Source organism: Salmo salar, chromosome ssa09 (genome assembly GCF_905237065.1).
Source record: "Salmo salar chromosome ssa09, Ssal_v3.1, whole genome shotgun sequence".
Lineage (NCBI taxonomy): Eukaryota > Metazoa > Chordata > Actinopteri > Salmoniformes > Salmonidae > Salmo > Salmo salar.
The window spans coordinates 68,931,166-69,003,254 of record NC_059450.1 but is presented as its reverse complement, the minus strand read 5'-3'; the positions used below and the strand labels follow the sequence as shown (position 1 = coordinate 69,003,254).

The 72,089-nt window shown below is 45.0% G+C and overlaps 1 protein-coding gene across 1 annotated transcript; it reads left to right on the top strand.

Annotated features, from left to right (window-relative positions):
* Positions 1-45,908: 45,908 nt before the first annotated feature.
* Positions 45,909-63,436, top strand: LOC106611782 (cystine/glutamate transporter). The gene is made up of 12 exons (XM_014212358.2): positions 45,909-46,584; positions 47,206-47,332; positions 48,341-48,456; positions 48,705-48,830; positions 58,142-58,241; positions 58,412-58,456; positions 58,550-58,673; positions 59,336-59,439; positions 59,820-59,916; positions 60,199-60,348; positions 61,034-61,211; positions 62,287-63,436. The coding sequence occupies exons 1-12, from the start codon at positions 46,302-46,304 to the stop codon at positions 62,340-62,342; spliced, it is 1,506 nt and encodes a 501-aa protein (XP_014067833.1). The 5' UTR covers positions 45,909-46,301; the 3' UTR covers positions 62,343-63,436.
* The last annotated feature ends 8,653 nt before the right edge of the window (positions 63,437-72,089 follow it).

Genomic DNA, 72,089 nt, shown 5'->3' with positions numbered 1-72,089 from the left:
AATCTAAAAACAAGGCTCCCCAAATTCTATCAGCATATCGGGTGTGCTACCAGGGCTAGCAAAACCCTAGACCACTGTTATTCTAACTTCCGCGACGCATATAAGGCCCTCCCCCGCCCCCCTTTTGGAAAAGCTGACAACGACTCCATTTTGTTGCTCCCAGCCTATAGACAGAAGCTAAAACAGGAAGCTCCCGCCCTCAGGTCTGTTCAACGCTGGTCCGACCAATCGGATTCCACGCTTCAAGATTGCTTCGATCACGTGGACTGGGATATGTTCCGCATTGCTGCGAACAACAACATTGACGAATACGCTGACTCAGTGTGCGGTTCATTAATAAGTGCATCGGTTATGTCGTACCAACAGCGTCTATTAAAACATTCCCCAACCAGAAACCGTGGATTGATGGCAGCATTCATGCAAAACTGAATGCGCGAACCACTGCATTTAATCAGGGCAAAGTGACCAGAAACATGACCGAATACAAACAGTGTAGCTATTCCTCCCGCAAGGCAATCAAACAAGCTAAGCGTCAGTACAGAGACAAAGTGGAGTCGCAATTCAACAGCTCAGACACGAGAGGTATGTGGCAGGGTCTACAGTCAATCACGGACTACAAAAGAAAAACCAGCCCCGTCGCGGATCACAATGCCTTGCTCCCAGACAGACTAAACAACTTTTTTGCTCGCTTTGAGGACAATACAGTGCCACTGACACGGCCCGCTACCAAAACCTGCGGGCTCTCCTTCACTCTAGCCAACGTGAGTAAAACATTTAAACGTGTTAACCCTCGCAAGGCTGCCGGCCCAGACGGCATCCCCGGCCGCGTCCTCAGAGCATGCGCAGACCAGCTGGCTTGTCTTTTTACAGACATATTCAATCAATCCTTATCCCAGTCTGCTGTCCCCACATGCTTCAAGAGGGCCACCATTGTTCCTGTTCCCAAGAAAGCTAAGGTAACTGAGCTAAATGACTACTGCTCTGTAGCACTCACTTCCGTCATCAGGAAGTGCTTTGAGAGACTAGTCAAGGACCATATCACCTCCACCTTACCTGACACCCTAGACCCACTCCAATTTGCTTAACGACCCAATAGGTCCACAGACGACGCAATCACCATCACACTGCACACTGCCCTAACCCATCTGGACAAGAGGACCTATGTAAGAATGCTGTTCATCGATTACAGCTCAGCATTTAACACCATAGTACCCTCCAAACTCGTCATTAAGCTTGAGACCCTGGGTCTTGACCCCGCCCTGTGCAACTGGGTCCTGGACTTCCTGAAGGGCCGCCCCCAGGTGGTGAGGGTAGGTAAAAACATCTCCACCCCGCTGATCCTCAACACTGGGTCCCCACAATGGTGCGTTCTCAGCCCTCTCCTGTGCTCCCTGTTCACCCACGACTGCGTGGCCATGCACGCATCCAACTCAATCATTAAGTTTGCAGACGACACTACAGTGGTAGGCTTGATTACCAACAACGACGAGACGGCCTACAGGGAGGAGGTGAGGGCCCTCGGAGTGTGGTGTCAGGAAAATAACCTCGCACTCAATGTCAACAAAACAAAAGAGATGATCCTGGACTTCAGGAAACAGCAGAGGGAGCAGCCCCTATCCACATCGACGGGACAGTAGTGGAGAGGGTGGAAAGTTTTAAGTTTCTCGGTGTACACATCACAGACAAACTGAAATGGTCCACCCACACAGACAGCGTGGTGAAGAAGGCGCAGTAGCGCCTCTGCAACCACAGGAGGCTGAAGAAATTCGGCTTGTCACCAAAACCACTCACAAACTTTTACAGATGCACAATCGAGAGCATCCTGTCGGGCTGTATCACCACCTGGTACGGCAGCTGCTCCGCCCATAACAGGAAGGCTCTCCAGAGGGTAGTGAGGTCTGCACAACGCATCACCGGGTGCAGTGTACACCGGGTACACTACCTGCCCTCCAGAACACCTACACCACCCGATGTCACAGGAAGGCCAAAAAGATCATCAAGGACAGCAACCACCCGAGCCACTGCCTGTTCACCCCGCTAACATCCAGAAGGCGAGGTCAGTACATGTGAATCAAAGCTGGAACCGAGAGACTGAAAAACAGCTTCTATCTCAAGGCCATCAGACTGTTAAACAGCCATCACTAACATTGAGTGGCTGCTGCCAACATACTGACTCAACTCAAGCCACTTTAATAATGGGAAAATGTATGTAATCTATTTATCACTTGCCACTTTATATTATTTATATTAGATAATGTTTACATAACCTACATTATTCATCTCATATGTATATACTGTACGCCATACCATCTACTGCATCTAGCCATCTTGACGTAATTAAATGTATCACTAGCCACTTTCAACAATGCCACTTTATATAATGTTTTCATAACCTACATTACTCATCTTATATGTATATACTGTACTCTATACCATCTACTGCATCTTGCCATCCTGATGTAATGTATCGCTAGCCACCTTAAACAAAGCTGCTTTATATGTTTTCATACCCTACAATACTCATCTCATATGTATATACTGTACTCCATACCATCTATTACATCTTGCCTATGCCGTTCGGCCATCACTCATTTATATATTTTTATGTACATATTCGTATTCAGTCCTTTACACTTGTGTGTACAATGTAGTTGTTGTGGAATTGGTAGATTACTTGTTAGATATTACTGCATGGTCGGAACTAGAAGCACAAGCATTTCGCTACACTTGCATTAACACCTGCTAACCATGTGTATGTGACAAATACATTTGATTTGATTTGACACACACACACACATGGGCACTCGCACGCACTCACACACACACACACACACACGGGCACTCGCACGCACGCACGCACGCACACACACACACACACACACACACGGGCACTCGCACGCACGCACACACACACGCATGCATGCGCACGCACACACACACACACACACACACACACACACACACACACACACACACACACACACACACACGGGCACTCGCACGCACGCACACACACACACACGCACGCACACACACACAGAGCAGAAGAATCAAAACTCCCCTGGGGTGGCCGCATTTGGTCTCCATAAATTGGGTTTGCTGACTGTGTAGGTGTGACACACTCGGCGGAGGCTATTGTTTTTCTATTACCTGCATGGCTAGTGGCGGCTCTGTGACCGGAAGCACAGATCGTGCCAGGACTAGAGTGTCTTCCCGCTGTGTCGCCGTTGTGTTTCTGTCTCGTCTGGAGATATCAAGGTTTTTTATTTCTGCAATATCCGTAACAGATACAGAAAGTCTTTTGTCAGCCTGATGGAAGACAAGAGAATCCACTGCTCTGTGTATCAGAAAAACAGCACGAACAGATGTCAGCATGCAAACAAACACACTATACCCATGTGTTCCAGTCTCCCTCAACTCATCCCTCAGGACACAGTGGTGGCTGCAGGGCTACTCAGAACTGCGACCCAAATGGCACCCTATTACCTATACAGTGCACTACATTTGACCGGAGCACAAAAGTAGCGCACTATATAGGGATTAGGGCGCCATTTGGGACGCAGAAAGAGGCTCAGTGGGGTGGTGATGTATTATACTGCTCAGTGTCCAGTCCACCCCAGGGAGAGTTTTGGACACTCACCCTGCACTCATCTTCTCATCCCCCTGTTCTTTCCCTCACTCTTATCTTTCATAACAGGATGAGTTTTAAATGTTAACAGCCCAGGCTCGCTCTAGAGATCAATACTAACCACATCACATCTCCCTCCCTGCGCCTGGCAACTGCTGCCTGTCGGCATGGCGATGAAGACAGTGTTCTGAGAGAGAGAGAGAATTATATTCTGCACCTCCCCTCCCTTACCCCCCGCCCCTCCTCAAAATGATTGGTAGGTGATCAGGTTCGCAATTACAAGTGCAGAGGGGTCATTAGATGAGAAGTGAGGGAGGGATGGAAGGGGGAAGGGGGGAGGATAGACAGAAGGAGGGGACACAGTGTACGCAGAAAACCAATAACACACTGCGAAAAGAACATTGCCTGTCTCTTGCTATGCTATTCTGACTCGCTGTGGTGAACATGTCTGTGGCTGTGTGTATGTGTGTGTGTGTGTGTGTGTGTGTGTGTGTGTCTAAATGTGTATGTGTGTAAGTGTGTGCGTGTGCTCCTTCACCTTCCCCTCAGTTGCTTCAGGACAAAATCAATAGAGATCTTGGTAGCGCTTAATGTGTCCTTAAGATGTCCATAGGACCAAAGTGTCATATTGGATAATACAGAACACAAGTAAGATCCCATCTATAAATAATGGTGCTCAACTTTATCAGGTTTATCAAGCCATTATCTGTAGAATCATTACAACCGGTCCTGACCCTTCTCTATTGCTCTCTGTGAGCCCCCAGAATGAGCAATAACTGATAACTTGTACCGCGCATGTCTCTACACACTGAATGGGTGTGTCACAAATGACACACTATTCCCTATATAGTGCCCACTTTTGACCAGAGCCTTATTGGAGGTGGGGAGGAGAACCCCAGTGTCTGGCTGGCTGGATGGGGAGAGAAAAGTTTACTCCAGACTCCAGTCCAATCATCTTCATGTGTTCAGCCCTGGGGCATCACTGCTCTCTCTCTCTCTCTCTCTCTCTCTCTCTCTCTCTCTGTCTCTCTCCCTCTCTCTCTCTCTGTCTCACTCTTTCTCTCTGTCTCTCTCTGCCTCTCTGTCTCTCCCTCTCTCTCCCCTCTCTCTGTCTCTCTGTGTCTCTCTCTCTCTCTGTCTCTCTCTCTGCCTCTCTCTCTCTCTCTCTCTCTGTCTCTCTCTCTGTGTCTCTCTCTGTCTCTCTCTCTGTCTCCCTCTTTTATCTCTCTCTCTCTCTCTCGCTGTCTCTCTCTCGCTGTCTCTCTGTGTGTGTCTCTCTCTCTCTCTCTGTCTCTCTCTCTCTCTCTCTGTCTCTCTCTGTCTCTGTCTCTCTCTGCCTCCCTCTCTCTGTTTTTCTCTGTCTCTCTCTCTGTCTCCCTCTTTATCTCTCTCTTTCGCTGTCTCTCTCTCACTGTCTCTCTCTTTCTCAAGAAAATAAACAGAAAAACAAACAAACGGGGCCGGCGCCGGCTCAGGCACACATTCACACCACAGCAACTTTTTAATTATCTTTTTATGCTGATTTTTGCCATCAAGCCCTGGGGACTCGCTAGTGAAAACAATTACAAGTGGGAGAGTGTTTTTCTCTCTTATCTGAGAAGAGCCAGAGCCCCCCGGGTGATCAACCCAACCTGTCCTCTCTCTCTCTCTCTCTCTCTCTCTCTCTCTTGCTGTCTCGCTCTTCTTCCTTGTTTGATTCCTGTCCTCGCCCTCACCCTCTCTCACCCTCTCTCTCTGTCTTGTCCCCCTCTTCATATCTGCTCCTCTCTGTATTTCTATTATATCCCTCCCTTCCATGCCTCTCCTCTCCGTCTCAGTGTGTGTGGCTGGTCCTTAGGGACCTCTCTGAGACAGGGTAATAGGGTCTGATGAGGCTACAGCCTGATAGACAGTGTATTGACAGAGGGCAGAGGGTTCATTACAACACCCAGGACTGACAGGATCCTCCATGTCATGATTAAGATCAAGATAAAGGGCTCTCAGACATGCCACAGTATCTGTGTTCGGCATCTCTCTATCTCCCTCCCTCTCCCTGTCTTGTTCTCTCTCCCCGTCTCTCCTTCTATATCGCTCCCCCTTCTCTCTCTTCCACTGTCTCTCTCTATCTCCTGTCTCGCTTTCTCCTGTCTCTCTCTCTTTCCCTCTCTCTCTCTGCCCCATGTCCGCCTCATAGCCTCATCAAGATATATTTTTGGAATGTCATAACAATTACCCTCAATTGGTAATTTCAACAGCCCTTGACATTCTGTCAGCCATACAGGCAGTGATTTAATTTGACATTTCTCAACATAATTGATACTCCTATGATGTATCAGGACAGTCACATATAATTAACACCCATCTGATTGGCCACAGGTGCTAATTTGTGTGTGTTTTGGAGTGTTTTGATCACGTACGCGCGAGCGCATGTGTGTGTGTGAGCGCGCACATGTCGTCTTAATGACAGCTTCATAAGCGACGGGGGTCTTAAACCAGCGCAATGCCTGCAGTTTCCTTCACAAACTGAGCTGCTGATGTCGAGCCGAGGCTGAAGATTCGTAGACAAATGCCCCGAAGTCTTAATGAACATGCTGAAAGACCAGTGAAAAAAAAAAAACTCTTCAGCCAGCCTAGTGTAACGAATCAGATACATACAGACGTCTGCATGCATCTTCCGTGTTAATGTTGAGTACAGACATATGTAATACGGTATGCACGGTAAACTGTCCGATCTGTGACAGTAGTAGATAGAGGTTTCTCCCTGGGAAGCGAACGGGTCTGTCAGGTACAGAGGTTCAAGAGAGTGAAGGCAGAGTGCCACTACCTGTGTGTGACACTGTCTATATCTCAGTGCTGCTACTGTCTGTGTTCAGTACCAATACCTCAGTGTGCACACACATTGGACTGTCGCGTTCCTTGACAAAGGACACGGCGATAACGTTGGCTATGCTGGTCATTTGGTATTCCTTCTGTAAATTGTGTTGTTTAGCAGAAAAATACTTATTCATGATTTAAAAAAAAAAACGAATTTCGGGCCTACAGCCTTTATAAGTGTGCCTGGAAGCTCAGATACACTAAATAACCAAAAGTATGTGGACACCTGATCTTCGAACATCTCATTCCAAAATCAAGGGCATTAATATGAAGCTGGTCCCCCCTTTGCTGCTATAACACTCTTCTGGGAAGGCTTTCCACTAGATGTTGGAACATTGCTGTGAGGACCTGCTTCCAGTCAGCCACAAGAGCATTAGTGATGTCGGGCAGTTGCAGCCGGCGTTCCAATTCATCACAAAGATGTTCAATGGGGTTGAGTTCTTCCACACCGATCTCAACAAACTATTTCTGTATGGACCTCGCTTTGTGCATGGGGGCATTGTCAGGAAAGGGCCATCCCCAAACGGTTGCCACAAAGTTGGAAGCTGTGGTCTTAAGATTTCCCTCCACTGGACCTAAGGGGCCCAGCTCGAACCATGAAAAACAGCCCCAGACCATTATTCCTCCTCCTCCAAACTTTACAGTTGGCACTATGCATTGGGGCAGGTAGCATTCTCCTGGCATCCGCCAAACCCAGAATCGTCCATCTGACTGTCAGATGGTGAAGCGTGATTCATCACTTCGGAGAATGTGTTTCCACTGCTCTAGTCCAATGGTGGTTGGCTTTACACCACTTGTGCCAACGCTTGGCAATGCACATGGTGATCTTAGGTTGGTGTGCGGCTACTTGGCCATGGAAACCCATTTCATTAAGCTCAGTTCTTGTGCTGACGTTGCTTCCAGAGGCAGTCTGGAACTCGGTATTGCAACCAAGGACAGATGGTTTTTATGCACTATGTGCTTCCGACATTGGCGGTCCCGTTCTGTGAGCTTGTGTGGCTTACCACTTCGCGGCTGAGCCGTTGTTGCTCCTAGACGTTTCCACTTCACAATAACAGCACTTACAGTTGACCAGGGCAGCTCTAGCAGGGCAGAGATTTGACGAACTGACTTGGTGGAAAGGTGGCATCTTATGACGTTGGGTGCCACATTGAAAGTCACTGAGCTCTTCAGTAAGGCCATTCTAATGCCAATGTTTGTCTATGGAGATTGCATGGCTGTGTGCTCGATTTCATACACCTGTCAGCAACAGGTGAGGCTGAAATAACAGAATACACTAATTTGAAGTGGTGTCCACATACCTTTGTATGTATAGTGTATGAACCTATTCCCCCATGACATTAATAATATAATCTTTAGGTTACGGCCGCAACACCAGTTCTCTGACAGTATGAGTGAGGTATTTCACTTAAGGGATTCGCCCCCAATGTATTTGTTATTACGCTAGCCAGGATTGGATGGACGTCGAGGACGTGTGCGTCTGGGTGTCCCTCCTACCCTATAAAAGTTCTGACGCAGCGTCTCTGAGTCATTCAAAAATAAGCAACGCCTCCTCCTTGCTCATGCAAGAAGGGTGGTCTGGTGAAATACCTCACTCACACTATCAGAGAACCGGGGTTACGGTCGTAACCAAAATGTCTCTTTCAAGTATTATTTTCGCTATTTCACTTATGGGATATACTGACTCCCGTATTGCCAGACAAGCTTATGCTGATGACCGACTGCCCTGTGCGATATTTCACACAAACGGGCTTTGCTCCTCAGAAGATTTTACACATTAAACAGCAATGGATGGCAACACCGCCATCCTGACAGTAGTGAACCGGTTTTCCAAAGCCGCCCACATTCCTCTCCAAGCTACAGTCCGCCAAGGAGACGGCCCAGCTCATGGTGCAGCACGTCTTCCGGATCCATAGACTCCCAGTGGACATGGTCTCTGACCGGGGTCCTCAGTTCTTGTCTAGGTTCTGGAAGGCGTTCTGCACCCTCATTGGGTCGTCGGCCAGCCTGTCCTCCGGGTTCCACCCCCAGTCCAACGGCCAGTCAGAGCGAGCCAACCAAGACCCGGAGACGACTCTTCGCTGCCTGGTCTCCGCCAACCTCACCACCTTGAGCCAGCAACTAGTGTGGGTCGAATACGCCCGCTACACCCTTCCTTGCTCTGCCACGGGTCTCCCGCCATTTGAGTGTTCCCTGGGTTATATCAGCCCCCACTCTTCCCTGAGCTAGAGGCAGAAGTCGGCATACCTTTGGCCCAGATGTTTGTCCGCCTCTGTCGCTGTACCTGTAATAGATCCTGGTCTGCTCTTCTCAAGGCCACCCCCAGGTATCGACGACAAACGGACCGCCACCGGACCCCAGCTCCCCGGTATCGTCTCAGGCGGAAGGTATGGCTGTCCACGGAAGGTATGGCTGTCCACGGAAGGTATGGCTGTCCATCAAACCCACTTCTCAATCCTGGCTGGCGTAGTGTAATAAAGGCCCCTGACGAATACGCCTGAGGACGTATCCCTTAAGTGGAACACCGAAACGAATACTTGAAAGAAACACTGTATACATGTGCAATTACAGAGGCTCACCAAACATGACTGATGTAATCCTCATGGATCTATGCTAAGGCAAGCAAAATCAAAAGAGTGTTTTATTAACATAAGATAAGATGTCTGAGGCAGAGTTAAAGTGAAAAACACACCTAGCATTTCTCTCATTGACATTATGATGTATAAAAAGTTTGATGGATCACTGACTTTAGCGCTCACACACACACAACTTGGCATCTGTAACATCACTCTTATTAAACTGTGCATCGGAATTCCAGCTCTCAGAGATTACTTGTTCAATCGATAGAGACGAGGCTTCTGGACAGGAATCGAGTAGAGAGAGAGAGGGAGAGAGAAAGAGAAAGAGGGTCGTGGAATATATTGAATGTAATTTCATCACCTTCACTTCCAATCCTCTCTCTCTCGCTATCTTTCTTTCTTTCTCTCTCTCTCTCTCTCTCTCTCTCTTTCTTTCTTTCTCTCTCTCTCTCTCTCTCTACAGTATCTCTCTCTGTTTCTCTGAATTATCACTCAATCATAGAGCTTGAGAGTGTCAGCACAAACGAAACATGAGCCGGTATGGTATCAACACATCAAACTGAACACATCAATCAAACACACACTGTTTTGTTTGGGGGGGAAATAGTAAAAAGAGAAACACAGGGAAAGAAGAAAAACTCCCTGGCAGATAAACACTGGCTTCAAAGATAATTGTTTCACTACAGACAAAGTGATGGCAAAGTTTTCTCCATCTCCTCTGTTTTCAAATTTCCTCCAGAGCAGTCCTGAATATCTCGCTAACGATCCCTCAAAGGTGACTCCCTACAAATGTGTAGAATGATAGCATTATCTCATGCTTACCTCCAAATCTCTCACCTGCATCTGTTTTTCCCCCCTCTCTCTTTCACTCAACAATTGTGTCTATATCTCTCTTCCTCTCATCCTCGCTAGCTGTTAGCTACTTGTATCTACCCCAGGACATGTGCCAGGGGGAACATACAGAACAGTACATTCTAGGAGTATGATCAAGTCAGGAAGACTGTAGTGCCAGTAGAGACAGAGGAGACAGAGACAGTGTGTCAGTGTGTTTGTCTGTTCTGGGCTGGCAGGAGACTTTGATCCACACTAGAGACAGACAGTGAGAAAGAGAGAGAGAGAGCGAGAGAGAGGAGAGAGAAGCTGCCACAGCCCAGTGGAGATGAACAGGCCTTCAACCCACCTGTCATGAGCCCCCCCCCTTCCGGAGTAACACGCACGCACGAAAGCACACACACACACTATTGCAGCTCTGTGAACTGAAGCTGATTTAAACACCTCAGAGGGCTGAGAGGGCTGAGAGATGCTGAAACTCGCCTTGCTGCGTGGTTGCAGGTGTGTGTGTGTGTCTGTGCGTGTGAGCGCACTACGCAACGTTGTGTGTGTGCGGGGGGGGGGGGATGATTACATTTTACGCTGACCCTGCTGGGTACAAACATGTGTGCACTAAATTAGACTGTCAGGGAGATTTGCCTTCCCCTCTGTTCTCTTCCTCTCCTCCCTCTCTTCATCCGCTTCTCCCTCCCTTGCTTCCTCTCCCTCACAGAAACATTGCAGGGAGATTTAATTCTGTCCGTTCCTTTCTCTGTCTTCAAAGACATGCTAACACACACAGAGACTGGCCTGCTACTCAGCTCACTTGCTCGCACAAGTGTTACCAGTCAACTCCTTAGCCTGATTACCTGTCATGACTAGCTGTGTGTACATGGGTGTGATGTGTTACCATGTGTGTTTGAATGAGTCTCAGAGAGAGCTCCATCTCCACATGAGCCCTATTATCTCGGTTTAAATGAGCAGTGTCAATTCTCCTCTTGGCCACTTGGGGTCACTGCAGCACCATGAAGAACCTCCTTCACAAACCCACCAGACTTCTGAAGCCCACTGTGGATGGATGAATAATGCTGCTGTGGGCGCAATAGAAGACTCAGAAAGGACCAGCATCCCATCAGGAGTGCAGTCATATCGAACCACACAAACCGAGCTATCAAAAACAAAAAGGCTTTCCCTTGAATTCTCTTTAGCGGCATTTAACCCTGAGCAGTTGATGCTCTCTGCGGATGATGTGAGAGTTGACTTGTGATAAAGCAATCAGCCACTGAGAGAGAAAAGGGACTGAATAGGATGGAATAGACTGAATAAAATATAACAGGTGGGAGAGATGTGAAAGAGAGAAAAAGAGAGAGATCTGGAATGCTGACGCTGTGTGGTTGACGGCTAAGTGACGTTGCCTTCCTGAGACTTGAAGTACTGTTGCCCTGGACCCATGTCTTGTGTCATGCTTTAAATATGTTGTGGTGAGTTCTTCTGTTTGGGTGTTGGATGATACTTCCATTAGTCAACTCCATGGAGTCACACACACACACACACACACACACACACACACACACACACACACACACACACACACACACACACACACACACACACACACACACACACACACACACACACACACACACACACACACTCTCTCTCTACCCTCTGCCCTCTCGCTGGCAGCTTTTCCCCATCACCTCTGTTCATCTTCTGCCACTCAATAACCAACAGGCAGGGGTATGCTACTCACTCACACACACAGCCAGGGTTACACACATATATCAGCGTATTGAACTCCAAATGTGTTATTCTGTTTTAAAGTACACTCAGCGATACGACGTATTATGCTCAAAGTAAACGGCATAGCGGGTCAGTTTCCGCAAACACCTAAGAGCGTTGACGCGTGAGGCTAAACTCCTCCGCTGTTCTGGTCCCGTAGCTACCACGTTGTTGCAGCATGAAGGCGAAACTGGGCACATGTGTGTGACTGTCTAAGAGCGAAGCCTTGTATCTCGCTCCACGCGATATCTGTGGTGCTGTTCGTGGCAATGTCATTTAGCCGTCTACCTTTAATGACATGAAATGAAAGAAGCTCTGCTAGTAGCAAAAAAGTTCAGCTGGAGGCAAATCAAACAAAACGGCAAAATTTATTGTCATTTCTATAGATTGGCTTCTGTGATAAGTATCTCTAAAGGTGGTCTCCAATAATAATGGTGTCAATAACAAGATTTGTTTTTCATATAATTTGTTTCCAAATAATATAAATATTGAATTCTACATTTTCTTTGAGATACGAGTGGACCAATCAATTGTGTTGAGCTGTATTGAAATGGTAGAGGTGGCCAATCAGAAGCTCAGACCCAGAGTGAGACGGTGGAGGTGGCCAATGGGCTGTGTAGGAGCAGGGAGAGAGGTTAAAGGGTGGTGTGTGGAGTGGGACAGACAGTCTTTGATGGGTCAGAGAGAGTTTACCGTCCTACTCAGTGTGCTTCCTCAGGGCTCCTCTACCTTATCGATCGTGTCTACAGTGAAGAGAGAAAGTGTGTGTGTGTGTGTGTGTGTGTGTGTGTGTGTGTGTGTGTGTGTGTGTGTGTGTGTGTGTGTGTGTGTGTGTGTGTGTGTGTGTGTTTGGGTGTGTGTGTGTGTGTGTGTGTGTGTCAGAAGGAGGAAAGAGAAAGAGTAAGTGCAAGGGAAGAAAAGCGAGTGAGAGGTAGGATGAGAGAAAGTGAGAGGAAGCATGAGAGAGAGTGAGGAAGGATGAGAGAGAGTGAGAGGAAGAAGGAGAGAGAGTGATAGGAAGCATGAGAAAGCGTGAGAGGTAGGATGAGACAGAGTGAGAAGTAGGATGAGAGAGAGTGAGAGGGAGGATGAGAGAGAGTGAGAGGAAGGATGAGAGAGAGTGAGAGGAAGGATGAGAGCGAGTGAGAGGAAGCATGAGAGACAGTGAGAGGTAGGATGAGAGGGAGTGAGAGAGAGGATGAGTGACAGTGAGAGGGAGGATGAGAGAGAGTGAGAGAGAGGATGAGTGACAGTGAGAGGGAGGATGAGAGAGAGTGAGAGGTAGGATGAGACAGAGTGAGAAGTAGGATGAGAGAGAGTGAGAGGGAGGATGAGAGAGAGTGAGAGGAAGGATGAGAGAGAGTGAGAGGAAGGATGAGAGCGAGTGAGAGGAAGCATGAGAAACAGTGAGAGGTAGGATGAGAGGGAGTGAGAGAGAGGATGAGTGACAGTGAGAGGGAGGATGAGAGAGAGTGAGAGGTAGGATGAGAGAGAGTGAGAGGTAGGATGAGAGAGAGTGAGAGGTAGGATGAGAGGGAGTGAGAGAGAGGATGAGTGACAGTGAGAGGGACGATGAGAGAGAGTGAGAGGTAGATTGAGAGAGAGTGAGATGTAGGATGAGAGAGAGTGAGAGGTAGGATGAGAGACAGTGAGAGGAAGGATGAGAGCGAGTGAGAGGAAGCATGAGAGACAGTGAGAGGTAGGATGAGAGGGAGTGAGAGAGAGGATGAGTGACAGTGAGAGGGAGGATGAGAGAGAGTGAGAGGTAGATAAGAGAGAGTGAGAGGTAGGATGAGAGAGAGTGAGAGGTAGGATGAGAGGGAGTGAGAGAGAGGATGAGTGACAGTGAGAGGGAGGATGAGAGAGAGTGAGAGGTAGGATGAGAGAGAGTGAGAGGTAGGATGAGAGGGAGTGAGAGAGAGGATGAGTGACAGTGAGAGGGAGGATGAGAGAGAGTGAGAGGTAGGATGAGAGGGAGTGAGAGAGAGGATGAGTGACAGTGAGAGGGAGGATGAGAGAGAGTGAGAGGTAGGATGAGAGGGAGTGAGAGAGAGGATGAGTGACAGTGAGAGAGAGGATGAGTGACAGTGAGAGGGAGGATGAGAGAGAGTGAGAGGTAGGATGAGAGGGAGTGAGAGAGAGGATGAGTGACAGTGAGAGAGAGGATGAGTGACAGTGAGAGGAAGCATGAGAGACAGTGAGAGGTAGGATGAGAGGGAGTGAGAGAGAGGATGAGTGACAGTGAGAGGGAGGATGAGAGAGAGTGAGAGGTAGGATGAGAGAGAGTGAGGCATTGACCTTTAGGATGCTTTCCTGTTTACTTTAAATGCACTAAGTGGAGCTGTTCTCATTCCTATTTCTCCTTGATGGTATCCAACAGGATGGGCTACTTACCCCTGCTCTACGCTTGATGTGCTATAGCTCCTCAGGACCATATGGAGAGTCTACAGAGGGTGTGTGTGTGTGTTGGGATGCTCTTTACCACTTTACCAGATGCTTAGTGTTTAAGCTGTAAACAAGGAGTATTCTGCAGAAGAGACACGAATGACAGTCTTTGCTCTAAAGTGAGTGTGTGTGTGAGTACGAGCGTGTGCGTGCATTGTCAGTTCGTCAGCATGGAAGGAAAATGTAAGTTGACATGGTAATATTGATTTCATTTTAGAAGGGGAGAGGAGGGTGAGAGAGAGAGTCGGTGTGATTTTGGCATAAACAAAGGGAACGGAGCCTAGAGGGGACCCGGGACAGGATAAGATGTAGATTTAAGCACAGCGTTTTTTTCTTTAGTTCGCACCTGCGCTAAAATTCAATAACCTCTTTACTGAGCTGGAGAACTCCACAGGCTCACTTACACACACGCACGCGCGCGCACACACACACACACACACGCACACACACACAAACACACACATATACTGAATGAATACGGTAAACGAGGGCAGCACACCCCTGCTCCCCACCGGTTAACAATGATCCAACATGTCAAAGCTGAGCATCAGAGACTGACTGACACTCTGCAGGGGCCTGGTCTGGATCAAGTCTATTTTAGCCTCTGTGTGTGTGTGTTCGTGCTTGGGCGTGTCTGTGTGTGTGTCTATGTCTCTCTGTGTGTGTGTGCCTATGTGTGTCTCTGTGTGTGTGTCTCTGTGTGTGTTTCTGTATGTGTCTCTCTGTGTGGGTGTGTGTGTGTCTCTCTGTGTGTCTCTGTGTGTGTGTCTCTGTCTGTGTGTCTCTCTTGTGTGTGTCTCTGTGTGTGTCTGTGTGTGTCTATGTGTGTCTCTGTGTGTGTGTCTCTGTGTGTGTTTCTGTATGTGTCTCTGTGTGTGTGTATCTCTCTCTGTGTGTCTCTGTGTGTGTGTCTCTGTGTGTGTCTCTGTCTGTGTGTCTCTCTTGTTTGTGTCTCTGTGTGTGTCTGTGTGTGTCTCTGTGTGTGTCTCTGTGTGTGTCTCTCTGTGTGTCTCTCTCTGTGTGTGTCTCTCTGTGTGTGTCTGTGTTTGTGTGTGTCTCTGTGTGTGTGTCTGTGTGTGTGTGTCTCTGTGTGTGTGTGTCTCTGTGTGTGTGTGTCTCTGTGTTTGTCATGTGTTGGTAAGTGGTGGAGAGAGAACCCTTTGAACTGCTCCGTCCTTAAAGCTGGCTGGTTGAACTGCTCCGTCCTTAAAGCTGGCTGATTGAACTGCTCCGTCCTTAAAGCTGGCTGATTGAACTGCTCCGTCCTTAAAGCTGGCTGGTTGAACTGCTCCGTCCTTAAAGCTGGCTGATTGAACTGCTCCGTCCTTAAAGCTGGCTGGTTGAACTGCTCCGTCCTTAAAGCTGGCTGGTTGAACTGCTCCGTCCTTAAAGCTGGCTGGTTGAACTGCTCCGTCCTTAAAGCTGGCTGATTGAACTGCTCCGTCCTTAAAGCTGGCTGATTGAACTGCTCCGTCCTTAAAGCTGGCTGGTTGAACTGCTCCGTCCTTAAAGCTGGCTGGTTGAACTGCTCCGTCCTTAAAGCTGGCTGATTGAACTGCTCCGTCCTTAAAGCTGGCTGATTGAACTGCTCCGTCCTTAAAGCTGGCTGATTGAACTGCTCCGTCCTTAAAGCTGGCTGGTTGAACTGCTCCGTCCTTAAAGCTGGCTGGTTGAACTGCTCCGTCCTTAAAGCTGGCTGGTTGAACTGCTCCGTCCTTAAAGCTGGCTGATTGAACTGCTCCGTCCTTAAAGCTGGCTGATTGAACTGCTCCGTCCTTAAAGCTGGCTGGTTGAACTGCTCCGTCCGTAAAGCTGGCTGGTTGAACTGCTCCGTCCTTAAAGCTGGCTGGTTGAACTGCTCCGTCCTTAAAGCTGGCTGGTTGAACTGCTCCGTCCTTAAAGCTGGCTGGTTGAACTGCTCCGTCCTTAAAGCTGGCTGGTTGAACTGCTCCGTCCTTAAAGCTGGCTGGTTGAACTGCTCCGTCCTTAAAGCTGGCTGGTTGAACTGCTCCGTCCTTAAAGCTGGCTGGTTGAACTGCTCCAAAGCCCATTGCTGACTAAGCCACTGATAGTTCAGATCAGCAGCACAGTGGAACCCAGCTTACCTTCATACTGGTGATGTTAATGTGTATACACAGACAGACGGACAGACGGACAGACAGACAGACAGACAGACAGACAGCCAGACAGACAGCTGCCAATGTGGTCAGTGGTTCTGTTTTGGTGTTGGGTATTACAGTTAAACACCTGAGCACTTACTGTCTCTGTGTTAAACAGCAGGCGAGCAGCAGCAGGGGACTCCTATACACTCTAACATCATCACATGAAAAAGAGGAGATAGAAAGCGCGATGGACAGACAGAAAAAGAGCAGATAGAAACCGCGATGGACAGACAGGAAAAGAGCAGATAGAAAGCGCGATGGACAGAAAAAAACAGCAAAGGAGAGTGATACACGGAGAGGGATGAGAGAAAGAGAGAGAGAGACAGCAAGAAAGAGAGAAACAGACAGGTGGGGAGAGATAGAGGCAGGCTAAGGTCATTGGGGACGTTGGGAGTTTTATTATCACTCACATCCACTCTGATCCCCTTCCCTCGCCACCTGCGGCCATTTTGGAGCAATCTTGAGCCTTCAGTACACCGGCTCTCCTTGGACAACCTGCAATTAAAAAGCCAGCGAGGAGAGAGTGAGGAAACAGATGAAACAGGGACATCTCAAATCCATCTTCCCCCTGCTGCTGCTGTTGCCATGGTCTACGGCTTCTGCTGCCCTCTTTAGGGAAGAGTCTGTGAATGAGATAGAGAGTGAGCAAGAGAGAGCGAGAGAAAGAGGGTTTAGTTAGTGAGAGAAGGTTTCGTTTGCTAGTATCAGTGACATTCACCAGCTTAATGTAAAACAGCCAATATCGCATTTGTCTGGGTTTAGTACATACCTATGGGTTAACACCATGAATTCTTATTAAAACTCCCCGTATTATTCATTATGCATCATATGATGCTGCTTTTTGCATTATACTATATGATAAAAAATGCATCATGTGGGGATGATTTCTGTATTATAAAAGTTGTTTTGTTTAACAAGGGAAGTCAGTTAAGAACAAATTCGTATTTACAATGACAGCTTAGGAACAGTGGATTAACTGCCTTGTTCAGGGGCAGAACAACAGATTTTTACCTTGTCAGTTCGGGGATTCGATCTGGCAACCTTTCAGTTACTGGCCCAATGCTCTAACCACTCGGCTACCCTGCCAACCCATTATAAAATGGACATATCTTGAAAACTTGAGTGCTGATGAGCAAAATATTTTGGGACTATGTCAACAACGGACGAATGAAACAAATATCAAAAGATAGTTTTTGGGTGGAGTTTTTCTTTAAAGATGCTACGCTCGTAAAGTGTGTTGGGATGGATTCCTTGTTAAATGTTACAGCATGTACTGTAGCATAACGAGGCAAGGAATGTAGCTTGACAAACAATGTGTAATGAATGACATGTAGCGTATTATAATGTTGTAGCATACAGCATTGTAGAATACCCTAGTGTTAGACTTTTGCTTGGTTGTGGTTTCCACCACGCACTCCCTATGCTAACTGACTGACAGGAGAGATGATACTACCAGTGTGAAAGTTAGACCAGGGAGAGAGGAGAGTTGGTAATTATTTAGGTATACAAATGTGCTTGTCTGTTCAGGAGAGATTTGGAAATCTGACGGATAATTAAATGGATTTGCCATAATGTGAAAGAGAGAGAGAGGGAGAGAGAGAGAGAGAAAGGTTGTGAATAACCTGTGAATAACCATTTGGCTTATTCACTGTTAGACTGCTGCACGTTCTCTGCCAGTCAATCTGGATGGGATGTTTTATTCATATCCTCTCTCTCTCTCTCTCTCTCTCTCTCCCTCACTGCAATATTTCACACTCTCTCCCATTCTCTCTTTTGCATACACAAAATCTCTTTCTCTTTCTCTGTCACTCTTTCTTTCTCTCTCGCTGCCTCTTTCTCTCTCTCTCTCTGCCTTTCAATTCAATTCAATTTAATTCAAAGGCCTTTATTGGCATGGAAAACATATGTTTACATTGCCAAAGCAAGTGAAATATATAATAAACAAAAGTGAAATGAACAATACAAAATGAACAGTAAACATTACATTCGCAAAAGATCCAAAGGAAACTTGGAACACTCTACTTTTATAAATGAATATCAGCTTAAAGGGGAAGTTTATGCAAAACACTTCTGGGCCCTTTATAACATGCCTGGTCATTTGTCAGTACCCCAGACAGTTTTTAGGTCCAATGCTTGAGTGTTAAGATGTACTGTAGGTAATAAGCTGATTCTACCCCCGCCTTCCCCATAGAAACCCCATGCAATGTCAAAATCCAACTTAAATACCTCCCAAACACACCACTCTGGCCTCCCATGACCGCAATACCACAATACCGTAGTGACCTTGCAAAACTATTCATCACCCTTGGCATTTTTCCTATTTTGGTGCATTACAACCACAAAATAGTCCAAATTTGTGAAGTGAAAAAAATTACTTGTTTCTATTTTTTTTAAAGAAATACCAAACGGAAAAGTGGTGCGTGCATATGTATTCACCCCTTTGCCATGAAGCCCCTAAATAAGATCGGGTGCAACCAATTACCTTCAGAAGTCACATAATTAGTTAAATAAAGTCCACCTGTGTGCCATATAAGTGTCACATGATCTGTCACATGATCTCATGAGTATATATACACCTGTTCTGAAAGGCCCCAGAGTCTGCAACACTACTAAGCAAGGGGCACCACCAAGCAAGCGGCACCATGAAGACCAAGGAGCTCTCCAAACAGGTCAAGGACAACGTTTTGGAGAAGTACAGATAAGGGTTGAGTTATAAAAAAATATCTGAAACGTTGAACATCCCATGGAGCAACATTAAATCCATTATTAAAAAAATGGAAAGAATATGGCACCACAACAAACCTTCCAAGATAGGGCCGTCCACCAAAACTCATGAACAACAGGCAAGGAGGGCATTAATCAGAGAAGCAGCAAAGAGACCAAAGATAACCCTGAAGGAGCTGCAAAGCTCCGCAGCGGAGATTGGAGTATCTGTCCATAGGACCACCACTTCTATCTACCCTCACCCAGGTGGTGAGGGTAGGTAGCAAGACATCTGCCATGCTGATCCTCAACACTGGAGCTCCCCAGGGGTGCGTGCTCAGTCCCCTCCTGTACCCCCTGTTCACCCACGACTTCATGGCCAGGCACGACTCCAACACCATCATTAAGTTTGCAGACGACACAACAGTGGTAGGCCTGATCATCGACAATAACGAGACAGCCTATAGGGAGGAGGTCAGAGACCTGGCCGGGTGGTGCCAGAATAACAACCTATCCCTCAACGTAACCAAGACTAAGGAGATGATTGTGGACTACAGGAAAAAGAACACCAAGCACGCCCCCATTCTCATCGACGGGGCTGTAGTGGAGCAGGTTGAGAGCTTCAAGTTCCTTGGTGTCCACATCAACAACAAACTAGAATGGTCCAAACACACCAAGACAGTCGTGAAGAGGGCATGACAAAGCCTATTCCCCCTCAGGAAACTAAAAAGATTTGGCATGGGTCCAGAGATCCTCAAAAGGTTCTACAGCTGCAAACATCGAGAGCATCCTGACCGGTTGCATCACTGCCTGGTACGGCAATTGCTCGGCCTCTGACCGCAAGGCACTTAAGAGGGTAGTGCGTACGGCCCAGTGCATCACTGGGGCAAAGCTGCCTGCCATCCAGGACCTCTACACCAGGCGGTGTCAGAGGAAGGCCCTAAAAATTGTCAAAGACCCCAGCCACCCCAGTCATAGACTGTTCTCTCTACTACCGCATGGCAAGCGGTACCAGACTGCCAAGTCTAGGACAAAAATGCTTCTCAACAGTTTTTACCCGCAAGCCATAAGACTCCTGAACAGGTAACCAAATGGTTACCCGGACTATTTGCATTGTGTGCCCCCCCAACCCCTCTTTTACGCTGCTGCTACTCTCTGTTTATCGTATATGCATAGTCACTTTAACTATACATTCATGTACATACTACCTCAACTGGGCCGACCAACCAGTGCTCCCGCACATTGGCTAACCGGGCTATCTGCATTGTGTCCCACCACCAGCCAACCCCTCTTTTTATGCTACTGCTACTCTCTGTTCATCATATATGCATAGTCACTTTAACCATACCTACATGTACATACTACCTCAATAAGCCTGACTAACCTACTTACCTACACACACACACACACACACACACACACACACACACACACACACACACACACACACACACACACACACACACACACACACACACTACACACACACACACACACACACACACACTACCTTTTTTTCCGCACTATTGGCTAGAGCCTGTAAGTAAGCATTTCACTGTAAGGTGAACCTGTTGTATTCGTGACAAATAAACTTTGATTTGTTTTGATTTGATTTAAGCTGTACACTCCACAGAGCTGGGCTTTACGGAAGAGTGGCCAGAAAAAAAGCATTGCTTAAAGAAAAAAATAAGCAAACACGATTGGTGTTCACCGAAAGTCATGTGGCAGACTCCCCAAACATATGGAAGAAGGTACTCTGGTCAGATGAGACTAAAATTGAGATTTTTGGACATCAAGAAAACACTATGTCTGGCGCAAACCCAACACCTCTCATCACCCCGAGAATACCATCCCCACAGTGAATCGTGGTGGTGGCAGCACCATGCTGTGGGGATGTTTTTCATCGACAGGGACTGGGAAACTGGTCAAAATTGAAGGAATGATAGATGGCGCTAAATACAGGGAAATTCTGGAGGGAAACCTGTTTCAGTCTTCCAGAGGTTTGAGACTGGGACGGGGGTTCACCTTCCAGCAGGACAATGACCCTAAGCCTACTGCTAAAGCAACACTTGAGTGGTTTAAGGGGAAACATTTAAATGTCTTGGAATGGCCTAGTCAAAGACCAGACCTCAATCCAATTGAGAATCTATGATATGACTTAAAGATTGCTGTACACCAGCAGAACCCATCCAACTTGAAGGAGCCGGAGCAGTTTTGCCTTGAAGAATGGGCAAAAATCCCAGTGGCTAGATGTGCCAAGCTTATAGAGACATACCCCAAGAGACTTGCAGCTGTAATTGCTGCAAAAGGTGACTCTACAAAATATTGAGTTGGGGGGGATAGTTATGCACGCTCAAGTTTTCAGTTGTTATGTCTTATTTCTTGTTTGTTTCACAATAAAAAATATTTTGCCTCTTCAAAGTGGTAGGCATGTTGTGTAAATCAAATGAAACAAACCACCCAAAAATAAATGTTTATTCCAGGTTGTAAGGCAACAAAATAGGAAAAATGCTAAGGGGGGTGAATACTTTCACGAGCCACTGTATACAGTGTTGTAACGCGGTGCAAATAGTTAAAGTATGAAAGGGAAAATAAATAAACATAAACATGGTTCGTTTTTACAATGGTGTTTGTTCTTTACTGGTTGCCCTTGTGGCAACAGTTCACAAATCTTGCTGCTGTGATGGCACACTGTGGTATTTCACCCAATAGAGATGGGAGTTTATCAAAATTGGATTTATTTTCGAATTCTTTATGGTTCTGTGTAATCTGAGGGAAATATGTGTCTCTAATATGGTCATACATTTGGCAGAAGGTTAGGAAGTGCAGCTCCGTTTCCACCTCATTCTGTGGGCAGGGTGCACATACCCTGTCTTCTCTTGAGAGTCAGGCCTGCCTACTGTGGCCTCTCTCAATAGCAAGGCTCACTGAGACTGTACAGTACTCAAAGCATTCCTTAATTTTGGGTCAGTCACAGTGGTCAGGTATTCTGTCACTGTGTACTCACTGTTTAGGGCCAAATAAAATTCTAGTTTGTTTTCTTTTTTTTTTTATTCCCCAATGTGTCAAGTAATTATATTTGAGTTTTCTTTTGATTTGGTTGGGTCTAATTCTGTTGCTATCCTGGGGCTCTGTTTGTGTTTGTGAACAGAGCCCCAGGACCAGCATGCTTAGGGGATGGCATTGATGTGGAAGGTTTGGGAATCGCTTCCTTTTTAGGTCGTTGGAAAATTGATTGTCTCTTTTCTGGATTTGGATAATTAGCGGGTATTGGCCTAATTTTGCTCTGCATGCATTATTTGGTGTTTTACTTTGTACACTGAGGATATTTTTGCGGAATTCTGCATGCAGTCTCAATTTGATATTTGTCTCATTTTGTGAATTCTTGATTGGTGAACGGACCACAGACCTCACAACAATAAAGGGCAATGGGTTCTATAAATGATTCAAGTATTTTTTGCCAGATCCTAATTGGTATGTCAAATGTTATGTTCCTTTTGATTGCGTAGAAAGCCCTTCTTGCATTGTCTCTCAGATCGTTCACAGCTTTGTTGAAGTTACCTGTGGCGCTGATGTTTAGGCCGAGGTAAGTATACTTTTCTGTATAATATAGGTTTACTTTTTCCACATTTTGTTACGTTACAGCCTTATACTGAAATGGAATACTTAGTTTTTTTCCCTCATCAATCTACACACAATACCCCATAATGACATAGCAAAAACTGTTTTGTAGAAATTTTAGCAACTGTATTAAAAAGAAAAAACTGAAATATCACATTTACATAAGTATTCAGTACTTTCAGTACTTTGTTGATGCACCTTTGTCAGCGATTACAGCCTTGAGTCTTCTTGGGTATGACGCTACAAGCTTGGCACACCTGTATTTGGAGTTTTTCCCATTCTTCTCTGCAGATCCTCTCAAGCTGTGTCTGGTTGGATTAGGAGCGTCGCTGCACAGCTATTTTCAGGTCTCTCCAGCAGGGGCGCAAATCCCGGGGGGGACGGGGGGGACACGAAAAATATGATTTGTCCCCCCCAATATATCACTGAAACATAACTATGTAATTTAAATAATATTAATAATACGCAATGAAAGCAATTGTGCTGATTATAGACACTTAATAGCGCGTTTTTAAGTTTCAAAAGATTGTGACCCCCCCACCCTTTGCCTCACAATGGTTTGATCCACTGCCAGTTCCTTAGTTGGCAAGGTAACAGAGGGGTCGTGTCTACTGTCTGAAAGGCACTCAATGAACGTAACTGACGTGAGGTTAATCCAGTCAATCACGCACACACACTAGCTGAATATGCAGAGCTAGCGCGCAAATATGAACTATTAAGCTAGCTAGTACCTATTCCATTTATGTGGCCTCGTCAAAGATGGAATCTTTGCTATCGTCAATTTATTCCAAGATCAGCATGCAGATGATGTAAATTAGTGCTTCAAAGTCCCTGTGATAAGGTTAGCGATAAACTGAAGTCCAAACTGAAAAAACGTACCCGATTTAATCTGGTTATTACTCCTGCCCAGAAACTAGAATATGCATATAATTGTTTGATTTGGATAGAAACACCCTAAAGTTTCTAAAACTGTTTGAATGGTGTCTGTGAGTATAACAGAACTCATATGGCAGGCCAAAACCTGAGAAGATTCTAAACAGGAAGTGCCCTCTCTGACCATTTCTTGGCCTTCTATAGCCTCTTTATCGAAAACAGAGGATCTCTGCTGTAACGTGACATTTTCTAAGACTCCCATAGGCTCTCAGAAGGCGCCAGAACGTTGAATGATGACTCTACAGTCCCTGGCTGAAAAACAGTAGCGCATTTGGATAGTGGTCGATCTGAGAACAATGAAACGGGTGCGCGCATGCACGTGAAGAGTCCAGTTTACATTTTCAGTCTTTGAACGAAAACGACGTCTCCCGGTCGGAATATTATCGCTATTTTATGAGAAAAATCGCATAAAAATTGATTTTAAACAGCGTTTGACATGCTTCGAAGTACGGTAATGGAATATTTTGACATTTTTTGTCACGATACACGCCGGCGCGTCACCCTTCGGATAGTGTCTTGAACGCAAGAACAAAATGCCGCTATTTGGATATAACTATGGATTATTTGGAACAAAAACAACATTGGTGTGGAAGTAGAAGTCCTGGGAGTGCATTCTGACGAAGAACAGCAAAGGTAATCCAATTTTTCTTATAGTAAATCTGAGTTTGGTGAGTGCCAAACTTGGTGGGTGTCAAAATAGCTAGCCTGTGATGGCCGGGCTATCTACTCAGAATATTGCAAAATGTGCTTTCACCGAAAAGCTATTTTAAAATCGGACACCGCGATTGCATAAAGGAGTTCTGTATCTATAATTCTTAAAATAATTGTTATGTTTTTTGTGAACGTTTATCGTGAGTAATTTAGTAAATTCACCGGAAGTGTTCGGTGGGTATGCTAGTTCTGAACGTCACATGCTAATGTAAAAAGCTGGTTTTTGATATAAATATGAACTTGATTGAACAAAACATGCATGTATTGTATAACATAATGTCCTAGGAGTGTCATCTGATGAAGATCATCAAAGGTTAGTGCTGCATTTAGCTGTGGTTTTGGTTTTGCCAATGGAAGCCAATGGAAGCCTTAGAAAATGTCACGTTACAGCACAGATGCTGTATTTTCGATAGAGATGCAACAGAAGGACAACAAATTGTCAGACAGGGCACTTCCTGTATGGAATCTTCTCAGGTTTTGGCCTGCCATATGAGTTCTGTTATACTCACAGACACCATTCAAACAGTTTTAGAAACTTTAGAGTGTCTTCTATCCAAATCTACTAATTATATGCATATTCTAGTTTCTGGGCAGGAGTAGTAACCAGATTAAATCGGGTACGTTTTTTATCCGGCCGTGAAAATACTGCCACCTATCCCAAAGAAGTTAAGTGCCTTTTGGTAAACTCCAATCTGGCTGTCATGTGCCTTTTACTGAGGAGTGGCTTCTGTCTGGCCACTATCATAAAGGCCTGATTGGTTGAGTGCTGCAGAGATGATTGTCCTTCTGGAAGGTTCTCCCATCTCCAGAAAGGAACTCTGGAGCTCAGTCAGAGTGACCATCGGGTTCTTGGTCAGTGACCACCTCATGGCTTGGGTTTTGCTCTGACATGCACTGGCAACTGTGGGACCTTATATTGACAGGTGTGTGCCTTTCTAAATCATGTCCAATCAATTGAATTTACCACAGGTGGACTCCAATCAAGTTGTAGAAACATCTCAAGGATGATCAATGGAAACAGGATGCACTTGAGCTCAATTTCGAGTCTCATAGCAAAGGGTCTGAATACTTATGTAAATAAGGTATTAAAGAAATTATATGTATTTACATTAGCAAAATTTTCTAAAAACCTGTTGTTGCTTTGTCATTGTGGGTTATTGAATGGATTGATGAGGGAAAAATTAATTAAATCCATTTTAGAATAAGGCTGTAATGTAACTCATTGTGGAAAAGGTCAAAGGGTCTGAATACTTTCCAAATGCAGTGTATATGTTGAAGAGGGTGGGGCTCAAGCTGCATCCCTGTCTCACTCCACAGCCTCGTGGAAAGGAACATGCATGTTTTTTTGCCAATTTTAACCGCACACTTGCTGTTTGTGTTGTTTGTGTGATTTTATAATGTTGTATGTTTTTCCCCCAACACCGCTTTCCATCAATTTGTATAGCAGACCCTCATGCCAAATTGAGTCAAAAGCTTTTTTGAAATCAACAAAGCATGAGAAGACTTTGCTTTAGTTTTGGTTTGTTTGTTTGTTAATTAGGGTGTGCAGGGTGAATACGTGCCCCCCCCTCTCTCTCTGCCTCTCTCTAACACTGGGTGGTGGTGATACTTTACAGTCAGTAGAGTAAGTGAAAGAGTGGTCCCCACAGAAAGGCTATGATAAATACTCCTTGTCTGAGATGAGCTAAACATGTTCATTTTGGTTCTCTTCTCCGTGTTTCAGGCTTAAGCAGCCAAGCAGCCAAAAGAATCATATCCTCCTTGATTTCCTCCTATTTTCAAACCTTGCTCTCTCCCTTCTTTCTCCTATTCTGTCTCTCTCCTTCTTTCTCATGTTCTGTCGCTCTCTCCATTCTTTCTCATATGTTTTCTCTCTCTCCCTTCTTTCTCATATTTCTCTCTCACTGTACGTTATTTATGTGAGAGGATTGAAATAGCGTTTTCTAATCTTTCCAAAGGAATTACACCTCCCCTTTCTATTCCCCCCTACATCCCTCTTTCTCTTTCTGTCTCTCTCGCTCTCTCCTCAGTGGAATTGAATATTGCTTTTGTAATCTCGCAAACGGAAGGCCTCTGGTCATGCATTGTGTTCTGACGGCTGTTCCTGGTGCTGATGCAGGTGTGTTAGTGTGTGTCCGTGTGTGTGTGTGTGTGTGTGTGTATGTGTTTGCTGCTCTCAGCTTCCTGTGCTTATTAAACCCAGGGTAAAACTGGGGTCAGGTGAAATTAATGACAAGACACTCTGACACCTGTAGTTCATTCACATAGGATTACTAGTTCGATATCTGGGGAACTGTTTTCTGTAGGTTAGTGCTATCTTGAATCCCGGATAGCATAGACCATTTTCTTTATTATATTCTATCTACAGTTGAAGTCAGAAGTTTACATACACCTTAGCCAAATACATTTAAACTCAGTTTTTCACAATTCCTGACATTTAATCCTAGTAAAAATTCCTTTCTTAGGTTAGTTAGGATCACAACTTTATTTTAAGAATGTCAAATGTCAGAATAATAGTAGAGAGAATGATTTGTTTCAGCTTCTATTTCTTTCATCACATTCCCAGTGGGTCAGAAGTTTACATACACTCAATTAGTATTTGGTAGAATTGCCTTTAAATTGTTTAACTTGGGTCAAACGTTTCGGGTAGTCTTCCACAAGCTTCCCACAATAAGTTGGGTGACTTTTGGCCTATTCCTCCTGACAGAGCGGGTGTAAGTGAGTTAGGTTTGTAGGCCTCCTTGCTTGTACACACTTTTTCAGTTCTGCCCACAAATATTCTGTCGGATTGAGGTCAGGGCTTTGTGATGGCCACTCCAATACCTTGACATTGTTGTCCTTAAGCCATTTTGCCACGCCTTTGGAAGTATGCTTGGGGTCATTGTCCATTTGGAAGACCCATTTGTGACCAAGCTTTACCTTCCTGACTGATGTCTTGAGATGTTGCTTCAATATATCCACGTAATTTTCCTGCCTCATGATGCCATCTATTTGTGAAGTGCACCAGTCCCTCCTGCAGCAAAGCACCCTCACAACATGAAGCTGGCACCCCTGTGCATCACGGTTGGGATGGTGTTCTTCGGGTTGCAAGCCTCCCCCTTTTTCCTCGAAACATAACCATGGTCATTATGGCCAAACAGTTCTATTTTTGTTTCATCAGACCAGAGGACATTTCTCCAAAAAGTACGATCTTTGTCCCCATGTGCAGTTGCAAACTGTAGTCTGGCTTTTTTATGGCGGTTTTGGAGCAGTGACTTCCTCCTTGCCGAGCGGCCTTTCAGGTTATGTCGATATAGGACTCGTTTTACTGTGGATATAGATACTTTTCTACCTGTTTCCTCCAGCATCTTCACAAGGTCCCTTGCTGTTGTTCTGGGATTGATTTGCACTTTTCACACCAAAGTACGTTTATTTTTAGGAGACAGAACGCATCTCCTTCCTGAGCGAAATGACGGCTGCGTGGTCCCATGGTGTTTATACTTGCGTACTATTGTTTGTACAGATGAACTTGGTACCTTCAGGCATTTGGAAATTGCTCCCAAGGATGAACCAGACCTGTGGAGGTCTACAATTTCTTTTGATTTTCCTATGATATCAAGCCAAGAGGCACTGAGTTTGAAGGTAGGCCTTGAAATACATCCACAGGTACACCTCTAATTGACTCAAATGATGTCAATTAGCCTTTCAGAAGCTTCTAAAGTCATGACATAATTTTCTGGAATTTTCCAAGCTGTTTAAAGGCACAGTCAACTTAGTGTATGTAAACTTCTGACCCACTGGAATTGTGATACAGTGAATTATAAGTGAAATAATCTGTCTGTAAACAATTGTTGGAAAAATTACTTGTGTCATGCACAAAGTAGATGCCCTAACCGACTTGCCAAAAATATAGTTTGTTAACAAGAAATTTGTGGAGTGGTTGAAAAACGAGTTTTAATGACTCCAACCTAAGTGTATGTAAACTTCCGACTTCAACTGTATCGACCCTCTCAGGGGGTGTGTGAATTCTGTGCAGGCCATCTAGACTATACTGTCATGCCCTGGCCATAGAGAGGGTTTTATTCTCTATTTTGGTTAGGCCAGGGTGTGACTAGGGTGGGCATTCTATGTTCCTTTTTCTATGTTTTGGTACAGTGAGGGAAAAAAGTATTTGATCCCCTGCTGATTTTGTATGTTTGCCCACTGACAAAGAAATGATCAGTCTATCATTTTAATGGTAGGTTTATTTGAACAGTGAGAGACAGAATAACAACAAAAAAATCCAGAAAAACGCATGTCAAAAATGTTATAAAATGACCCCTCAGTCCCTCTGTCTCATCAAGCATAACCCACATCCCCTGGTTCTTCTCTGGGCCTCCACTGGTCGGCTTCCTGGTGTAGATTTGCATCTTCCAAGCGTAGCTGGATTTGGCGTTGCAGGCCACCCATGACTTGATCCCATATTTTGCTGGCTTGCTGGGCATATATTGCCGGAAAGAGATTAGCATCATCAGTAATTATCAGTATCGGTGTCACACAGAAACAGCCACAGAAGTCAGTAGTGGAAAATCACTTTTGTTATATACTGCTCAAAAAAATAAAGGGAAAACTTAAACAACACAATGTAACTCCAAGTCAATCACACTTCTGTGAAATCAAACTGTCCACTTAGGAAGCAACACTGATTGACAATACATTTCACATGCTGTTGTGCAATTGGAATAGACAACAGGTGGATATTATAGGCAATTAGCAAGACACCCCCAATAAAGGAGTGGTTCTGCAGGTGGTAACCACAGACCACTTCTCAGTTCCTATGCTTCCTGGCTGATGTTTTGGTCACTTTTGAATGCTGGCGGTGCTTTCACTCTAGTGGTAGCATGAGACGGAGTCTACAACCCACACAAGTGGCTCAGGTAGTGCAGCTCATCCAGGATGGCACATCAATGTGAGCTGTGGCAAGAAGGTTTGCTGTGTCTGTCAGCGTAGTGTCCAGAGCATGGAGGCGCTACCAGGAGACAGGCCAGTACATCAGGAGACGTGGAGGAGGCCGTAGGAGGGCAACAACCCAGCAGCAGGACCGCTACCTCCGCTTTTGTGCAAGGAGGAGCAGGAGGAGCACTGCCAGAGCCCTGCAAAATGACCTCCAGCAGGCCACAAATGTGCATGTGTCTGCTCAAATGGTCAGAAACAGACTCCATGAGGGTGGTATGAGGGCCGGACGTCCACAGGTGGGGGTTGTGCTTACAGCCGAACACCGTGCAGGACGTTTGGCATTTGCCAGAGAACACCAAGATTGGCAAATTCGCCACTGGTGCAAATTCGCCACAAATTCGCCACATTCAACTATGTAAAGAAAAAAGTATTTAATAAGATTATTTCATTCATTCAGATCTAGGATGTGTTATTTTAGTGTTCCCTTTATTTTTTTGAGTAGTATATATATATATATATATATATATATATATATATATATATATATATATATATATATATATATATATATATATAACTACCTCTGAATGGAACCAGTTGCTCATCCACTGTCACGTCAGGCCCTGGGTTATAGAGGACTGGCAGGCGCTCCACCTTCTTGTCCCAGACCTTTCTTATGGCTGCCAGTTTGTCTGTCACAGGTCTTGCAGGTCTTGACTCATGGTCATCAAATCGTAGCAGTCTTGAGTAAGTGTGAAAGAGTTTGAGTGGCATGGTGGCACGGAAAATTGCCCTTCCACTTTCTGCATCCCATAGACTAGCTGCAGCCTCACCTCGGGACCTGTATACACCTGCTAAGATTAGCAGCCCTATGTAGGCATGCAGGTCAGTCTCATCCATCCCTTTCCAGCATATTTTCGAAAACCCTCCAGATTTGTCATGCCCAGGATGCTTTTTCTATTGCCGGTGTGATGAACAGGTAGAATGTCGAGGCCATGTCATGGGCATGGGAAATGGCATATGTTGTGGGTCCTGGGGTCATCACCCGGCCCTTATGCTCTGCCATCCTGCCCTGGTTGTGATATGCTACTGAGGACCATTTGATTTTGCAGTTTTTTGACAGGAAAGTCTCTCTTTCAGCTTGAGGGATTTCTTCTTCTTCCTCTTCTTCTGAAGATGATGCATCGTGCTATGGGTTGTATTCCTCTCCATCTTCATCTTCTTAGACATCCTCCACTTCCTCTTCAGAATCAGAGTAGTCTTGCTGGACATTTGAAAAAATCTGTTCTAGAACCTATTCAGCAGTGAAAAGCACAGTCATGGCTTCAGCACCTTGGACAAGACCACTTGTCCGGACATGTACGGACTTGTCTGGACATGTACGGACATGTACCCATGACAATATTAGTATCTGTTGTTTCCTACAGCTTACATGGATACATGAATAAAGGCAACATTTCACTTTTGTACTACTGGGGTCAGTCTAGGACAGGTCATCAAATTTCAAGTTGAATAATATACTAGAGGGGATTGTTTTCTCTGCTCCACATGTCTGGACATGTACGAACATGTACCCATTCACTTTTGTACAACTGGGGTCAGTCTAGTATAAGTCATCAAATTTCAAGTTGCATAATATCATGGAGGTGATTGTTTTCGCTGCTGTAGTGTCGGGTCAAAATGATCCGAGGACAGCGGGAGGGTCAACACTGTGTCGGGTCAAAATGACCCCAAGGACAGCGGGAGGGTTTTCAACAACATGTATTTGGAATTTCAATGCAGAGACACCAATTATTGTTTATGCAACAATAAATACACCGGTAATGCAGAAATCTGCAGGTCCTGGGGGAGACACTCTAGACCCAAACTGTTATAGACCTACAGTATATCCATCCTGCCCTGCCTTTCTAAAATCTTCGAAAGCCAAGTTATCAAACAGATCACCGACCATTTCAAATCCCACCGTACCTTCTTCACTCTGCAATCTGGTTTCCGAGTTGGTCATGGGTGCACCACAGCCACGCTCAAGGTCCTAAACGATATCATAACCGCCATTGATAAAAGACAGTACTGTGCAGCCGTCTTCATCGACCTGGCCAAGGCTTTCGACTCTGTCAATCACCACATTCTTATCGGCAGACTCAATAGCTTTGGCTTCTCAAATGACTGCCTCGCCTGGTTCACCAACTACTTCTCAGATAGAGTTCAGTGTGTCAAATCGGAGGGCCTGTTGTCCGGACCTCTGGCAGTCTCTATGGGGGTGCCACAGGGTTCAATTCTCGGGCCGACTCGTTTCTCTGTATACATCAATGATGTCGCTCTTGCTGCTGGTGATTCTCTGATCCACCTCTACGCAGACGACACCATTCTGTATACATCCGACCCTTCTTTGGACACTGTGCTAACTAACCTCCAAACGAGCTTCAACGCCATACAACACTCCTTCCGTGGCCTCCAACTGCTTTTAAATGCAAGTAAAACTAAATGCATGCTCTTCAACCGATTGCTGCCCGCACCCTCCCGCCCGACTAGCATCACTACTCTGGACCGTTCTGACTTAGAATATGTGGACAACTACAAATACCTAGGTGTCTGGTTAGACTGTAAACTCTCCTTCCAGACTCTCATCTCCAATCCGAAATTAAATCTAGAATCGGCTTCCTATTTCGCAACAAAGCCTCCTTCACTCATGCTGCCAAACATACCCTCGTAAAACTGACTATCCTACGGATCCTTGACTTCGGCAATGTCATTTACAAAATAGCCTCCAACACTCTACTCAGCAAACTGGATGTAGTCTATCACAGTGCCATCCGTTTTGTCACCAACGCCCCATATGCTACCCACCACTGCGACCTGTATGCTTTTGTTGGCTGGCTCTCACTACATATTCGTCGCCAAACCCACTGGCTCCAGGCCTTATCTTAGCTCACTGGTCACCATAGCAACACCCACCTGTAGCACGCGCTCCAGCAGGTATATTTCACTGGTCATCCCCAAAGCCAACACTTCCTTTGGCCGCCTTTCCTTCCAGTTTTCTGCTGACAATGACTGGAACGAATTGCAAAATTCCCTGAAGCTGTAGTCTTATATCTCCCTCTCTAGCTTTAAGCATCAGCTGTCAGAGCAGCTTACCAATCACTGTACCTGTACACAGCCAATCTGTAAATAGCACACCCAACTACCTCATCCCCATATTGTTACTTATCCTCTTATTCTTTTGCACCCCAGTATCTCTACTTGCACATCATCATCTGCATATCTGTCACTCCAGTGTTAATGTTAAATTGAAATTATTTAGCCTCTATGGCCTATTTATTGTTTTACCTCCCTACTCTTCTACGTTTGCACACACTGTACATAGATTCTTCTATTGTGTTATTGACTGTACGTTTGTTTATGTGTAACTCTGTGTTGTTGTTTTTGTCGCACTGCTTTGCTTGTTCTTGGCCAGGTCGCAGTTGTAAATGAGAACTTGTTCTCAACTGGCCTACCTGGTTAAATACTTCTTGTGTAGTGTTTTCACTTTGAACTTAAACAATGGGATTGTGCCCTGAGCCGCCTTGGGCTGGCCTTCTGGGCTAGGTGTGTCTTTGCTCTAATACCACCTACCCGAATGACCCTGCTGCCCCAGCGCTGGAGAGGAAGTGAAAGCCACTTGCAACCTAATGTTACAGCCACCAGAAACAAACAGAGCAGACAAAGCCAACAAGCATCATTCTCTATTCTTGGATCTGAATTAAGCTCGTCCCAAAAGACAAAAATAAGCGAGGAAAAGATGACCAATCCATAAACCGGATAAACATTGAAATACATTTTGAATGGTGGAAGAGTGATGGTGAAATGGCCACAAATCTGATGTACTGGTAACGTTAGGTAAGTGTTGTGTTGCGTTTTTAGCCTGCTAGCTACGGTAGCTGCTAACCTTTGTTCAATGTTCAGGCTAGCTAAAAGGCTACTTAGCTACCTTGCTAACATCTTATGTATTCTGACTGTTTTCTACTCAAGGAATCTAATGACAGCAACATGTAGCTATACTGCTTAAACCCCACAAGATGCTCAATGTCTTTATTTCATCTAGCTAACATTTGCTAGCTAAAGCTAGATATGCAGATTGTTGACATGATAGTCTATTTTGTTTGTAGATTATAATAAGGAACCAAAGGGAGTGACATATTTGGGCAGGTAATCAAGGAGGTGATGGAGTCCAGGTGAGTGTCATAATGCGCTGATGAGCATAACGATGGTGACAGGTGTGTGCCATAACGAGCAGCCTGGTGACCTAGAGGCCAGAGAGGGAGCACACATGACAGTATCCCCTCCCGGACGCGCGGCTCCAGCCGCAGGACGCTGACCAAGATGACAATCCTGGGGATCAGGAGCGGACCGGTCACCTCTGCTAAGGTGCGGGAACCTGTCGATCCAGCTGAGGCGCGGGAGCATGGCGACCTAGAGCGCTGGAGAGAGAGAGCATACGTGACAGTACCCCCTCCCCGGCGCGTTCGGCTCCAGCCGCAGGACTCCAACCACAGGGACGATCCAGGGGATCAGGAATGGACTGGTCGCCTCCGCTGAGGCGCAGAAACCTGACAAACTGGCTGAGGCGTGAGAGCCTGATGAGCCGGCTGAGACCTCCCCAGTTGCCTCGGTCGAGGCACGGGAACCTGTTCACCCAGCTGAGGCATAGGAACTTGAATCACCAAACTGAAGCATGGGAGCCAGTTGAGCCAGCTGAGGCATGGGAGCCTATCGATCCCGCTGAGGTATGGAAACCCGTTGAGCCCGCCGAGGCATGGGAATCCGACAAACAGGCTGAGACCTCCCAGGTAGCTCCGGTTTTGACACCCGGACCCGATATCACCTCCAAAAGAAAAACAACCGAAAAAACACTCCCTGATGCTTCCCTTAGGTGAGGCATCATTCTGCAATGATGTGCGCTGAGAGTCGGGAAGCAAGTTCAGGGAGTGAGTGTTTTAATAAATAAACATAACATAATACAAAACAAGAAAACACGAATAACGCACAGACATGACACAGAAATAATAACATCTGGGGAAGGAACCAAAGGGAGTGACATATATAGGGCAGGTAATCAAGGGGGTGATGGAGTCCAGGTGAGCGTCATAATGCACTGATGCGTGTGTCCCGTGTGGCTCAGTTGGTAGAGCATGGTGTTTGCAACGCCAGGGTTGTGGGTTTGATTCCCACGGGGGACCAGTACGGGAAAAAAAACGAGCAGCCTAGAGGCCAGAGAGGGAGCACACATGACACTGTCTATATAGAGCATTGATTCCTACCTAGTGTTAACTAAAGGAAAAGGGAAAGGGGGATACCTAGTCAGTTCTCCAACTGAATTTATTCAACTGAAATCTGTCTTCTGCATTTAACCCAACCCCTCTGAATCAGAGAGGCTGCCTTAATCAACTACCCACCAGAACGAATGAATGAATCGCCAGCGTGGGCAGTCAAGTAAACAATGTCTCATCTTGATGACATATTGGTGGACTATGGGTCATCAAGTCATAGGATGTCAACTACCCACCAGAACGAATGAATGAATCGCCAGCGTGGGCAGTCAAGTAAACAATGTCTCATCTTGATGACATATTGGTGGACTATGGGTCATCAAGTCATAGGATGGCAACATTAGCACCTCATATTCCATCCATATTATGATATCAAAATCAATATTTATTTGGCATATGTACAGGACACAGTGGGGTGAATACGGAAATACGACATTGCATTTTTCCCATTGAGCAACAATACCAACTACATCATGGTCTCATATTTGCATTTTTCACCCACTCAATTTCTCTACAGTATTTATCCAGGCCTGTGTTTTTTCGAAGTGAATGTCCTTGTAATGTTCTCTCGTGGTTCTTCCTGTCTCAGTTGTCTCGGTCTACTCATGCTTTATTGACTGGTAGTAGAGAGCGTGGAGACAGATTTCTCCCTCATGGCATTAGCATGCACATAGCATGGAACACACTCTCTAAACTCTTATTGAAATATTCAAAACTCTCCTCTTTAATTGTGAATAATAGCATCAGGAATAGAATCAGTACAACAAATCCCTACTTCACCAATTATTGCTTCAATATGGACAGAAGGAGCGAGAAATGATTGTGTACGTGTTGAGTGTGTGTGCATGCGTGTGTGTACTTGTGTGTGTGTGTGTGCGTGCGTGCGTGCGTGTATGTGTGAGTGTACTTGTGTGTGTTCAACCTAAGCCCAGGGCAATTGTTTTCTCCTGACCTCTTGTGTTAGGTAAAGAGAGAGCGAGAGATGCACATTTATTTTGAAGAATAACAAGATGTGAATACATCCATATCAGTCTGGTCTTGGGCTCCTTATCGAGGTGAGTCTCACACAATACCGCTGCTCTGGGAGACTGTCTGTCTGGGAGACTAATGGGGAGACACAACAGAAAGGTTTAATTCATAAAATCCCAAGTTATACTGTATGTTTTGACTTGATAAATCTGTTGTCTCTCACTGAGACACATTACTTCTCTGTTTTCTTTTATTAAATGAATGGTTGATATTCATGTAATCGATTCATTTTATCTGTGGAAATCATTCTATCAACATGTACATTTGTGCAGCGAGACTAAAGGGAAAAGAGCACAGGAGCATATTTTTCTTGACTTTGTGCCAGCTCTCTCTGCTCTCCTTCCATCACCCGACTGTCTGATCCCCTCCACCCTCCACATGCCTACAAACATGCACGCGCGCAAACACGATATGTGTGTGTGTTTACAGTAAGAGTGGAACACTCAGCTGAGACCTAAAGATAACAAGGAGTAAAGAGAAAAGAGACGTAACAGGAAGCAGTGGAAAAACATGGCGTCTCACTCACAGGTGCTCCAGAGGGGGAAATGTCCAACATCTCAGGGCTCGTTTGATAGAAACATTCTGTAAACACACAGACACACTGAACCTCTGCCCTCAAACCCCTCCTCTTCCCCTCAATCCCCACACATCTAAATAGTTCTCTCCCCTTCCCTGCTCTCCCTATCCCCCTCAAGCAAGGATGAGTTCGGTAGTAATAAATACATGAACATGCTGAAGAACTTCAGATGATGTCCTAATATACTTCCGACAGGACTGGAAGGCAATTAGAAAAAGGAAAAATAACAAGAGAGAGAGGGAGGGAGGGAGAAAAAAAAGAAAGAAAGAAAGAAAGAAAGAAAGAAAGAAAGAAAGAAAGAAAGAAAGAAAGAAAGAAAGAAAGAAAGAAAGAAAGAAAGAAAGAAAGAAAGAAAGAGAAAGGAGGGGGGAATCAACTGAAAATGATGGAGGGCCAAAGAACCTCTCCACATATGAGATGTTTTGGAAATTTGATTTTCAGTTTCCAATGAATTTGTAGCCAGTGCTTCCCAGCCATAGGCATAATAAATGACCTGGATGTTAATGTGTTGTGATTCCTTTCTTTTCCCCTTTAGTTCCTCAAACAGCATATTGACTTTTCCGGCTGTGTTTATTAGAATCTGTCATTATCTTGACATTTCGCAGAGGCTTTGCGGCTTATTGGAATCCCAGAGTGCTCTGATTCATTGTCTTCGAAAAAGGAGGGAATGAGGAAATCTTCCCAGAGAAATAAAAGACTTTCAGAAAGCCTAACAATGCTAGACGGCTGCGCGTCTTATTGTCATGTGAAAATACAACTGTGGATTATATTCTGCCATTACGGTGTACGGCAAGATGAGGAATACAACTGATTAGGCATGTGTTGATATGCTCTACCGTTATTGAACTATCACTTTTTGTGAGCCTTTGGTTTACTTCTTTAACCAAATAGCCTACCAAGCTTCTACCATATTATTTACTACTCATATCCCAACAGACCGGTTTGATGTTGAGGAAATATTAATAATAGGGAAAGTGTTGAAGGACACATGGAACAGTGAACAGACAGTAGAATATCCAGGGTCTGTCTCAGACAACATATCCGTCCTGTGGTTACAAGGCTAAAGGTTGAAATTCAGACCTGCCCTGCCAATATAGCTCCTCTATAAGAAGACAAAAGACCTCCTCACAAACACCAATTGATTTGGGATTCATGTATGCCTGTAAGAAGATATGTGGCATCGTAACAATACTGTACATCACATAGAATTGTAACAATATTGTAAATCACATGCAAAATCACACTAATGACACATTTTCAAGTCAAGTTCAAGGTTTATAAGTCACAATGTTGGAGTGGGTTTTATAGCACATTTTCAGAATTTAAAATCTCTCTCTCGCTCTGTTAATCCTCCCAGCCCGATGCCGCCGTTCCAACAGGAGGGGGATGTACGCAGCATAATAACTATTTCTACAGTCGTCACCCAGCCACTATTCCCATCTGAAACAAAGAAAACAAATATTAAATAAATAAAACAAGGCCTTCAATTAAAGTGGAATCAGAACAGCGTTGTCAGTCAGCTTTTCCCTGGATTAGGTCTGGTGCGACTCACAGCTCCCTCGTCGTTTCCTCTCGCCTCTGTCTCTGCCACAGAATGTGCGGTAGCATTACGTGAGAAGCATAACAGGCTAAAGCCCTCACATTGGGCCTGTTTTTATGAGCTGGCCTGTCAGGGGGATCAGGGCATTTACTGTGTTAAAGCATCCGCAGAATGTCTGATAAGACAGGCTCCAACTTGAGATGGGATGCATTATCAAACAAAAACACACACACACTGGATCTGTTACTGTAACAACCATCTTGGAACAATGGGGAAGAGATCTTTGGAACGATCAGGTCAGGGAAATTAGGAGTTGGGAAACTGTATTGGATTCGTATTAACGCCCTTGTGTATGTCGCACCGTACATCATCAATGTGCCACGCAGTGCATTCTGGGAGATTCTGTCACGGGTGTCATAAGGATTAGACAAAAACGCAGCGGGAATGTGTATACTCATCTTTATTTTTAATAGGCAGAAAGAAGGAAAAACCGAAACAAAACACACGTATACAAAAACAACGACGATAACAGCCTTGTCAGGCACACAGCTAAACAAGAAACAACTACCCACAAAAACCCCATGAAAAACACCCCTACTAAATAGGACCTTCAATTAGAGGCAACGAGGAACAGCTGCCTCCAATTGAAGGTCAAAACAATAAACTACACATAGAAAAACTAGAAAAGGGAACATAGAAATACAAAACGTAGAACACAACCCAAAAACCCCGACAACACAAAACAAACACCCCTGCCACGTCTTGACCAAACTACAATAACAAATAACCACCAACATAGAAAAAGAAACTTAGAACGCCCACCCATGTCACACCCTGGCCTAACCAAAAATAGAGAACAAAAAACCCTCTCTATGGCCAGGGCGTTACACTATCCAACACTGGAACTCTTCCAAGTCAATTTATTGCCACCGGGGCTTACCGGTGTAACTGCTAAACTGCTTGCTGACTTTACACTGAACTGCATGATTGTAGCGGGTTTACTTACGTGCTAGTTCTAGTAGCTATGTTGACTATAACATTAGCTAATGTAGTGAAAACGATGTAGGTTGTGTGTAGAGGGTAGTGTTTATGATACGAAGGTTTGGGAAAAGGTGAGAAGTGGAGAGCCCTTTGATGCGAGAAGGAATAACACAACAATAAAGGGATCATGTTGTTTGTATGTGGCTGCTATGAAAGTGAACTGTGTTTGCGGTTGATCAGGGGTGTGTTCATTACGCCGATTCTGTTGAAAAACGTTTCTTAAACGGAAGCAAACAGAACAAAACGAGGATAAACACACCTGAATTTGTCCAATAGAAACTCTTGTTTGCAACTGTTGGACTAATGATTACACCTTAGATCAGCTAGATGCAGGCAAGACTGTGCACAGTGGTATTGAATGTGTCAATGTCTGTCACCTTGATTACTCAAATTTGTCTCGACCTGTGCACCTACGTTGTAAACTTTCATTCATAGGCTAGGTTGTAGCATCCACATGATGTGTATAGGGAAAATTAGAGTATCCTGTAGTAGCCTAAACCTATCGCTGTTACACTGAGCTGGGTGAATGGAATATGATGATATCTGACATGCTCCTGATGTTATTATGTATCTCATATCAGTTAGAATATGTACATTATCTTGTGACACTTGACAACACAGTCATACACGACTACATAATCATACTGTGGGAGGTTATCCCTTGACCTTATTCATGACAGGCCCATAGAAACAGACTCTATGAACAAACAACTTCCATATCTCTAACTGCTCAGCTCCTCTCTCTCTCTCTCTCTCTCTCTTTCTCTCTCTCTTTCTCTGCTGCCCCAACACCCCACTGTGCCCCTCCCACCCAACAGATATCTATATTTCATAGGGATTTGCTGAATTGGGTGGAACACTGTTGCTATCGGCAACTCCCACCTTGGGAAATGCCAGCGTACCTCCTCCCAGGTTGCAAGGAAGAGGGTCTTAATAATTAAACAAACAGGAGCACAACATGAGCCAAACAGAACAGCAGCCTTTAGCCACAGGCCCAACAGCAGCATGGCACCATGCTACTGTGTTCTCTGCCGGAAGTGTTGGCCCACTCATCGTTTTGTTGCGTTATGAATCGCTGTGCTAATTGTTTTTATTAAGAACACTGCCTCTACTCTAGCATATTCTTCAGTTCTAGAGGGGCTTACAGTATCAGGTTTGACAAGTGTTCAGATGCTTCACAGCAAATTGTCCAGTGTTGAGTGAAATGTAAAGGTACAACCCATGACTGTATTTCTTAGTGACAGAAACATGGTTATTGAATCCGTTCATATTCAGTCCTGTGGCCTTCATCAAGTGAGATCCTAGGCGAATATTATCACAAAAATGATGACAATACATTACATACACTGAGTGTACAAAACTTTAGGAACACCTTCGTAATATTAAGTTGCACACCTTTTTGCACTCAGAACAGCCTCAATTTGTTGGGGCATGGACTCAATACAAGGTGTCGGAAGCATCCCACAGAGATGCTGGCCCATGTTGACTCCAATTCTTCCCACAGTTGTGCCAAGTTGTCTGGATGTCCTTTGGGTGTTGGCCTATTCTTGATACACAAGGGAAACTGTTGAGCGTGAAAACCCCAGCAGCATTGCAGTTCTTGACACACTCAAAGCTACCATACCCCGTTCAAATGCACTCTGAATGGCACAATTCATGTCTCAATTGTCTCAAGGCTTAAAAATACTTATTTAACCTGTCTCCTCTCCTTCATCTAAACTGATTTAAGTGGATTTACCAAGTGACACCAATAAGAGATCATAGCTTTCACCTCGATTCACCTGGTCAGTCAATGTCATGGAAAGAGCAGGTGTTCCTAATGTTTTGTCTACTCAGTGTATAAACAGTTTATATAGACATTCACAGACACATATAGAGATTAGCTTAAACATATATAATATGGCCTTACTTTGAAGGCCTAGTTTTACCCTAACACAGTGGCCTGAAACTCCTGGCTTACAAGTGACATCAGGTTGTCACACCCTAATCTGTTTTACCTGTCTTTGTGCTTGTCTCCACCCCCACCAGGCATCTCCCATCTCCCCCCATTATCCCCTGTGTATTTATACCTGCGTTTTCTGTTTGTCTATTTGTCTGTTGCCAGTTTGTCTTGTCTCATCAAGCCTTGTTTTTCCATACTCCTGTTTTCTCTAGTCCCTGTTTTCTAGTCCTCCCGGTTCCGACCAGTTCTGCCTGCCCTGACCCTGAGCCCGCCTGCCATACCATTCTGCCTGCCCTAACCCCAAGAATGCCTGCCGTCCTGTACCTATCTGACTCTGACCTTGTTACGAACCTCAATCTGCCCTGTGGTTTAATAAACTACTCTGTGTATTGAACCTTCCGTCTCCTGTGTCTGCATCTGGGTCATATCCTGAGTTGTGTTAGTACGAACTGGCCCTGACTGACCAGCAGACTCGGACCAGCTCCGCAACGCTGTCTCCTCCCAAGGAGCCACCATTGGAAGATGCGAGGAGTTACTTCAAAACCTTATGGAAGGACTCCACAACTTGGCAGAACACCACGACCGCACTTTCAATGCATTGCCGGAGCAATTCCCCAGATATTTTACTAGGCAGCAAGCCTCTATGGTAACCCCCCATGGTAACCCCCCAGACTCTCAGTAATCCCGCTACCAGCAGCACTTCTTTCCAGCCTATCCCGGCTTCCTGAGAATGCTGCTTACCTCCTCCGGAGCGCTACTCTGGAGATCCAGGAACCTGCCGAGCGTTTCTCTCCCAGTGCTCCCTCATCTTTGAGCTGCAGCCCTGTTCGTTTCCCTTGGATTGCTCAAAGATAGCGTATCTTATGACCCTGAAGTCAGGGAGGGCTCTTGCCTGGGCGACAGTGGTGTGGGAGCAAAAATCCAACATTTGCCTCAGTCTGGAGGAGTTCATGGTGGAGGTTAGGAAGGTGTTCGATTCTCCATTGTCCAGGAGAGAGGCTGCTCGGAAGCTACTCCAACTGCATCAAAACTTCCGTAGTGCGTCAAAACTCCAGTAGTCTGGCCACTGAGGGTGCCTGGAACCCGGAATCTCTTTTTGACATGTTCCTTCATGGATTATCGTTGGAGGTTAAAGACGAGCTCGCAGCCCGGGAGCTTCCCATGGACCTCGACTCTCTCATAGCCTTGATCTTACGGATCGATGGGCGGCTATGGGAAGAAGAGGTCTGTTCCCTGTCATGCTCGCTCGACCACTGCTCCCACCTTGTCTCAGAGGAATCCCGGAAGTTCCCGATGCCCACCTTACCAAGAGAATCCGATGTCACCCAAGTTCCCATGGGAATCACCAAGGGCGGTCAACTCGCCTCTTCCAGAGCTCAAGCTACTGGGAAGGGCTAGAATGTCTCCGGATAGTTTACGGGACTCCACCTGAAGGGGCAGGTCCCGAGTGGAAAGCCATACCCCGAGCCAATAGGGGGGAGCAGTGGTCCGGTGGCGAACCTCCTGTCGCCGATACCTGGATGTGGTCTTCAGAAGAGCGGCCCGGGCTCTCTTCCATTTACGGCCATAGCGGCGGACTAACATCTGGGCAGAGGGTATGCTGACTTCTTCCTCTTGCTCAGGGAAGAGCGGGGGCTGATATCCTAAGGAACACTTGAAGGCCGAGAGACCAGTGACCCAGCAGGGAAGGGTGTTACGGGTGTATTTCACCCACATGAGTTGCTGGCTCCAGGTGGTGGGGTTAGCGGACACGAGGCAACACAGAGCTGTCTCCAGGTCCTGATTGGCTCGCTCCGACTGGCCGTTAGAATAAGGGAATGCGGAGACATCAGGAACCATGGAAGGCCACCAAAAGCGTCGTCAGTTGAAAGCCAGGGTCCGATGGGAGCCTGGATGGCAGGTCAGTAACTCGAGGAACGTGCCCATTCCAGGACCGGGGAACGGGCAGTGTTCGGGAAAAACATCCGGTAAGCTGCGCCTTACGGACCAGGCTCTCTATACCCCAGATGAGTGCAGCCGCTAGACAGGTAAGGAGGACGGTCTCGGGTCAGATGGAGTAGCAGCTGGGCTATACAAAAGTCAGAGTGTTTCAGGCTTCACGTTCTTGGACTCCGGGCGGTAGGATAGAGTGAAATTGAAACGGGTGAATAACAGGGCCCAACGAGCCTGCCTAGAGTTGAGGCGCTTGGCGGTGCGGAGATATTGCAGGTTGTTATGGTCAGTTCACACTAAGAATGGGTGTTCCGCCCCCTCCAACCAGTGCCTCCACTCCTCCAATGCCATCTTGATGGCGAGGAGTTCTCGATTTCCCACATCATAGTTCCTCTCAGCAGGGGTAAGACGATGGGAGAGAAAAGCGCAAGGGTTCTGGGCAGAACGCTGGGACAGGACAGCCCCCCCCCTCCGACGTCCGAGGTGTTGACCTCCACCACAAACTGACTGGACGAGTCCGGATGGATTAAGATGGGGGCTGTAGTGAATCAATGTTTGAGGTTCGAGAACGCCCAGTCAGCTGCTGGAGACCACATGACTCTAACCCGGGCCGTAAACTTTCCCCCCGATTCATCGGCCCTTTCCCCATCTCTAAAATCCTTAGCTCCTCTGCTGTTCGTCTTCGGTTGCCCTGCACCCTCTGTATACATCCCACATTTCATGTGTCTACGATTAAACCTCTGTCTTACAGCCCTTTGTCTCCTGTTTTTCTGAGTTGTGTTACAGGTATGCAAGTCAAATTATGCTGCACAGTGTAATTCCTATTAGAATCCAGCCATAGTTAGGATATCCAACAGATGGAATTTGTATTCACCGACAACCTGCATTCACAGTGGCTGTCAAGTTTAGGAACATTGATACATGAGACAACCTAATCAATCAATATACATGAAAATGATGGCTGTGGTGTTGATGGAAATGGTTTACTCTGACAAAAGCACACTCTCACACTCAACTGTGGTTATTAAGACCAACAGTGGGGTTCCTTTACACCACTGACTTTATTTATTTAACTCTTACAGTGTTAATTTAACTCCTGAATAAACACTGTGTGTGTTATGGCCCAGGTTAACCAGTGCTGACATTATTATCGCTGCTGCAGCTCAGCTAAACAAACTGTCTGAGCTTCTGTTTTAATAACCAGCGTTGAGCACACACACACACACACACACACACACACACACACACACACACACACACACACACACACACACACACACACACACACACACACACACACACACACACACACACACACACACACACACACACACAGAGGAGAGCGCACGGGAAAAGCAGAGAGGTTTTGTCCGGTTTCTCTTTCTTCTCATAGTGTTTGATCCAATAGAGAGAGTGAGGACCCTCCGCTTACCATGGGGCCATGCTCTGTCCTGTCCCCCTTCACTAACACGCACAGTCGCCCTTGTCTCTAGTGTCAGAATCCATAACCCAGCTCTGATTCAGGTCACTGACAGCATGCTGTGGTGTATCATATTCATCATCATCGCTGGATTCATGGTGGATATTGACCAACAGTCAAGCTGGGAGACCACAGAGACTGTAATCAATATTGTGGGCCAGATACAGGCAGAAGGCCTCAGAGTCAACTGGCCTCGTTACAAAACCATTTTTTTTCAGAATTGAAGTTGAGTAGTTTGAAGGATAGTCTTTTTATGGGACCAGTACACTGCTTATATGTGTGTACGTCATTGAGCAAGCGAGGGGAATGGAATATTTTAAGACGTTAGAAAGATACACTCTTTCTCCCTTTCTCTCCCTATGGCTCTCTTTCTTCAGTTCCCCTCAAACAGTTGCCCTGGCAAGGATAGCTTGCCTGAGGGGGAGCGTATCAAATCTGCAAAGAGATTTTCTCCCCACACAGAGGGAACAGAAAAAAAACCCTCTGTCGTTTCTGTCCGTCTGTTGTTTGTCACCAACGGGTGTAAGGGTGTTTTTGTGTGATGGCAGTTTAGAAAGGCTGTTTCAAACGTGAGACTGAAATTGTGTCATCGTCATGGTGACTGAGTCGGTGACTAGGCAACATCAAACTCCTGAGAATTCTCAAAAAAATGGTCACCGTGACAACACTATGGTTACAGGATCTTGGAACCGTTGGGCACCGTTGGAGTGTTAAACAATTGGATTATGATGAAATGCTTTTCATAGCATTTGATTTTATGAGAATCTTTTAGTTCTTTGAATGTCTATTCATTCCAAAAAAGCTGCAACTTGTAGATAAGGGAAAGTTATTTTGGACAAAAGAGGAAACAAATCACTGACTGTTGTTTTGATTTGAGTACAAGTAGTATACCAGGACAAAAGTAACACTGAAATGTAAATTGTGACGCTGCAAATGAGTAGTGTAGAGAGGTTTTATAACCTTGTATCACCTGTGGCAGGCAGCTGTAAACCAAGAAAACCCATCTCCAGGTGTTCTTGGTTGACTCACTGGAAGGCGACTGGAACCACCAGCCTTTTCAGAGCCAATATGGCACCTTGACCTAGAATTCCAAGGTCTTTATCTCAAACCAAGGCTTCTGACCCAGTTTGTCTGGCAGCTTATCAGGAAGAGATACAGTTGCTGTACTGGTATGAATGGTAGGCTCAACTTTTCACCTTGAAGAAGGCACAGTGATGCCGAAACATTGGTGGTTTACCCAATAAATTACTGGGACCTTGTATAGAGTATGCAACTCTCTTTATGTATTTTTATTGACCTACTTGTCAAAGGAAGTTGTTTGAAAAAGAATGACACTCCCTCACAACTTTTAAACAATGCTTGAATAAAGATTGGGGGAAAAAAGTTGTTTGCTTTTCCATTGTTTGGTTGGTGGCGATTGCTGAGTGTGGTAAGGAGGTTGATCTTACTGGAAGCCTTGTGTGTATTCACAAGGCTAGTTGTGGTAGCTTGTAGTCAATGACAAGTCCAGACCGCAGGCGTTGACGATGACCGCGTGTCATGTGACGTGTGACATCAGAGCGCTTTGGCATCGGTTGCATCAGTTCCACTAGTTTCTGGTCCCCCTTTTGTTTTGGGATAACTGTGTTGTGAACTCTCAGGTGATTATCCAGATACATCATTGACATCCTGAGGTAAAGGGTGCCCAACGCAGACACCTCTGAAACACTACCAGACAACACTACCAGACAACACTACCAAACGGGTTCTGCAGTGAGGCACAGTGACAAGCCAGATAGTAAGAGGTTTGGGAGAGTAGGAACGCTGGAGAGAGATAGACAAAAGAGGGCCAGGGAGAAAAAAGTTTTAGAGGCATTAAGTGGGAGAGTAAAAGAGAGAGAGAGAGAGAGAGCGACTGAATGAGTGGGGCTTTAGAGCGAGATTAGAGTGTGTGTGTGTGTCTGTGCGTGTGAGTGTGTCTGTGTGTCTAAGAGAGAGAGGGAGAGAGTGGGAGAGGCCATTCCCAAGAGGTTTGGTCTAATTCCCAGTGGTAGAAGTTCTTTGCACAGCAGGACCAGTAACAGACTGCTTTGTCTGACTAACCCACTCTTCTGTATTCTCAACAGCAGGGCACTGCAGACGGACGGAAAAAACCTTAAGGTTGTTTTGGGACCCATAGTGCCAGAAAGGTGAGGGGTGTGTGTGACACATTGGGTGTTGGAGAGAGTGTGTGTTTGTGTGTGTGTGTGTGTGTGTGTGTGTGTGTGTGTGTGTGTGTGTGTGTGTGTGTGTGTGTGTGTGTGAGAGAGAGAGAGAGAGAGAGAGAGTACAAGGATGACCAGGAGGTCAGTCAATGATGAGGGGACTGGGGTGAACAACACCACCCAAAATGGGGGACACCCGGGGGATATCCCTGCCCCAAAAGAGGAGCCTGATGCTCCCAACGGAAAGGTAGAGTTGAGGAAGAAGGTGACCCTGCTTCGGGGAATCTCCATCATCATCGGGACCATCATCGGAGCGGGAATCTTCATCTCGCCCAAGGGAATCCTGAAGAACTCTGGGAGTGTTGGGATGTCTCTGGTGGTGTGGATTGCCTGCGGAGTGCTATCCCTGTTCGGTGAGTCACACGTAGTTGTTGCCAGGAGGGAGGAGACATACCTGAGTAAAAGTGTGCTGAGTGGTTTTATGATGCGTGCGAACTGAAGCTATGGAGGATGGAGAATTTGTGTTTTTATTGCTGTTCAGCCCATTGGGTTACAACACCCCTGCTTCCCCTTCCCTGAAGACACTAGAGTTGAAGCATCCCAAATCAAAGTGCTAAACTTGTAAAACAGCTTTTCTTGAGATGATGAGTGTGAATGAAAGCTTCGGGGGGTGGATGAACTTTGCTAACTGTCTGCTGCTATGGAAAAGCTTCCGCTTCTACTCTTGTATTATTTCATTATATTACTGTTATTACAGAAGCCTTACGGTAGCTACTGCCTTCTAACTAACCATCTAACTGCTGAAACAGCAATTACCCTTTACGCTAACCTCTCTCTCTCTCTCTCACACACACACACACACACACACACACACACACACACACACACACACACACACACACACACACGATTATGAATACAATGAATCACATTTTCCTCTTATAGCCAGTTATCTGCTGTTGCTGATGCTGCCAATGTTTTATAGCTGGCCAGCCACTCCCCTGTCCTAAACCTTTCCCTTTTTTCTTTCCCAGGGGCCCTGTCCTATGCAGAGCTGGGAACCAGCATCCAGAAGTCCGGAGGACATTATACCTATATCCTGGAGGCCTTTGGACCACAGATGGCCTTCATACGCCTCTGGGCTGACCTCATCGCCATCAGGTAGGTGTGTGTGTGTGTGTGTGTGTGTGAGACAGAGACAGCAGCAGGAAGGGGGGATAGATACTTGCAACAAGGTGTGTGTATATCACTCTATATTGTCTGTGTGTGAGAGAGAAGGGGATGGGCCTAGTGTATATATCTCAGCATTGTAAAGATAGCAAAGCCTTTTGGATCCCATCCTGGTCCGTTGATACCCGTGGTAGCAGAGCAGTGTAAACAAACCTGCTATACTATACTATACTGTACTGCAGGTTAACCCAGGCCAGGGGGGATGTATGGTTTTGAGTCTATGGAAAATGAACAGCAATCTGGGGATGAGCCCACAGACTATGCAACAGTTATTAGATTATTGGCCATATACCAGGTTGGTGGTATATGGCCAATATACCACGGCTAAGGGCTGTATCAAGGCATTTCACGTTGCGTCGTGCCTAAGAACAGCGCTTAGCCGTGGTATGTGGGCGGCAGCGTAGCCTAGTGGTTAGAGCGTTGGACTAGTAACCGCAAGGTTGCAATATCGAATCGCTGAGCTGACAAGGTACAAATCTGTTGTTCTGCTCCTGAACAAGGCAGTTAAACCACTGTTCCTAGGCTGTCATTGAAAAGAAGAATTTGTTCTTAACGGACTTGCCTAGTTAAATAAAGGTAAAATATACCACACCCCTTCTGGCTTATTTCTTAAGTATTGCCTGGATATTTCACTGTAATTGCCTCAACTGAACCTAGCAAACATATTTGAGTCAGTAACCACTGAATATCAGTAACTATAGTTATTTGACTGTTATAGACTGTTAGTGTCAGGGGAAGCTAATAAACAGTTGTGAGGTTGGGTAAGACAGGTTCGTGTCAGTAGAAGGTCACATGCTCCCCAACATTCTGAACCGTGAGTAATGCCCCAGATCTCACATCTTTGTGGGTTAGCGTTTCCGGTCACAGTGTTTGTTTGGTAAACGTGTATGTTTGGGTCAGTGTTTTTGGGTCTGTGTGTGACAGTGTTGTCTGTTCTAGACCTGCAGGGTTGGCAGTGATATCCCTGGCCTTCGGACAATATATCCTGGAACCCATATTCATGCCGTGTGGAGTGCCAGAGATCGCTATCAAACTGGCCACGTCTATAGGAATAAGTATGTCTGAGATTGATGCTACAGCATTATTATATATATATAATAATATATTGAATTGAACAAACTTTGGACTATGGGATTTTTGTGCTTATCAGTGAGATGGTTCAAGTGAAGGTAAGGTACCAGTCAGTCTCACAAAGTGTGTGTGTGTGTGTGTGTGTGTGTGTGTGTGTGTGTGTGTGTGTGTGTGTGTGTGTGTGTGTGTGTGCGTGTGCGTGTGCGTGTGCGTGTGTATTCCTGCTCCACAGCATCAGTGATGTATCTCAACAGTATGAGTACGAGCTGGACAAACAGGATTCAGATCTTCCTCACCTTTAGCAAGCTGCTGGCCATCGCCATCATCATCGTACCTGGCCTCTATATGCTCTTCAAAGGTAAGCCTTCGTCATCATCGTCATCATCATCACCATGATCATTAGCATCAACACCATCGTCATATGTGACCGACCGCCTCAATTCTATCTTATGTAGCAAAGTTTGAAATTGTGTTTTTTTACATTTGATACGAGTAGAGACTCAGAGCTTGAAAATGATATATCATACACTGCAGTTGAGGAACAATGTAATTCTGTTTTGAAAGTCAACTTGTAACCCCACTTTTGAGAAAATGGACCTTGACTGTTTTGGTACAACTACTGGAGAGCTCTTCTTTGTCAACACCCATTCAGCATCACTCACACCCGTTTAAAATGCCTCTCCTGTGAAGTAGTGACGTGCGACATACGCCAAGTATCGTGAAACGAGTCACATATGTTACACTGAATTAAAACCACAGAAATAGCATGTTAATACTTACATCACATTGAACTCCACACTCTTTCATGACTCCTCAAAAACATTGAAATCCCTGAAAGCTTGAAAATCTTTGTGGTACATAGTGTTATGTTTGTTACAGGGACATTCCACAGATCCCCACCACTTGACCAACATAGCTATACTTAAAAACTTTATAGGGATAGACGTGCCGCTACCTCGACAACATCCGGTGAAATTGCAGAGCGCGAAATTCAAAAATACTAAATTCGTAATATTAATCATTCATGAAGATACAAGTGTCTTACATCATTTAAAAACGTAACTTCTTGTTAATCCAGATTTCAAAAAGGCTTTATGGCGAAAGAATACCATGTGATTATCTGAGGACAGCGCCCCGCATACAAAAGCATTAAAAACATTTTCCAACCAAGCAGATGCATTGCGAAAGTCAGAAATAGCCATAAAATAAATCCCTTACCTTTGAAGGTCTTCATCTGGTTGCAATCACAAGGGTCCCTGTTACATAACAAATGGTCCTTTGTTCGACAAAGTCCTTCTTTATATTCCAAACAAGTAAGTTTATTTGGCGCGCTTTATTCAATTATCCACCTGCTTCCCCCTCGTTCAAAATGCATACAAAATGAATCCCAAACATTACCAATAAACTTGGTCCAAACATGTCAAACAACATTCCTAATCAATCCTAAGGTACCCTAATATGTAAATAAACGATCAAATTTAAGACGGAAAATAGTATATTCAATACCAGAGATAAATAAATAACCTCAATAATCTTTTCGCAAAACCAAAGTTCCCAATTACACAATGAATGGTCGTTTTGTTTGATAAAGTCCTTCTTTATATCCCAAAAATGTCCATTTATTTGGCGCGTTTGATTCAGAAATATACCTGTTCCAACTCGCCCAACATGCCTACAAAGGAATGTAAAAAGTAACCTGTAAACTTGGTCCAAACATTTCAAACAACATTTCTAATCCAACTTCAGGTACCCTAATATGTAAATAATCGATAAAATTTAAGACAGAATAAATCGTGACGAAGAGGTGCGACATACACTAACTCAAAATAATCTCCCACAAACCCAGGTGGGAAAAACAACCACTTAAATATGATCCTCAATTAGAGACAACGATTACCAGCTGCCTCTAATTGGAGATCATCCCAAAAAAACAACATAGAAAAACAGAAACTAGAACCACACAACATAGAAAATACAAACTAGACAAACCCCCTGTCATGTCCTGACCTACTCTACCATAGAAAATAAAAGCTTTCCATGGTCAGGACGTGACAACCGGAGAAAAACAATGAGGAGCGCGCTCTCATTCACGCGCACCAAAAGACTAGAGTCCACCTGAGTGACACTTAGAAAGAATACGAATACTTCTTCATTTAAAAAAAAACATAGAACCATTTCTAAAGACTGTTGACATCTAGTGGAAGCCACAGGAACTGCAATCTGGGTCCTAATAATTAGGCTTTCTCATAGAAATGCATTGGAAAGTACAAAATCCAGAAAAACGCATGTAAAAAATGTTATAAATTGATTTGCATTTTAATGAGGGAAACAAGTATTTGACCCCCTCTCAATCAGAAAGATTTCTGGCTCCCAGGTGTTTTTTATACAGGTAATGAGCTGAGATTAGGAGCACACTCTTAAAACCTGTCTAGGATAGGGGGCAGTATTTTCACGGCCGGATAAAAAACATACCCGATTTAAACTGGTTACTACTCTTGCCCAGAAATGAGAATATGCATATTATTAGTAGATTTGGATAGAAAACACTCTAAAGTTTCTAAAACTGTTTAAATGGTGTCTGTGAGTATAACAGAACTCATATGGCAGGCAAAAACCTGAGAAGATTCCAAGCAGAAAGTGGCCTGTCTGCGAATTTGTAGTCCTTCTGTTGCTTCTCTATCGAAACTACAGTATCTGAGCTGTTACGTGACACTTTCTAAGGCTTCCATTGGCTCTCTAAAGCCTTCAGAAACCGGATTGAGGCGTCTCCTCTCTCTGGGCAGATAATAGCAGCTCAGTTTGTCAGTGGACTGCCTGGTGACAGAGAGATTGGAGATGCGCGGTCACAAGACCTCGCCATTTTTTCTCTTCCTTTTTGAATGACTACAACATTGTCCGGTTGGAATATTATCGCTATTTTACGAGAAAAATAGCATAAAAATTGATTTTAAACAGCGTTTGACATGCTTCTAAGTACGGTAATGGAACATTTCAATTTTTTTGGTCTGGAAATGCGCTCGCGCGTTACCCTTTGGATAGTGACCTGAACGCACGAACAAAACGGGGTTATTTGGACATAACTATGGATTATTTGGAACAAAAACAACATTTGTTGTGGAAGTAGCAGTCCTGGGAGTGCATTCTGACGAAGAACAGCAAAGGTAATAAAATGTTTCTAATAGTAATTCTGAGTTTAGTGAGCCCCGAAGTTGGCGGGTGTCTGAATAGCTAGCCTGTGATGGCTGGCCTATGTACTCAGAATATTGCAAAATGTGCTTTCGCCGAAAAGCTATTTTAATATCTGACATAGCGATTGCATAAAGGAGTTCTGTATCGATAATTCTTAAAATAATTTATGTATTTTGTCAACGTTTATGATGAGTAATTTAGTAAATTCACCAGAAGTTTTGTGTGGGAATGCTAGTTCTGAACATCACATGCTAATGTAAAAAGCTGTTTTTTGATATAAATATGAACTTGATTGAACAAAACATGCATGTATTGTATAACATAATGTCCTAGGAGTGTCATCTGATGAAGATCATCAAAGATTAGTGCTGCATTTAGCTGTGTTTTGGGTTTTTGTGACATATATGCTTGCTTTGAAAATGGCTGTGTGATTATTTTTGGCTGTGCACTCTCCTAACATAATCTAATGTTTTGCTTTCGCTGTAAAGCCTTTTTGAAATCGGACAATGTGGTTGGATTAACGAGAGTCTTGTCTTTCAAATGGTGTAAAATAGTCTGGTTGAAAAATTGAAATTATTGCATTTTTGAGGTATTTGTATTTCGCGCCACGTTCTTCCATTGGATATTTGGCGAGGCGTTCCGCTAGCGGAATGTCTAGATGCAAAGGGAGTGCTCCTAATCTCAGTTTGTTACCTGCATTAAAGACACCTGTCCACAGAAGCAATCAATCAATCAGATTTCAAACTCTCCACCATGGCCAAGACCAAAGAGCTCTCCAAGGAGGTCAGGGACAAGATTGTAGACCTACACAAGGCTGGAATGGGCTGCAAGACCATCGCCAAGCAGCTTGGTGAGAAGGTGACAACAGTTGGTGCGATTTTTTGCAAATGGAAGAAACACAAAAGAACTGTCAGTCTCCCTTGGCCTGGGGCTCCATGCAAGATCTCACCTCGTGGAGTTGCAATGATCATGAGACCAGTGAGGAATCAGCCCAGATGTGACGATCGTCGTCGAAAGGAGTAGACCAAAGCGCAGCATGGTAAGTGCTCATGATATTTCTTTATTTAACTCAGAACACTAAAACAAAACAATAAACAACGGAAAACGAACGTCACGTTCTGCAGGCTATCTGAGCTGTACAAAAACAAGATCCCACACTGAAGGAGGGAAAAAGGGCTGCCTAAGTATGATTCCCAATCAGAGACAATGATAGACAGCTGCCTCTGATTGGAAACCATACTCAGCCAAAACAAAGAAATACAACACATGGAATGCCCACCCCACACCCTGACCTAACAAAATAGAGAAATAAAACGTCTCTCTCAGGTCAGGGCGTGACAGTACCCCCCCAAAGGTGCGGACTCCAGGCCGCAAACCTGAACCTATAGGGGAGGGTCCGGGTGGGCATCTACCCATGGTGGCGGCTCCGGTTCGGGGCGTATCCCCCGCTCCGCCCACTGATCCCTCCGCTTTTTTGCCACCAGACTGTGGATCGTCGTCGGAGGAACCGGACCGTAGATCATCACCGGAAGCTCTGTACTGCAGGCCGCCGCTGGAGGCTCTGGGCTGCAGGCCACCACTGGAGGCCCTGGACTGTAGACTGCCGCTGGAGGCTCTGGACTGCAGACCGCCACTGCAGGCTCTGGACTGTAGACTGCCGCTGAAGACTCTGGACTGCATACCGCCGCTGAAGACTCTGGACTGCAGACCGTCATTGAAGACTCTGGACTGCAGACCGTCGTTGGAGGTTCCGGACTGTGGACTGTCTCAGGAGGTACCGGACTGGGGACCGTCACTGCAGGCTCCATGCCATGGATCATCACTGCAGGCTCCGTGCCATGGATCACCACTGGAGGCTTTGTGCCATGGATCATCACTGGAGGCTCCGGGCCATGGATTATCACAGGAGGCTTTGTGCCATGGATCATCCCTACAGGCTCCGGGCCATGGATCATCCCTACAGGCTTCTTGCCATGGATTATTACATTTACATTACATTTAAGTCATTTAGCAGACGCTCTTATCCAGAGCGACTTACAAAATGGTGCATTCACCTTATGATATCCAGTGGAACAACCACTTTACAATAGTGCATCTAAATCTTTTAAGGGGGGGGGGTTAGAAGGATTACTTTATCCTATCCTAGGTATTCCTTAAAGAGGTGGGGTTTCAGGTGTCTCCGGAAGGTGGTGATTGACTCCGCTGTCCTGGCGTCGTGAGGGAGCTTGTTCCACCATTGGGGTGCCAGAGCAGCGAACAGTTTTGACTGGGCTGAGCGGGAACTGTGCTTCCTCAGAGGTAGGGGGGCCAGCAGGCCAGTGGTGGATGAACGCAGTGCCCTTGTTTGGGTGTAGGGCCTGATCAGAGCCTGAAGGTATGGAGGAGCCGTTCCCTTCACAGCTCCGTAGGCAATCACCATGGTCTTGTAGCGGATGCGAGCTTCAACTGGAAGCCAGTGGAGAGAGCGGAGGAGCGGGGTGACGTGAGAGAACTTGGGAAGGTTGAACACCAGACGATTATCACTGGAGGCTCCAGCCCATGGATTATCACTGGAGGCTTCGTGCCATGGATCATCACTACAGGCTTCTTACGTGGAGCCGGAACAGGTCTCACCGGACAGGGGAACGTCGCTGGAGGCTCCGGACTGGGGGACGTTGCCAGAAGCTCTGGATTGGGAACTGTCGCCGGAAGCTCTGGACTGGGAAAGCGCACTGGAGGCCTGATGCGTGGGGCTGGCACAGGTGGAGCCAGACTGGTAACACGCACCTCAGGGCAAGTGCGAGGAGCAGGAACAGGACACACCGGACTGGGCAGGCGCACTAGAGACCTGATGCGTGGGGTGGCACAGGTGGCGCCAGACTGGTGACACGCACCTCAGGGCAAGTGCGAGGAGCTGGCACAGGGCGTACCAGACTGGAGAGACTCACTGGAGGCCGGATGCGTGGAGCAGGCACAGGATATACTGGGCTGTGGAGGTGCACTGGAGGTCTCGAGCATAGAGCTGGCACAACCCGTCCTGGCTGGATTCTTACTTTCGCCCGGCAAATGCGGGGCGCTAGCACAGGACGCACTGGGCTGTGAATGCGCACTGGCGACACCGTGCGCATCACCGCATAACACGGTGCTTGCTCAGTCACTCGCTCCCCACGGTAAGCACGGGGAGTTGGCACAGGTCTCCACCCTGACTCTGCCAATCTCCCCGTGTGCCCCCCCAAAAAAATATTTTGGGGCTGCCTCTCGTGCTTCCGTCGTTGCCGTGCTAGTTCCTCGTCTTGTCGCCGCTCTGCTCTCGCTGCCTCCACCTGTTCCCATGGGAGGCGATGCCATCCAACCTGGATCTCCTCCCACATCCAGGATCCCTTTCAGTCCAGGATGTCTTCCCAGGTCCATTGCGCCGGACCACGCTGCTTGGTCTTTTTGTGGTGGGGTCCTCTGTGACGATCGTCGTCGAAAGGACTAGACCAAAGGGCAGCGTGGTAAGTGCTCATGATATTTCTTTATTTAACTCAGAACACTAAAACAAAACAATAAACAACGGAAAACGAACGTCACGTTCTGCAGGCTATCTGAGCTGTACGAAAACAAGATCCCACACTGAAGGAGGGAAAAAGGGCTGCCTAAGTATGATTCCCAATCAGAGACAACGATAGACAGCTGCCTCTGATTGGAAACAATACTCAGCCAAAACAAAGAAATACAACACATAGAATGCCCACCCCACACCCTGACCTAACAAAATAGAGAAATAAAACGTCTCTCTCAGGTCAGGGCGTGACACCAGAACTACACGGGAGGATCTTGTCAATGATCTCAAGGCAGCTGGGACCATAGTCACCAAGAAAACAATTGGTAACACACTACGCCGTGAAGGACTGAAATCCTGCAGCGCCCGCAAGGTCCCCCTGCTCAAGAAAGCACATATACATGCCCGTCTGAAGTTTGCTAATGAACATCTGAATGATTCAGAGGACAACTGGGTGAAAGTGTTGTGGTCAGATGAGACCAAAATGGAGCTCTTTGGCATCAACTCAACTCGCCGTGTTTGGAGGTGTTTGCTGCCTATGACCCCAAGAACACCATCCCCACCGTCAAACATGGAGGTGGAAACATTATGCTTTGGGGGTGTTTTTCTGCTAAGGGGACAGGACAACTTCACCGCATCAAAGGGACGATGGACGGGGCCATGTACCATCATATCTTGGGTGAGAACCTCCTTGCCTCAGCCAGGGCATTGAAAATGGGTCGTGGATGGGTATTCCAGCATGACAATGACCCAAAACACACGGCCAAGGCAACAAAGGTGTGGCTCAAAAAGAAGCACATTAAGGTCCTGGAGTGGCCTAGCCAGTCTCCAGACCTTAATCCCATAGAAAATCTGTGGAGGGAGCTGAAGGTTCGAGTTGCCAAACGTCAGCCTCGAAACCTTAACGACTTGGAGAAGATCTGCATAGAGGAGTGGGACAAAATCCCTCCTGAGATGTGTGCAAACCTGGTGGCCAACTACAAGAAACGTCTGACCTCTGTGATTGCCAACAAGGGTTTTGCCACTAAGTACTAAGTCATGTTTTGCAGAGGGGTTAAATACTTATTTCCCTCAATAAAATGCAAATCAATTTATAACATTTTTGACATGTGTTTTTCTGGATTTTTTTGTTGTTATTCTGTCTCTCACTGTTCAAATAAACCTACCATTGAAATTATAGACTGATCATTTCTTTGTCAGTGGGCAAACGTACAAAATCAGCAGGGGATCAAATACTTTTTTCCCTCACTGTAATAGCTACAAAGTGTCTGTAGACTTGGTGTTCTGCCATACCAATGTTCATTGAACATCAGTCATTTAAGCTTTAAGAGGGTTATTATTTGCCTCTTTGCAAGTGTGTTCCAAACCTCTTGACGGTCGCCTAGGATAGGGGGCGCCACAGCGCATTTTGAAAAAAATTAGTGCCCATTTTAAACGGCCTACTACTCAAACTCAGAAGCTAGGATATGCATATAATTAATACTTGTGGATAGACAACACCCTAAAGTTTCTAAAACTGTTTGAATGGTGTCTGTGAGTATAACAGAACTCATATGGCAGTGAAAACCCCGAGACAGATCGAAACAGGAAGTGGAATTCTGAATTGCGGACTCAACTTCATCACGTTGCCTATTAATCACACCGTGAGCTATGGTTCATTGAGCACTTCCGATTGCTTCCACTAGATGTCCCCAGTCTTTACAAAGTGATTTGAGTCTCCTACTGTGAAAACTGACAGAATGACACGCTGTGGAACGTGGTCACACGGAGAGGGCCATCACCATTATGACGCCGGCGCCCCTGGCTACCCTCCCCTTTCGAAACGTTTATAAAGACAATGCAATCGTCCCCCTTGAATCTTATTGGAGCTCTGGTTGAAAAAGTCCCTAAAGATTTATGTTATACAACGTTTGACATGTTTGAACGAACCTAAATAAGAAAAAAATGCATTTTGTTGAAAGAGTAGCCCCGCGCACGTCGGAACTTTTGGTGCAGCCTTCAGAACGCTCTAACAACAACAAGCTAATGGAACATAAAGGATGAACTTTTTAGAACGAAAATACATTTGTTGTGGACCTGGGATTCCTGGAAGTGCCTAAGGATGAAGATAATCAAAGGTAAGGGATTATTGACAATAGTATACAAGACTAGATTTGATATGCGATTGTTCCAAGATGGCGCTGACCTGTATTGCTAGCCTATTGTTCTGAGTATCGCATCCCCTTTTATCGAAAGTGTGATTACCCAGTAAAGTTATTTTTAAATCTGGCATTACAGGTGCTTTCAAGAGATATTCATCTATAAATCTTAGAATGACAATATTACATTTTAAAAATGTTTTTGAATAGTAATTTAGTAAATTGTAGCGTTGTTTCATCGGATGCATTTGAGGGAAAATAGTTAGTCAACGTTACGCACCGATGTAAAATGCTGTTTTTATATATAAATATGAACTTTATCGAACAAAAGAATGCATGTATTGTGTAACATGATGTCCTAGGTGTGTCATCTGATGAAGATTGTCAAAGGTTAGTGCTACATTTAGCTGTTTTTTGGTTATTTGTGATGCATGTGGTTGGTCGGAAAATGGCTATGTGGCTACTTTTACGATATACTCCTCTAACATAATCTAATGTTTTGCTTTCGCTGTAAAGCCGTTTTGACATCGGACAACGTGGTTCGATTCAGGAGAGGTGTATCTATAAAACGCTATAATTTGAAAAAAAAATTGAATTTTTTTTAAATTACATTTTGTTATGCTAATGGCGATAGGATTTTTCGCTGGATGTAAGGCCGCACAGGGGTTGAGGAATACACTACATACAGTATGTGTGTGTTGTACTGGAATGTTCTTACGGCTGCAACTACCGAGAAAGATGTGTATACCTTGTCAAACACTCAACAAGTTTTGATATTTTATGGTGAACGTGTTATTCCTTCTTTGTGTTTATGTGCAGGGGAGACTAAGAACTTTGAGAATGCATTTGAGGTCAGTAATATCAAGCTCACAGGCCTTCCTCTGGCCTTTTACTCTGGGATGTACGCCTATGCTGGATGGTAGGTATGGACTTCTTATAACTTAACTAGCTGTAATATCTAATTCTACCCTTTTCATGAAGCCAACTAGTGTAATGCATTATTACTTGTCATGAGCATGTATGAGCTCTTGTAAGGTACAGTATTTCCAAATGTAATATTATTGTAAAGCTCCAACTTTCTGCCGGCAGGTTTTATCTGAACTTCGTGACTGAGGAAGTAGAGAATCCAGAAAAGTGAGTTCATCCTCCTCATTCCATATCTTGTTCACGTACAATAGGTTTTCCTGATCGTAATATCGTTGGTCTCAAATGTTTACGTATCCTCAGGACTGTCCCATTGGCCATCTGTATCTCCATGGCGATAGTGACTTTCTGCTACGTGTTGACTAACGTGGCGTACTACACTGTGATGTCAGCAGAGGAGCTGTTGGCATCACAAGCCGTTGCCGTGGTAAGGCATCCAACAAGCTCACTGCCTATTGGCCGATTTGATCGACACTGATCCTACAACCACCCACCGCTATTGGCTGGCGTTAACATAAGAGTCCTATGTATTTCTGTGTGTGATGTATTGATACACTTGAGGCGCATTGACTGCAGTCACACACCTTGTTCATCAGCGCTTCATCAGGCCATGATGGTGTCTGTGGTGTTGCTCTCCTGCACTCTAAACTGTAATCAGTAGACCTCCAAGCCCAACACCTCTGCTTCCCAGTATGGCCTTATGTGATTCCACAGTCCATCCCTCTCAATGATAATTAAGTAATCTTGCAGTCTTAATGACATAGCCATAGACAGAGACTGTATACTGATCTCAGACCTGTTTGGAGAAGGGGGAGGGTTATTCACTAAAAGGGCTTTGATCTGATCAGATCTTTCTAATGGTGTTAGTTTCCTTACGGTTTTATAGGTCTGTGATGTTGCTCTTAAGGAAAGTGTGAGAGCATTGGAGCTACGCATATGTTCGTTAGTTAGATAATAATTGAATTGAGGATCTTTTTCTGCATCTCTTTGTCCCTGTTTAGTTCATACTCTCTCTCTCTCTCTCTCTCTCTCTCTCTCTCTCTCTCTCTCTCTCTCTCTCTCTCTCTCTCTCGTCTGTTTTTCCTGCAGACGTTTGCAGGGAAGATGATGGGGAACTTTTCGGTGGCGGTGCCGGTATTTGTAGCCTTGTCGTGCTTTGGTTCGATGAATGGCTGCTTGTTCGCTTTCTCAAGGTGGGCTGCGTCAACTCAGGTGTCAAACCGCAGCCTTCGCTAGCTTCTCCTGCCAAGGAGAATGAAAAATTGCCTTCCCTTCCCAACACAATGTTTGAGGACTGTGTGAGAGGAATCTAATCTTATCTTTTTTTTTCAACTGCCAAACCCTGTTAAGCAGAAGTTTAGATGTGTGGTATAGTGGTATAGTGAAAACACAATAACTGACATTGCATTTCTGTGTGAAGGTCAGTTATGACTGTCAGTAGTTGACTTTCATGTGTAGTTTTCATATATTGGATTTTTTTAGACACCGCTTACAAAGAAGATGATGAAGTGTTGTTGTTGAAGGTATTTTTCATTTCATCCTGAAGATTGTGTGATTGTGTTGGTCATTCTAGAATGTTCTACGTGGCATCACGCGAGGGCCATCTCCCTGAGGTTCTGTCCATGATCCACGTCCGCAGACACACTCCTTTGGCAGCCGTCCTCGTTCTGGTCAGATAAATGTTTTAGTTTTTTTCATACACACATATCGCTCTTTACTGTCTTTATGAGGACCTGCTCTACAGGGTCCACAATTAAAACTTTGCATTTCTGTATTTATGCTTTAACTGTTAATTAACATGCTTTGTGGGTACATGTCAGCATCTCTGCCACTTCCTCATTGGATCCGTATGTTTGTTTGTTTGTTTCTCTCTCTATCTCTCTCTCTCTCTCTGTGTGTATGTGTGTGTTTGTGTGTCGGACTGTCCATTCTTTCTATGTGTGTGTTTACAGTACCCTATGACGGTGTTCCAGCTGTTTGTGGGAGATATCTACAGTCTGTTGAACTTCATGAGCTTCCTCCGCTGGCTCTTCATTGGCGTGGCTGTGCTGGGCCTCATCTACATGAGATACACACGCCCTGACATGCCACGCCCTTTCAAAGTCAGTCCAACACACGTGAATCATCAACCATCAAATCATCAAATGTATCTATAAAGCCCTTTTTACATCAGCAGTTGTCACAAAGTGCTTATGCACACACACACACACACACACACACACACACACACACACACACACACACACACACACACACACAGACGCAGATGCACGTAGACATAAACACATCAAAGGGCGATTAGGACATCGCTCCTTCTGTGCCACTGCATGTGGCCGTGGAGGCCGATGCACGAGCCGCCGATATGCAAGCATCTTGCACACATTTTTTTTTTTTATTTTATTTATTTCACCTTCATTTAACCAGGTAGGCTGGTTGAGAACAAGTTCTCCATTTACAACTGCGACCTGGCCGAGATAGAGCAAAGCAGTGCGACACAAACAACACAGAGTTACACATGGGATAAACAAACGTACAGTCAATAACACGATAGAGAAGTCTATGTACAGTGTGTGCAAATGTAGTAAGATTAGGGAGGTAAGGCAATGAATAGGCCAATAGTGGCGAAATAATTGCAAATTAGCAATTAAACCCTGGAGTGATCGATGTGCAGACAATCACATGGACAGAGTATGAGTCTGTCTAATGGCTGTCTTGTTCAAAACAACTACTGAACACTTTACTATTTACACTCTTGACTCCTTTGCACTTTTTTGTCTGTCTCTCCAGGTTCCTCTTTTCATTCCAGCCATTTTCTCATTCACCTGTTTCTTCATGGTGTTCCTCTCTCTCTACTCCGACCCCGTCAACACAGGGATAGGATTCGCCATCTCCCTGACAGGAATCCCAGCCTACTATGTTTTCATTGTGTTTGACCGCAGACCCAAGTGGCTACAGGACGGTTTAGGTAACACGCTACCTACATTTAGAAGGCATTTACTAGACATCACTGTGAAAATCACACATACTACTGGCATATGGACAGGATTGATTCATCTTTATAAAGCAATTGTTCAACTCAAGGGATTAATCGGTGCGTCAGTGGACCATTAAACTATCCACTCATAGTTTACCACACATAATCAATTTCCAATCAATTTTCAGCATGGCATCCTATCGAAATTGAAGCATGAATCCCAACAATGTGTCCATGTTGACACTTTGGAAATAATATTGTCCTAACGCTCCATAATTATTGGGACAGTGAAGCATTTTGTTTCTTTTGGCTCCAAACTCCAAAAGTTTGGTTTTGAAATCAAACAGTAACAATGAAGTTAAAGTGCAGACTGCCAGCTTTCATTTGAGGGTATTTTCATTCATATCGGGTGAACTGTTTAGAAAGTACAGTACTTTTTGTACATAGTCCCCCATTTTAGGGGAGCCAAAGTAAAGGGGACAGATTCACTTGATATTTGTGCATCTATAACTTTCTCACTCATAATTATTCAGGATTCATTCATACGTAATCATGGTAACATCCACATTCATGTAGAAGTGTTTCGAAACATATTCTACTCATATTTACAATAAAAGTGACAATACATTATTCTTGTTTTTCTTCTATTGGGCACAAATCTGAACACATCCAAAACAAACAGCAAATGTATCCAGCAAATTTGTAGAGTCACACGCTTGATGTAGTCATTGTGTGCTATGAATATGGGACCAAATATAACGTTTTACTACTTTAATACACATATAAGAGAATTTGTCCCAATACTGTTGCTCCCCTAAAATGGGGGGTGGATAATTTACAAAAAGTGCTTTACTTTCTAAACGGTTCACTCAATGTGGATGAAAAAAACTTCAAGTTAAAGCTGACAGTCTGCCCTTTAACCTCGTAGTCATTGTTTGATTTCAAATCCAACGTTTTGAACTATAGAGCCAAAAGAAGAAAGAATGCTTCACTGTCCCAATAATTATGGAGGGTACTGTAACATGGTATCATAATAGTTTTTCTATGTGTTTTATTCTGTCTCCAGATTCCTTCAACAGATCTGTCCAGATCATCCTGGAGGTGATCCCAGCGGAACACTGACACTCCTTCACACCATATCCCCACACCGATGGCCTCTATTGCACCGTTTCATAGAATAAATTATTATGACTCTCCCATCCTGCTGTCCTTATCTAGGCAGGCTTAGCCCTGCTCTGCTCTCACATTTCACATTACCAATTCAAACCGCCTGAATACTTGCTCCTCTCTCCTCACTCAAGCATTTGAAATGGAATGGCCAGGCAGGCAGGGAGGTGAGGCTGTGGCTGTGTGTGTGACTGTGTGTGTGTGTCTCCCTGTGTGAGATTTGCAGGTAATCCATCTCTGTAACCCCTACCCTCTGGCTCCAGTCTGCAGTGGGAGCCCAGCCTCTTAGAAATGCAACAGCTTTTATTGTTGATGAGATGCGGCAGAGCCAGGGAATCCCTGTAAGCTTGGAGTATAACTATCTTTGGCAGCAATCACAGCTAGCTTTAGTCATTGTTACAGCTAGCATTAGCCACAATCACAGCTAGCGTTAGCCACAATCGCAGCTAGCGTTAGCCACAATCGCAGCTAGCGTTAGCCACAATCGCAGCTAGCGTAAGCCACAATCGCAGCTAGCGTTAGCCACAATCACAGCTAGATTTAGCCACAATCACAGCTAGCATTAGTCATTTTTACAGCTAGCATTAGCCAAAATCACACCTAGCAGTAGGTCAAAGTCTTTGCTTGCCTTAACCATTGTCACCTCTAGCATTAGCCATAGTCACTGACTGCTACACCTCAGACAACACTGGATACTCAGTTTTCTCCAGATCATTCAGGATCAGACTATACAACACACATAAATTAAGCCTAAGGCTACCTATAGTTATTTCTATATTTTAGGAAATGAAGACAGATCAGTGAGTGTTAATTGTTGTGTGTTGTATAGTCTGAGTAAGACAAGCACTCCCTTTGCACTATCAGAACAGTAAACTCATACTCAATCTACAGATGCCTGTGAAACATGATGTCCTTAAGCACATGACAACCAACGTTAATGTGATAATGTTTGATCTTTTTTGAAACATGTATGTTCAGGACATTGAAATTATGCCCTGGAGAACCTGATATCCGATTTCATAGAACAATAAAAACACTTTTGTATCGGGTATACCACTATTTGTACAATACAAGGGATACAGCATCTTATTTTCACTTAGTGAAGATGGCAACCTTAAGAGGTCCGTCCGTCCGTCCGTCCGTCCGTCCGTCCGTCCGTCTGTCTGTGCATGTGAACTGGCATAATTTAAGCCTCAAATACGCTGGGCAGAATAGCTCTATTACCACAGATGATTCACACCAGGGTTACACCAGGGTTACTCAAGCTGTGAAGCAGCTTTGAGACAAACACACACACACTGTTGCCAGGATATTGGCTATGTACCAGAGGCTAATGTTCTCACACATACATGTGAGTGAGCACTGCCAGAGTCCTGGCTAGCAGCCTAGAGTATAGACAGGAAGAGAGCATCCCAACACTACTGCACACGACCAGGAACACTGCCTAACAGAGAGAGAGAAGGAGAGAGAGAGAAATTAGGCCATTACCCGCTAATTATCAAAATCCAAATTCTACAACCACTTAAAAGGGAACAAAGGCATCACCTACATAGAGATGAACCTGGAGAAGAGTCTCCTAAGCAAGCTGGTCCTGGGGCTCTGTTCACAAACACGAACAGACCCCACAGAGCCCTAGGACAGCAACACAATTAGACCCAACCAAATCATGAGAAAACAAAAAGATAATTACTTGACACATTGGAAAGAATTAACAAAAAACTGAGCAAACTAGAATGCTATTTGGCCCTAAACAGAGAGTACACAGTACTCGAAACAGACTCAGTGAGCATAGCCTTGCTATTGAGAAAAGCCACTGTAGGCAGACCTGGCTCTCAAGACAGGCTATGTGCACACTGCCCACAAAATGAGGTGGAAACTGAGCTGCACTTACTTCCTAACCTCCTGCCAAATGTATGACCATATTAGAGACACATTTTTCCCTCAGATTACACAGACCCACAAATAATTTGAAAACAAACCCAATTTTGATATACTCTCTTATCTATTGGGTGAATCTCCCTCCCGTTGGCTAGTCTGTGTCTCCTATTCTTCCTCTCCACCCCCCCATCTTCTACTTTAGGATTCTTGGCTGAGTTTCCAGCTGTATGGTTCTTCTTCCTCCTTCTCCTCTTCCTCTTTTCTGTATGCTGCTCAGCACGGTCTCTGAGTCTGTCTGACCTTTCCTTCTGCTGAGCAAAACACGCACACACACACACACGCACACACACACGCATACACACATGCGCGCGCGCACACACGCGCACGCACACACGCGCACACACGCGCACGCACACTCTCTTTCTTTTTCATCGTCTACTGCCTGCCTCGCACCTCTTCCTCTGCAGTTTACTAAAATGGCACAAGGGGGTGATATAGTGCAATGCAACAGTCTTGTCCTCAGACTAAGCAGGAGTTAGTAATATGAGGGACTAAACATTCAAATCTGAGTCACTCTATCCATACAGCCGATCTCCACTTCTCTCTGTTGCAGGGATGAATAAGGAATGTAAACATTGTTCCTTCTGGTTGAAACCAAGACCCTGTCCTATTGGATTACCTACTTCTTTGGAATGTTGATGTTACTATGCAAGAACTACAATTGTAGGTTTCTCTATGCAAACAAAATGGATTCCTCTCTCCTTTTTCATTCAAGGGTTAGTTTGCCCAAATGACAAAATGACATTTTGGTTTCCTTACCCTGTAAGCGGTCTATGGACTCCTGAAGTATCTAAAAACAAATGATTGTGTAACTCCATTAAGTTACTTATAGAGGATTTGGAGATAAAGTGAACCAACCGAACCATTGACTTGCATTGGATTTGTGCCCATAATGCCAAAAAGTTTGTATTTGAAACAGTAAATCAGGTAAACAAAACCAAAGCATGGATTGCTGTCATAACTTCCATAGTAGACTGCTAACAGGACACCAATCTTTAAGTGGATGATATAAACTGATATGTATGAACCAAACCATAGTGTGGACAACAGGCCACACATACTGTAGGAACCACTGAGACCACAGTGAAATCCAAAGCATTAAAGAGACGCTCTGTGGTGGGCAGGCAGATGCCTTCCGGTCACTGTCCTAACAGACAGAGAGAGCGGGGGGGCAGTAGGCTGCCGACAAGATATGGAAAGAGAGAGCGAGAGAAAGAACTAGAGAGAAAGAGAGAGAGAAAAATAATAATATACAGTACAGCAGGTGATCTCTAACAGGAAGTGACGTGTTTACTGTGGGGTCAGAGGTCAGAATGTGGGGGGGTTTAGAATGTGGGGTTCTAGGTTTTTTAGAAGCTCTATCAGAGGGAGGGAGTGTGACTCAGCCCCCTTACACAGAGAGTGAGGGGGTCTACTGGCCAAGTATGACTAATCGTGCTAACCGAATGTGGGGATTGAAGGGGGTGTGTGGGGGAAGGGGTTGGAGAAAGCAGTCCTGAAGGGTTGTGGGTCACTTTCATCCACCTACTCTCAAGATTCTGTGTGCAGGATTCCTCTCTCTGTGTGAGGGGAGGTTAAAATTATAGACATGTGCTTGCGTGTGTTGTGATAGAAGGTTACAGTTGTTTTTACAGTAATGCTGTTTATATAACGTTCCGGGCATGCTTGCATGAGTGTGTGTGGCTGTGTGGCTGTGTGACTGCGTGTGTGTGTGTGTGTGTGTGTGTGTGTGTGTGTGTGTGTGTGTGTGTGTGTGTGTGTGTGTGTGTGTGTGTGTGTGTGTGTGTGTGTGTGTGTGTGTGTGTGTGTGTGTGTGAGCAGGGGTGGGGGTTAAAGGAAAAGGCCTGTGGTGTTTTACTGTCACTGTAACAGAGTGACAGTCATTGTGACTCACCTGACTAGTAGTGAATTCACAGTGTACAAGGAGAGAACAGCCCACGTCCACTCTGACAGATCCTCTAATTATAACAGAGGACTGCGCGGCTGGCCTCAGGTCACTTTATGGGTTAATCATTGATGTATGAAGACACACAGACATTAACACACCCACACACACACACCCACACTACCAGGCACTATAAACTAAATGCATTGTCATAAAGCTTTAATCAGAACACCGTGACTTTAGTTCATATTCTGATATAACGCCAATTCACTTTCACTTTCAGAGTACAATAAAATAATGACATTTTCTACAGCTTACTGTGCGTCTGCTCTAGTGTACGGAGCTAAAGGAATCATTATGTTGCGTGCATTGTGCCAGTCAGACAGCCTGCTGTTAAAAGGTCTGTGGAGTGCCTTAAAGGGCATTGGCAGCAACAACACACACATTCACATCATCACAAATGCCCTCGTTCTGTGGCATTACCATAAGGCTACCCTGTCATGGCATTACCATAAGGCTACCCTGTCATGGCATTACCATGTACCTACCCTGTCATGGCATTACCATAAGGCTACCCTGTCATGGCATTACCATGTGGCTACCCTGTCACGGCATTGCCATGTGGCTACCCTGTCATGGCATTGCCATGTGGCTACCAAGTCATGGCATTACCATGTGGCTACCCTGTCATGGCATTACCATGTGTGGAGCGACAGGTACTTCCTGATGTGAATTAAGTTTTGGAACACCACTTGTTGTTGCCTTGCAAAAGAGGTGATTCATTTTTTTTTAGACTCAAACAGCGTTTCATTCGCTGACTGTTCTAGAGGATGATTCACTGTTGCCATAGTGTCGCTCCTTTGACGGGAGGAGAGGAGCGGACAAGAGGGAAGAGAGGAGAGGGGAGAAGGGGACAGGAGAGAGAGGAAAGGAGAGAGGAAAGGAGATGAGGAGAGGAGAGAATGTTATAGTTAGAGGATCTGTCAAGCAGGGTGGATGTGGGCTGTTCTATCCTTGTACACTGTGTCATCGACAGGGCTCACATTGACGGGGCTGTAGTGGAGCGGGTCAAGAGCTTCAAGTTCCTAGGTGTCCACATCACTAAGGAGCTATAACACACCAACACAGTCATGAAATGGACACGACAATGCCTCTTCCCCCCCAGGAGGCAGAAAAGATTTGGCATGGGTCCTCAGATCCTCTAAAAGTTCTACAGCTGCACCATTGAGAGCATCTTGACTGGCTGCATCACCGCTTGGTATGGCATCTGACCGCAAGGCGCTACAGAGCGAAGTGCGTATAGCCTAGCCATCCAGGACCTCTTTACCAGGCGGTGCCAGAGGAAGGCCCTAAAAATGGTCATAGACTCCAGCCACCCTAGTCATAGACTGTTCTCTCTGCTACTGCACAGCAAGTCTGGAACCAACAGGAACCTGAACAGTCTCTACCCCAAGCCGTAAGACTGCTAAATAGTTAGTTAATTAGTTAACCAAATAGGTACCCGGATTATTTGCATTGACCCTTTTTGCACAAACTTTTTTGACTCATCACATACGGTGCTGCTACTGTTTATTATCTGTAACTTTATTCCTAGTTATATGTACATATGTACCTCAATTACCTCGTACCCTTGCACATTGACTCGGTACGGGTACCCTGTGTATATAGCCAAGTTATTATCTTTACTAATTGTGTATTTATTATTACTTTTATTATTACGTGTTTAACTATTCTACTATTTCTCTATTTTCTTTCTCTCTACATTGTTGGGAAGGGCCTGTGAGTAAACATTTCACTATTAGTATACACCTGTTGTTTACGAAGCATGTGACAAATACAATTTGACTTGATTTGAGAGAGGAGATAGGAAAAGAGGAGAGGACAAGAGAGGAGAAGAGGAAAGAAGGGGAGAGGAGAAGAGAGTGGAGGAGAGGACAAGAGAGGAGAGAAGAGGAGAGGAGAAGAGAGTGGAGTAGAGGACAAGAGAGGAGAGAAGAGGAGAGGAGAAGAGAGTGGAGGAGAGGACAAGAGAGGAGAGAAGAGGCGAGGAGAGAAGAGGAGAGGAGAAGAGGACTAGAGAGCAGAGCAGAGAAGATGAGAAGAGGAGTGGAGGAGAGGAAGAGAGGAGAAGAGGAGAGCAGAGGAGAGGAGAGTATCTGATTCAGATGCACGACACACAAGGCAGCCATGTTCCACAGTCCAGCTCATCTGGCAAAATCATTATTTTTTTTAAAACTTCTTCAGGCTAGGGTCTATTTTTCTCCACTTCCTGTCTGACTGATGTGCCCAAAGTTACTCAGGCCAAGAAGCCAGGATATGCATATAATTGGTACCATTGGATATAATGATACCATTGGATAGAACTAGATGTCAACAGTCTTTGTTCAAGGTTTCAGGCTTGTTTCTTTCCAAGCAAGAAATAATTTTGAGTTTTAGTACTGGGAGTCAGAGCTGGAAATCAGTCTGAGCGCGCGCGACGAAGAGTACGCACACCTGCTAATTTTGCTTTCCTATTAAACATACTTTTTTCTGTATGAAATATTATAGCTTAATTACATTTCAGGGTATCTGAGGTGTAAATAGAAACATATTTTGACTTGTTTTAACAAAGTTTAGCGGTAGCTTTTTGGATTCATTCTCTGCCTGTTGAACGAGTGGATTACTCAAATCGATGGTGCCAACTAAACAGACTTTTTGGGATATAGAGAAGGATTTTATCTAACAAAATGACCATACATGTTGTAGCTGGGACCCTTTGGATTGCAAATCAGAGGAAGATTTTCAAAAAGTAAGTGAATATTTAATCGCTATTTGTGATTTTATGAAGCCTGTGCCGGTGGAACAATATGTTGACGTGGGGCGCCATCCTCAAACAATCGCATGGCATGCTTTTGCTGTGAAGCCTATTGTAAATTTGACAATGCAGTTAGATGAACCAGAATTTAAGCTTTTAAGCGATATAAGACACTTGTATGTACCTAAATGTTTAACATCCATAATTGTTATGATTATTTCTTTGAATTGCGCGCCCTCCAATTTCACCAGAAGTTGTCGACAGGTGTCCCGCTGGCGGGACGCCTAGCCCTTAATGACTAAACACTAAAAGGAAAAAAAGGCACATGCAATTACTTAACTAGGATCTGAAACACCTCCAAGAAAACATGACAGAACGTGCATACATGAACACAAGCAGGAACACACACACATACACACACACTGACCTACAGACTTGGCCTGTTTTGACATGTCAGTGTGGTTTAGGCTCAGGCTACCTGTTATTACAGGCCAGAGTGTGTTCCCAATTGTGTGTGTGTGCGAATGTCTGCTTGAACGTGAGTGTGCTTGAATGTGTGCGTATGTGTGTTTGTGCGCCTGTTTGCTTCCAGGCTTCCTACTCTCTTTAAAGGGTGCTTGCTATTTTTATGAAGGCCATTTTAGTCCTGGGTTATTCCAGTCCATAGACAGCCATAGAACACTGTGCACTTCTGTACACTGTTCCAATAAGATCATGTAGGATCGGGATCATTCAGAATTACAGTTTGTCTTCATTGTGTCTCACCATGACATCACAGACTGCAACTGTTGCCATAGAACCCATCAAGTCCTTGCAACCATCAAGACAACTTGATGAAAGCATGAGCCAATAATAAGTGGGAGTTTTAAACATGAAAGTCAATAGAATCCCAGTGGATACTGTACGCATTAGCAGTCAATGTGTGAATTAAAAACTGCTGTATGAGAAGTTGTGCTAAAAGTATATTTTCTGCAAGAAGATCTGCACGCATGCACGCACATCGAAACCCACACAGAGTTTTTCTGAAGACTAAAACAGAGACAATGCAAAGTGAAATTGATCTTGTGGGTGAATGTATTTCAAGTTCTTAGAGGAGTCCCTGCCTTGCTATATAGAAAGTTGATTCTCACCATTGATTTGTGACGCCAGCATCTGTCCTGTTTAACACAATAATAAAGGGAAAAAGCTGCAATGACACCGGGGAACGAGAATGGCCTCCAAATTATGACATGTGGGATGTGGTGGATATTCACTCTGCTGCTATTTGTGACCTGTTTCAGGAAACTAGGTGTATGTCACAAGTCATGACTTCACAGGAGAGCCGTTTGAATTTTTTTTAATTTTTTTTATCAAAATGTGTTTTTTGGCAGAAATGCCTTCTGGAACATGTGAACTTTCATGTGTCTTAATAACAAACTTGTATGCCATCTGTAAATACGAATAACATTGTTAAATTACGAGCCTTGTTGGTTAAGGCACAGAAAAAGAAGGCAACCTTCCCACTAGCCATGATTGGCTGAGATAATGAATGGGCTGGATGTACTAAGAGAGGAGTTCGGATTGGTCTGCCATATAGAAGGCTTCTGTATATTTCAGCTGGTCAGTCTGTATTGGTAATCCTGTCGAATGCAGCTTTTTTTTAAATGTATGGAGCTGCATAAGTGTTGCTCTCCACTTTCTGGAGGATCGAGTTTTGAAATGAGTGGAATTAGAGTATGATAACTAAAGAGATGGGAAAAAAATGCCTGTCTCCAGATTACATCTTCAAACTAAAGGAAACCGTGGCATGGCATCTGTGACAGGGAGATGTGTCCATCATGCATGATGATGTATGCCGGTAACATAGCTAACGCTAGACTATTACACATTTCTAATTTTGAAAGAAAGTGATCTAATTTCAAGCTAGTGTACTGTTAGCTAGCTAGCAGCTAGGTACATGTCTTAAGCTGAAGTGTACTGTTAGCTAGCTAGTTAACGTTAGCAGGCTGGCTCCCTAGCTGATATTATTATTCATATCCCAGAGCCGTTTGCTTTGCTAATTAGAGCCTAATGTTAGCTAGCTAACGTTGGACCTTATTGGTTAGCTGCCAGCAGATTCATGCACGGTAGTAATGACATGATTTGGCACTATGTTCATTGTTGTTTAACTAGCTAATGTTAGCTGGCTGGCTCGTTAGCTAATGCGACCAAACGTGTGTAATCTTACATGTTGTTTACCTAGTTAGGTTCATTGTTAAGCTCGCTAACTACATGTCTTAAGCTAAAGTGTACAACACCCGTTGAATATGGCCAGTGTCAGTAAACGTTGGCAAAAAAGCGCAATGAAATTGTTGCCAACAGATCTGGTTAGGTTGTTTTCATGTTATCCAGAGGTAAACAAATCATTGGTCAGAGGACCAAGTGTGCGCTCTGAACGCGCCGAGAGCGAAACAAGATGGGTGGGGTTAATGCTTAAGAGGGTGTGAACGATGCTGAATGGGAGTACACAAAGAAGAGCTCTTCACTAGATACCAAAACAGTCAAAGACCGTTTTCTCAAAAGTGAGTTTACAAGTTTATCAACTTTCAAAGCAGAATTACTTTCTCATTGTTCCTCAACTGTAGTGTATGATATATCATTTTGTAGTTCTGAGTCTCTACTTTTATCCAATGTAAACATCCTACATCCTACACCCATAGGTTCAGACCACCCCTACACCCATAGGTTCAGACCGCCCCTACACCCATAGGTTCAGACTGCCCCTACACCCATAGGTTCACACTGCCCCTACACCCATAGGTTCAGACCACCCCTACACCCATAGGTTTAGACCCCCCCTACATCCATAGGTTCAGACCACCCCTACACCCATAGGTTTAGATCACCCCTACACCCATAGGTTCAGACCACCCCTACACCCATAGGTTCAGACCGCCCCTACACCCATAGGTTCAGACCACCCCTACACCCATAGGTTCAGACCACCCCTACACCCATAGGTTCAGACTGCCCCTACACCCATAGGTTCAGACTGCCCCTACACCCATAGGTTCAGACTGCCCCTACACCCATAGGTTCAGACTGCCCCTACACCCATAGGTTCAGA

Excerpts from the sequence above, each read along its gene's own strand:
- LOC106611782 (XM_014212358.2), top strand. The coding sequence starts at position 46,302 with ATGACCAGGAGGTCAGTCAATGATGAGGGGACTGGGGTGAACAACACC. Across the intron at positions 58,674-59,335 it reads CATCACAAGCCGTTGCCGTG|ACGTTTGCAGGGAAGATGAT; the intron begins GTAAGGCATCCA and ends TTTTTCCTGCAG. Across the intron at positions 60,349-61,033 it reads ACATGCCACGCCCTTTCAAA|GTTCCTCTTTTCATTCCAGC; the intron begins GTCAGTCCAACA and ends CTGTCTCTCCAG.